The sequence below is a fragment of the Lycium ferocissimum genome, chromosome 2, assembly GCF_029784015.1.
Source record: "Lycium ferocissimum isolate CSIRO_LF1 chromosome 2, AGI_CSIRO_Lferr_CH_V1, whole genome shotgun sequence".
In the NCBI taxonomy this organism is placed as follows: Eukaryota; Viridiplantae; Streptophyta; class Magnoliopsida; order Solanales; family Solanaceae; genus Lycium; species Lycium ferocissimum.
Genome location: NC_081343.1, coordinates 69,329,777 through 69,401,865, shown reverse-complemented (window position 1 = coordinate 69,401,865; position 72,089 = coordinate 69,329,777). Strand labels below are relative to the sequence as shown.

Sequence of the window (72,089 nt, the reverse complement as noted above, 5' to 3'; positions counted from 1 at the left end):
ATAAGGGATAAAATTTTAAAAGAAAAAAAATATTATTTTGACATTTGATCGGTTCAAATTAGATTTTTGAATATAGCTTCAATTATATTTATAGCAAAAAATTTAGTTGAAGTTGGTTTCTATATTATTGGACTAGAAATATAATCACAAATGCTAATTTCGTTTTAGAAAAATTGTAAATCAAAAGAGAAAGTTAATGATAAGGTAGGTTGTCAAATCAGTATATTTACTGTAGCTTTAATCTTTCAAAGGAGGAAAGGAAAGTAGAATCCATAAATTGGTAAAGTGCCTCGTGCTGTTTGGTATGATGGATGTTAAAAGATTCGTGATAAAAATTTAAAAGACCATCTCATTCCACATTTGGTCGATAAAATCCTTTGGATAACTAATCCCAAATTGGCTATCCTAAGATAGAGAACATTTTTATCCCACATAAGAGGGTGGAATAATCCTAAGAATTTGTTCCCCAACCAAACGAGCCCGGGTGTTATGTAACAACATGCAAGTAGTGAATATTCAAATGTTAATCCAACCACATTTATAACAATCATTCAGCAATTTCAGAGTCAAAGGTCATTTTTCTTTTCTTTTTGGGCTATGAATAACATAATCACTTCGCAAGGGGCTAATTTGCATTATTTTTCATTCTACTAGAAGTGTAAAACAAAGAAAAAAGTGCCTCTAGCAACAAAAGCGTTACTTAACAATAGTATTAAATTGTTAAATGTAGACGATTGGACCGACCATTAAAAAGAAGTCCAATTGGGTGGCTCCAGGCAAGCTACAGCTTTCAAAAGCGTCTTCATGCATGAACGAATGGCCTACTTATTTGACCATTTTCTCATTGGCCTTGATGCTTCAAACAATTGATTACGACTTTTCTCTTTTTACGAAGAGAAACCAGATACTCCTAATAACTATTGGGCAATTTGCACGATCGTCCTTATTCGGGTGGCATTTAATTTTTGAACCTTAAATTGCTGGTCTTTAATTTTTGTCTTTGCCTAATATCTCGAGGTTCTGGATTTGAACCCATCTAATGGGCAAACATTATATCTTAAGGCAAATGTTTGCTCAAATTAGGTCTTAAGACAAACCACTGCCTTAAAGCCTAACTTTTGTCCGAATAGACCTAATTTTGGGCAAATGTAAGGCAGAAGTTTCATAAAAGCCTTATCTTGTGAATTTTATTTTTTATTTTTTACTAGTGAGTTCGATTCCAGAACCTCGGGGTATTTTCGATAACATTTTTAAGAGAATGCAAAAATTAAAGACCAACAATTTGAGGGGCAAAAATTAAAGACCAGTGCGTTTGAAGAGCAATCCACACATAAAAAATTGTTTTTTTGCGCGGATTGTCCTTCATTTGGGGTGATCTTTAATTCTTGCCCTTCAAATTGGTGGTCTTGTTTTTTTCTTTCGCCTAATACCCTGAGATTGTGAGTTTGAACCCGTACCAAGAAACAAAAAAATCGCAAGCGCGTAATTTATGCCCAAGGTAGAATTCGTGAACGAAATTTCGGCTCAAGACAAAAAAAAGTTTAAAAGACCGTCATTTTGAGGAAAAATTAAAGATCACCACTAGCTAAACAAGTGTTTGAGAGTCACTTTTGCATTCTCTCTTGAGTAGGTCCTAGGCCCCGTTTGTCCATAGATATCAAAAAAAAATCACTTTTTTTTTGGAATTTTGGAGTTGAAGTTGTGTTTGGCCATAGTTTTTGGTGAAATGTAGTTGTAAAAAAGTGAAAAAAAGTAAAAAAAAAATTAAAAACAAGTTTTTTGAGTTTTTGGTATTCCAGAATACAACTTGATTATTCGGAATTTTCATGGCCAAACGCTGATTTCGAAAAAAAGTGAAAAAAATTTCGGAATAAAGTGAATAATTTTTATGACCACCCCCTATCTAAGGGGTCGTTTGGTAGATAGTCGAAATTATCCCAGGATTCTAATCTCGGGACTAATTTATTCCATCTATTGGGATTATTTTTTTCCATCTAAAAGATGGTATAAAAACAATCCAAAGATAAATGGATAAGAGGTATAAGGCGGGATATCCAGTGACTAATTTTTGTATCATATTTGGCACGTCAGATAAATTTATCCCAAATAAATTTATACTAGATCAAATACGAGCACAAAAAATTACTACTGAGATATCCCAAATTTTTATACCTTCTACCAAACGACCCCTAAGTGTTTGGAGAGTCACTTTTGCATTCTCTCTCTTGAGTAGGTCTTAGCCTTGCTATTTATCGTTCACAAGATTATTATAGTATTTTTATTGTCGTCCTTTCTAACCGTGTGTCATTTTTATTGAATTGCCCCAAAACAAAAAAAATGTGACTATTCGGCTATGTTACTGGGCCGGAGTCGGAATTTGAAGGGGAACATTTGCACTTTTGTCCCTATTCTGTGCTGGTCTTTTAATGTTTGTCCTTCAAATAGGGTGGTCTTTAACTTTTTCCCTTCAAAATTAAGTTGAGCATCCTAATATGCACAAATTATAACATGTCATTAAAGAACTTACGCCCCACTAAGTATAATTTCGATTTTGAGGGACAAATTAAAGACCATCCTATTTGAAGGCCAAAAATTAAAGACTAGTCCATTTGAAAGGCAAACCGTGCAATTACTTCATTTGAAGATTATGGATTTGGAATTTTAGTTCTTCTAATTTATTAAATTTTAAATTATTAATTTGTACATATTTAATGATTATGTTAAGACAAATATAAAGTGTGGAACAAAATTATTGAGTTCGATTGAACCTGTAATCGAAGCTATAGCTCCATCTCTATATGTTATTTATCGTTCTTCAAACGTTTTGCTTACTTAACAATATGCTAATCGGAACGGTAATTATGAATTTGAAAAACATAACATTGACTTCTTGTTTTTTTAGAATATCAAATGTTTTAAAACTAATACTTTTTGTCAAGACGATTGGTATTTGGAATTGGAGGATAATAGTTGTTTGGAATAGAAAAAAAGATATATCTAGTTAAACAAGTACCGACGTAATAGATAATAATAGTATAGATAGCGAACACTTGAAACGTGTATAAACACACACTCAAATGTGTGATTGTCTAACTTCAAGTATAGAAAGGTATTGAAAAAGGAAACAAGCCTAGTTTTAATTAATCCAAAATGAATGGCTCGTAGTGAAATACATTTCTATCTAAAAAATATGAATAGTTGTTGTTGAAAGGAAGCAATTACATAATATTGTATTTATTTCAAAACGTAAAAGTATTTTCGTATAATAACTGCTCAAAACAAAATTTACAGAAAAATAAGATTTAATTCAGGAATCTTTTGCTTTTAAAAATTCAAATCTATTAGGAGCCGTTTGGACATGATTTGAAATCATAATGTTTTGAAGTTAAAGTTTTGCTTGCGCATGCAATTTGAATTTTTTAAGTTGTATTTTTTCTTATAGACATAAAAACCCCACAAGTTGTGAAAATCATCAAAACTTTCTCAATTCTTATACAATCTTAGCAAAATGAGCAAGTCATAATTCATAACAAAATCAATATGCTACTAGCTAGAAGGCCTTTCTAAAAATACAACATCAATTGATTAAACTTTAGTTCAATAAAATGAAAAATTGAACATGAGTCGTAGTGTAACTACTCTTTAATATAATCCTCCCACGTGGTTGGTAAGAGTAAATTTATTATAAATATACTACTAACTTGTAGAATTTTTTAATATTTGATATAAATGGTTGATAAACATAATCGGTAAATATATATACCAACTTATAGATCTATTTTTACAAAATATAAATTTATGGCTCAACTTTTACATTTAAAAATTTTGAAATCATGATTTGGAATCCCAAATCATGCCTTTTTAGATGATTTGAGATTTTATTTCATGAGATAAAATCGCATGTCCAAACGCCACCAAGTCACTTGAAGACACACACATGTTCTTTATTCTTTTTTGTGGAAAAAATTAAAACTTTATATTAGTTCAAAACAAGCTATGTACAGGGAGTGGAGATGCTCCTAGTGAGTTCTCCTGATTACACATGAGATGTACTACTATTACAGTTGGTTGCGTAGATTGCAAGGCATTATGGGAACAGGGAACACCGAACACACACGTTTTAATATGGAATAGGTGAATTAAAAACATTATAAAGACTAATTTATTATTTGCACTTTTGTGTGAGCTTCTCCTAATTATTTTGACAAACTCACCAACTTTTGCAAGTTAGTACTTCATCCTTTTTTAATATTATTTTTGGATACACGCATCATGCGTGAAGCCATAATCAATAAGTTAAGGAATTTAAGAACTTACCTAACTAATATAATGTATTTGAGTAATCAAATAAAAATGAACGAAAAAGTCCAAGTTTCCGAAAAATAATAGTAATTGTCTATCCTCTTTAACCATATTGCTGTTGCTATTGCACTGTGCATATTTATTTTGGTTTGTTAGCCATTCATGAAGGAAACAAAAGGGAAGAATATATTTATATTTAACAGCAAATGGAATATTATATGAATGAGATCTAAGTTCCATGAGATCTAAGTTCCATGATAAAAGGAGAGAGTAGTAAATCCATTCACAAAGTTCTTCAGTTTTGAACATTTTATGGCAAGTAGCCAATTCACAATATCATTAAGACGCAGTGTTTTACATTTTGAAAGTTTAAAAGGGTCAATAAATTAAACTTCCCTTCAATTTTAAATTAATCTGTCCCCAACTGTATATACATCTTTTCAATAGAAAGGCAAAAGAAAAAGAGTAAAATGAACGAAGAAAATAAGCTTTAAGTCGAACTTACTAATCTTGAAGTAAGTTAATTAGCAATTTACCTTTAGCGTAAATTAAACTACACTTATTGCACCTGTTTAACTATTTTTATCCAACTTTTATATATTAAACAAATTACAAATCCCAAGATGACAAAAACTTTTCTTGTCGAGAAAAAGAAGAATGTAAAAGGATTGACAATGTAATTTTGATTCATTTTTAGTATAAAAAATATTTGCGACTGAAAAAAGACTTGATAGGTACATTTATTTTTGTCATTTTCCAAAGATAGAAAAGCATAAGAGGATCTAGAATAAGATATCGGTCACTCTTACGTAATCGGTCCCTCCTTAGTACCAAGCATAAAAAGAAGTAAAATGAAATTGAATAAATTCAAAAATAAAATAAAAAAATCCAGTATATTTCTAATCTACTAGATGGTCTATGCCACGCTACGCACTGTACCAACACTTGGACATAAGATATCTACGATACGAATGTGCATAGATAGTGATAATATATATATATATATATATATATACGTTTTATATCGATAATAAACATACATGTTTATACATCGTTTTTATGGTATATATATATATATATATATATATATATATGTACTATGTTCAAAATACGATTAATATAACATTGTAATTTGTGCTGCATATCTAAAACTTGATTATATTTGTGTTTGCATACGAAAATTTATTAATACTTTTTAAAAGAGAAGACTTGTTTAAAAGAAAACTATTTTCCTATCTTTGAGATAAAATAATAACAATATCAAGTCATTGATACTTTCAATTTTAATTCGATTAATTTAAAGGTGTAAAATACTTATTATTTTTTATCAAATTTTGATTTGGATAATTCTAATTCAAATTATTAAATTAATTTTACATGTTTAAAACGAAACAAAGTAGAAATTGATTTTCTATTTTAACGAAGAATGCTATTTTTTAATTTTTGAAATATTTCGCTTAGCTCATTTACTTGTCATGTTGTCTTTTGCATGATTTTTTAAGGAAACGTGAATTAGAATTAGAATTTGACTAATTTACCTTATTCATTATTTGATCTTCATTTGATATTAATCTCTTTTCACATTTATTAGAGTAAGAATAAAAATAAAAAATTAATTAAATTGTATCTTATTTTTAAATATAATATATATATATATATATATATATATATATATATATTTATTTTAGTAAACATAACAAATAAATGATATGGCGGAATAAGCAAATACAACAATTAAATATTTTGAAGAAAAGTAATAATACGGGGTTCATGTTTTTTTTGTAATAATAATTTCATTTGGCCCCATCTAACGATTAATATGCATGTAGCAACGAATCCACTATTATCGATTTGATGGGGATACTTTAATTACACGAATATTGTTTTGATTTTTTAATATATGGGGTGCACGTTTTTTTTTTTGTTTTTTGATGTTGCCTTTTTTTTTTTTTTTAAAATGGGGGTTCAGCTTTTTTTTTTTTTCATGAGTTTGGAGAGGTGGGGTCCACTTTTTTCATGAGTTTGAGAGAGGGCGGGGTCCACCTTTTTTCTTTTTTTTTTTTTTTTAATATTGCTTGGCGTTTTTTAGCGTGATCCACTTTTTTTTTTTTTTTTTAAGAAATGATCGACGAAGCAATGATGAAACCGATGCTTTATATAGTAGAAAAATAGAAATATAATAAAGTATTTCTATCTACTTTTTAGAAGAGCGAGTAATATAAAGTATAAAACGTCATTTTTTTGCCTTAAATAAAAAAGTGAGTGGGACCACAAATGATTTTTTTGCCCTTAAATAAAAAAGTGGACCGAACACTGACAACGATTCGCCTCTATGTTCGCTCTTCTATATAGTAGTAATAGTAAAGTAATACATATAATTTTTTTATTAAATTTTGATTTGGATAATTCTGATTCAAATTATTATATTAATTTTACATGTTTAAAATGAAACAAAGTAGAAATTTGATTTTCTATTTAAATGAAGAACTTCTATTTTTTAATTTTTAGTAAATATTTTTTGTTTAACTCATTTTACTTGTCATATTGTTTTTTACACGATTTTTTAAGGAAACGTCAATTAGAATTATAATTTCACTAATTTACCTTATTAATTATTTGATCTCCATTTAATATTATTTTTTCTTTTCACATTTATTAGAGTAAGGAAAAAATGAAAAAGTTATTAAATTCTATCTTATTTTAATATATAAGTATTTTAAGTATGTCTTTGCAATAATTTCATTTGCTCCCACTAACGTAGATACGTATGGCAATGAATCCATCGTTATTGATTTAATTGTTTGATTTTTTAATATAGGATGCAATTTTTTTTTTAACACTGTTTGTTTTTTTAATATTGGATTTACTTTTTTTTTTTTTTTTTTTTAATATTGCTTGATTTTGTTAATATGGGTTCTACTTTTTTTTTTTCCCGTGAGTTTGGAGGTGGTAGGTTCCACTTTTTTTTTTTTTTTTTAATACTGGTTGGTGTTTAATATGGGACCCACATTTTTTTTAAATATTAGTTGTTGTTTAATATATATGGGGCCCACAATTTTTTTTTTTAATTGAAACGGACGATGAAAAAGTTGAGCCAACCGGCTCTTCTATATAGTACAATTTTTTTTAACATTGTTTGTTTTTTTTAATATGGGATTTACTTTTTTTTTTTTTTAAATATTGCTTGATTTTGTTAATATGGGGTCCATTTTTTTTTTCCCATGAGTTTGGAGGTGGTAGGTTCCACTTTTTTTTCTTCTCTTTTTGTTTTTTTAATATTAATTGGTGTTTAATATGGGGCCCACATTTTTTAAAATATTAGTTGTTATTTAATATATATGGGGCCCACAATTTTAAAAAAAAAAATTGGAACGGACGACAAAAAAGTTGAGCCAACCGGCTCTTCTATATAGTACAAAATAATATATATAAGTGCCTTAAAGGGATGAACACAACATACCCAGCTTGTACCAAAGGCTTTACAAATTGTACACGCAATAAATGCTTGTACCATAAGCTATATAACTTGTACATTTTACTCAACTATTTTTTAATCCCACATAGATATATGTCATAGTATTTAATATTTATTCCCTTCTCATGTATAGACGTATACACTTAAATTTTATTTTTCTTTTCTAATATATATAAGTGCCTTAAAGAGACGAACACAGCATACCCAGCTTGTACCAAAAACTTTACAAATTGTACACGCAATGAATGCTTGCACCATAAGCTATATAACTTATACATTTTACTCAACTATTTTTTAATCCCACGTGGACATATGTTATAGAACTTAATATTTATTCCCTTCTCATGTATAGACGTATGCACTTAAATTTTATTCCCATGTATAGACGTATGCAGTTCAATTTTAATTCTCCTACACAAATTTATTTTCTCCATGCACTTTTACTTATTCACTATAGACTTTTCACGTTCTTTAAGAATTAATAAATCTCACGCGGATATATGTCATAATACTGAACATTTATTCTCTTCTCATGTAGACACGTATGCACTTCAATTTTAATTCTCCGACACATATTTATTTCCTCCGTGCACTTTTACTTGTTCACTTTTGACTTTTCACGTTCTTACTGAATATTTATACTTTTCTCATGTATACATGGATGCACTTTAATTTTAATTCTACGAAATATATTTATTTCCTCCATGCACTTTTACTTATTCACTTTTGACTTTTCACATTATAGACTAACACAAAGATACCCACTTGTACCAAAAGTTTACAAACCGTACACGCAATGAATGCTTGTACTCATGTATATAACTTGTACACTTTACCCAACTATTTTTTTATCTCATGTGGACATATGTCATAGTACTTAATATTTATTCCCTTCTCATGCATAGACGTATGCACTTCAATTTTAATTCTCCAGCACATTTATTTCCTCCGTGCACTTTTACTTGTTCACTTTTGACTTTTCACGTTCTTGCTGAATATTTATTCTCTTCTCATGTATAGACGTATGCAGTTTAATTTTAATTCTCCTACACAAATTTATTTCCTCCATGCACTTTTACTTGTTCACTTTTGACTTTTCACGTTCTTTAAGAATTAATAAATCCCACGTGAATATATGTCATAGTACTGAAGATTTATTCTCTTCTCATGTTTACACGTATGCACTTCAATTTTAATTCTCCGACATATATTTATTTCCTTCGTGCACTTTTACTTGTTCACTTTTGATTTTTCACGTTCTTGCTGAGTATTTATGCTCTTCTCATGTATATATGTATGCACTTCAATTTTAATTCTTCGACACATATTTATTTCCTCTGTACACTTTACTTATTCACTTTTGACTTTTCACATTATTTAAGAGTTAATAAATGACGTACTCCCTCCGTCTCATATTACTTGGCCATATTACTTGACTTTTCACGTTCTTTAAGAATTAATAAATAAAGTACTCCTTTCGTCCCATATTACTTGGCCACATTGCTATACTTGACTTTTCACGTTCTTTAAGAATTAATAAAAATGAAGTACTCCCTTCATCGCATAATCCTTGGCCACATTACTAAAACTATATGTCTATTTTTCTATTCTATATTTTTTTTCTTCTTATCTTCTTATATATAAACGCCCAAGGTGGACGAATACAACAACAACAAGTTGTACAAAAGCAACTGAAATTATACTCTAAGCAGGGATTAACATGTATACATTTCAGAAGTTGAACATTAATTCTCTTCGTGTGTCCACGGAGTAACGAGTGTCTTAATTGTCCTTTCATTTCCTTCATTTGGCATGTACTCCCTTTGTCTCAATTTAAGTGTACTTTTTGACTGCATAAAGTTTAAGAAATAAAGATAGACTTTCAAATCTTGTGGTTCTAAATTAAAAATGTGTATAATATAATAAAACATTCTTTGAATCCTGTGATTATAAACTTGACATGCTAAATATAAAAAGAGGCGGACATAACCAAAATAAGATAATTTTTTATTTTTATTTTTTAACAACAAACGCAGCAGACGAACACAAAGAATAATAAGTTCTACAAAAAGAATCGAAATCAGACTTAAGCCGGTGAATAACATGTGTACATTTAAGAAGTTTAACATTAATACCACCTCTTATGCGTGTTTACTTTTAAGTCCCTACGTGTCCATAGTGTCATCGTTCCTCTCTTTCTCGATTTGACATATATACTCGGTTTGTCTCGATTTATGTCGTTCGATTAGACACGGAGTTTAAGAAATAAAGATAAACTATCTTGTGGTTCTAAATTAAAAATGTCCATAATATAATAAAGGCCAAACCCATCGACAAACACCTGTGGTCGTACACTTCTTTTACACCTGAGCGTCCTGGTCGCTCCATTTATTAATTTTAACGGGCTATTCCTATTCCACTTTGACACTTTTTGCACCATTATCGAACAAAAACCAACACCTGTCGTCCTTACGCGGGATTAAGTGGCCAATTAAATTGTGCCAACTTTCATTTTAAATTCAATGTAGATCAATTAAATTGTGCCAACTCATTTTAATTGTAAATTCGTCAATTTGTAAATTCGTGGAGTTTTGATCATTAAAAGGTCGCTTTTATTTTAGTTGGATGTGCGATGAGGTGGGGCGCTCCACTGGTATTGGTTTTGCTCCGATAACGGTGCAAAAAGTGTTTAGAAATAGAATAGGAATGGCCCACTCCGAAGTGTCTAAATGGAACAAGCGGCCATTTGTTAACTTGTGAAAAAGTAGATGACCATACGTGTATCATTACTTAGAGTTTACTTATAAAAATATCCTTTAATGCTTGTGATTATAAACTTGATATAGGATATTCGAATTCGTCAATAACTTACTAAATATAAAAGAACAGTAGATAACCAAAACAAAGATAAATTTTAACAACAATTGTAAAATTAAGGCGGGAAAATAAGCATTTAAAAGAAAAATATGGAGGCTTCAGCTAATATAATCGCAGATTTCATAGAAAATATACAAACCTATAAAGTTAACTAAAAGAACCAAATTAATCGTATTAGGCGTCGATCGCAAGTTTGCTAGTATAATCAATAAAGGTACAAATACCTCAGTCCAAGCTTTTTACAAGTGCACAACCATGTAAGTCTATGATTCAATAACTTCTTTTGCTATACTTAAAAAGTATTTACAGTAACCTAAAAGCAATATAAGTAGTATGGTACAAACAGTGTAACGTGTGGCAAATATAGCTTATTTTAGGCAGTAGAGTGGAAAATATGACCCTTTTTCGTTGAATTAACTAATTTTTTGATAGATAGCTATGTTTTTGTTGGACCATTTCGTTGATAGGGATCTCAGAAACTAGAGCTTGCTACTAGCTAGTGCCCTAGAATAAGAAGACAAAACTAAATTTAGTGATAAGGTCCCCTTTACAGCAAATTTTATTTTGCTGTAAATGACCGGATGTTCTAAGATTCTCTCGCTTTACGCAGGGAGTTCACGACCAGGCATAAGGGAATGGTGAATCCGTAAATAAATCAAATAACAAGGGCATACCGTCAACCAATTCACAAAGAAAATGACAAAAAATGGTCCCTTATATTTGAAGGTAGGTTCAAAATAGTCCCTTAAGTATGCATTGAACAATTTTGGTCCTTTAAATTTGTCAAAAGTTAACACTTTTAGTCTCCGTCAAATATTTATTAACTGATTTAAAGAGAACTATGAGGAAAAAAAAAAAAAGGAAACTCACATTTAGAAGTATAATTTTTATAGTTTCTGCTATTTTTAATTAATTTCTAGAGTCTAATGCAACTTTTTGAGGTGTAATTTCTACTATATTTTATATCTTTTCAGTGTTTAATGCAGTTTTGGGTGTTGTATATTTTAGATTTGATGAGGCTTTCTCGGTGTTTATTGTCAAATCTTTTTCTTGTTTCCGTCAAATCCAACAAACAGAGTTTGTTAAATATTTTTTTACAAAGACTAAAAGCGTAAACTTTTGGCAAACTTAAAAGACCAAAACTGTTAAGTGTACACTTAGGGATTGTTTGGTTGGTGGGATGGGATATGCAAGGATATCCCATGAGAGTAGTTATCCCACTTTTCATTTGGGATAGCCAATCGCACTGTTTTAGCATAAATGGTTGGGATAAAATAATCATATGATAATTAATATTCATAACCAAACACGGGATGTATAATCTGACACATTTTACAACAACATCAACATATCCAATGAAATCACATAAAGTAAGGTCTAGTGAGGGTAGAGTATATGCAGATCTTATCCTTACCTTGGGAGGTAAAGAGGTTGTTTTCGGTGACCTTCGGCACGAGGACAAGCAATACAAATCAGTGTAAACAAGCAATGACAAAATACTAAAAAAGCATTATAAAACTGTCTGAGAAAGGAGTCGTAACTACCACGAATGGATACAATAGTCGAAATATAAAAGCAACAAATAACACAAGTTGAAATCGATGGACACATTCAACTACCTACTAACCTTCTATCCTAACCCGTATCCCCCGTAACCTCCTATTTAAGATCACGCCCTTAGTAAGCTGCACCTGCGCCATATCCCGTCTAATCACCTCTCTCCAATACTTCTTCGGGCTATCTCCACCTTTTGGGCGAATCACGTCCATGCACAACCTCTTATATCTTCGCACTGAGACATCTGTACATCTCCTCTGTACATGTCCGAATCATTTCAATCTCACTTCCCGCATTTTATTCTCTGTCGAGGTCACTCCACGCTTATAGAGATAACCTCATGTCCGCATTTTATCTCGAAATTATTACCATTGTCCCGCCAACCAAACGACTTCTTAAGGGACTATTTTGAAGCTACCCTCAAACATAAGGGACCATTGTTGTCATTTTCTATCAATTCAGAAGCCAACAAAAGCACGAAAACGAAGTGGGTGGGGAGGGTGAAAGATGAGGGGAAGGAATACGTGAGAACCAACTTCGCCGGAAAGCCAAAAAATAGACGAAGGAAAATCTCCGTCTTTAATGGCTGCCTCCTCAGCTAGGGTTTTTCTCGCATCACTGAAGCCACGTCAGCATCCACCCCCTCCTTTTACCCACCAACACCTCCTTATCCGTCCGTTACTTCCTTCTTCTCTTTCCGTTTCCGCAAAACGCCGTTCTCCTAACGCCGTTAACTGTCTTATTTCCGGAGTTGACGGCGGCGGTGTTTCCGACGACTTTGTTTCCACAAGGAAAACGGGATTCGGGAGTGAATTCTCCGTTATAGCTAATATGCTAAAGCGAATTGAACCGTTAGATACTTCAGTTATATCTAAAGGTGTTTCGGATTCAGCTAAGGACTCAATGAAGCAAACGATTTCTACTATGTTAGGTTTGCTGCCTTCCGATCAATTTTCGGTCACTGTTCGGTTTTCTAAACGACCTCTCGATCGCCTCATTGTTTCTTCTATTATTACCGGGTACCTAATCTCTCTTAATTTTAATTTATGCAGAAAATTAAAAGTAGTAATTGTTAATTGGTTCAAGTTCTGGATCAATCTACATAGAGTTAATGGTCAAAAACACATCTGAACTGTTACTTTTACGCGGGTTTCACACCTGTTGATCCTTTTTCCTACCAGAACTATCACCATATTAAAACAGACCTCGAGTTTAGGTATGTATTAATCTCTTAATTTTAAGTTATGCAGAAACTTAAAAATACGAATTGCCAATTTCGTTGTGTTTTGGATCAATCTGCATATATAGTCAGGCCTCTCTATAACAGTCATCCTCTGTAACAACATTTGGCTATCATGTTTTTTGTGGACCCGATCTTACATGTTATGGTATATTATATTAGATGTTCGCTATAATAGCCAAAAAAATATCGGAACAAATGAAGCTGTTATAGAGAGGTTTGACTGTATCGTGGTATATTCAATTGGTGTTGAGTTGTGGTGGTGAATTTTGGTGGTAGGTATACGTTGTGGAATGCGGAGTACAGGATATCCTTGATGAGGAATTTTGATATCCCGTCGGATAATTTGATTGGCGTCAACACGGAGGAGGAGAATGTAACCTCGGGGTCAAAGAGCGAGAGGATAGAGGGTGGAGAAACGGGAGTTGGTGAAAATATGTCTTCTGGGGATTCAGAGAGAATAGATGTTCAAGCTCTTGAGAATTTATCTCCGGAAGCTCTGAGCTACATTCAGCAATTAGAAGAAGAGCTCTCGTCGGTCAAGCAGGTGATATTCTTTCTCTTTTGAACTCTATACAGACTCCTGGCAGTGTTTGGAACTATTGGTGTGTCATTGTTTTATGTAGTTATTTCAGTAATGTTCTGGTACAGAGTTCAGTGCCTTTGGATTACGAGATAATCTGAGAGATACTTATGGCTTTTCAACTCATGTTTATGGATTAATCTAAGTATTATTCTCTTTTATTCTGTCAATTGAATATGCCGCTTGAGTATCATCTAAGACGGTTACTTTTCTCGAACTCACTGAGAAGTGTCCATCTGATGATTTGGAATGCTCATAACTCTGCTGTTGGTTAAAATTGGGAGGTGAAACTGTTGTCAACTACTGAAATTATCAAGTTTGGTTGCATAAAAGTAGGTCCACTGACATGGACGGAGAGGCTGCAAGCAGTTATGTTTTTGACTGGTTACTATTTAAGAAAAAGCAATAATAATGGTGGTATCCAAGCTAATTCGTGTTGCATATCGACTATTCCACCTGTTACTTGCTATCTTCCACTAACACAGGTACCAAGTAAATATGGCAACCAAGACGTAGGCAAATCAACATATCACCTAAAGTTTTTTTGTCTTCAATGGAATTTGTACCCTTGACTCCCATAGTTTTTACCCACTTCATTGTTAGGTGCTTAGGTCACACCCTTGGGCACTTTAAGAAAAGTAATTATTTAAGTTTTCAGTTGCGCGTTAGTCAATAAAATCAAACTGATGGAAGAAGAATGTTTAAGCCCTGCTTTCTGCAGTTCATTCTTCAAGCATGTTTATCATAGATTAACTTTTAGTTGCAGATTTTTTTTGACAATGTTAATGACAATTGCCAAGAGTGGTGCATAGAAGAGAAGATAGAGTGTGACTCACCTATTTAGATATGAATTGAAAAAGTAAGGCCGAATCCTTTTTGATAGACAAAGTGCTTAATGTTTGAGTTGCGAATTAGGATAGCAGCAGATTGAGCATATTAAAGAATCTTCTTCCCACACTCTGGTAGTTCATAGCATTAACCAGTGAAGTTTCCACTTCTTCCCCATTCCTTCTCTCTTTTGTGTTTATAAATTTATTGGGTGAGTGCGCTGCTACCTGTTTGTGACAAATTTATCTATGCATAGTTTATGAATGGCAATTACTTCCACTTTGTTACAAAACAATGGGCTAGATTAATGTGTTACCACTGTCCACTGTCAAATATTTAATCACTAACAAGTCGTGTTACTTGAACTTGTATTCTTGGGTTTCTTCAATAATTGAGCTTTTAGATTTGCGTACATATAATTAAGACAGTACCAGTCTCATTGTCCATTTTAGGTTTACCAGTCTCATTGTCCATTTTAGGTTCTGAGTCTTCATTGTTTGTCCGCAGCAAAGGTTGTACAACTGAATGCTTACTCATGGAACTGATATTTTCTAGTTCTTTTTTCTTTTTGAGCGATGCACTGCTATATCTGATCTGACATTGAAACTAAATGCTTCAGTTAGACGTTATACTGATCGTTCTCTGTTCCTCTCAGGAACTGCATTCCCAGCAACAGGAAAATTTGCAAGTAGAGCATATCAATGAATGTAACAATGATTTACTGGAATACCTTCGGTCATTGGAATCTGACATGGTAATGTAGTTATTTGTATGTCATACCGTGTGAAGCCCATGAGGTTAATTCTTGATGTGTCTGCTACTGGAACAGGTGACTGAACTATCTAGACCATCATCCATTGAGGTGAAGGAAATTATTAAGGAACTTACTCAAAACATATTGCAAAGATTTTTCAAAGAGGACGACATTATCAACGAAGAAGATCCAAATTTTAGTGATGTCAAAAGCTGTCAAAGTAGTGACGCCGAATTATGCGACGCAATAGGCACTTCTCGGGATTACTTGGCAAAATTACTTTTCTGGTTAGTAACATATCATCTCTCTGTTATTTATTCCTTTATCATTTCCCTTGTGGTCACCAACAGTCTGAGCTTTTCTCAGGTATCCTCTTTAGCTTTATCTGAACTGATTCTTCTGAGTAGGTCAATAAAGCAACTTCGTAATTGGCAGGTGTATGTTATTGGGCCATCATTTGAGAGGATTGGAGAACAGATTGCATCTAAGTTGTGTTGTTGGCTTGTTGTGAGGTTGGGAAGTACAAAGAGGGATGTATATTCTGCTTCTCTTTTTTTTTTTTTTTAATCTTTCTAGTTCAATTATTTCCTCTCATTTCTAAAAGAATAATCCACATATCCTGTAAAACTTTGTTCTTGCAATTCGTAAGGAATTGTATGGAAGGGTGTACTTTTGAGAATGATAAATCCATTTCTCAGAGCCTCTTTTCCTTGATAGTGTAAATTGATCAAGTACATTCAAAATGATGCATGCGGTCTGCAGCTGATAGTTGATTAGCATTTTCCGTTAGCAAATTTTGATGTAGGGTAATCATACATCACATAAAAACCATTATTTTTGACCTCTTTGCTATCTTCCATCAACATGCAGTTGGTTGCAAAGCATTTTTTGGGACTTGATCAACACAATTTTAAAAAAAGAAAAAGATGCTCGTTGTGCACTGTATGACGGAGATGATTTTGGGGTTTACAAACGTGAAGGATTGTATGGACCATTTCAATTTTTGGTCTGTGAATTTAGAATTTAAATGAGAATCTTAAAAGCAATGGAAGGCACAATCAAAGTTTTAACGATGCTGAACTCCCTCATAATTATAGGATATCTATGCTGCCTTTATCATTAATTTCTCATTCCATTTGTTGCTATTGCCTGGTGGATCGACTGTTAATGGCATGGTTAGTGTTTACGGATGAAAGAAAGGTGTTCACACTTAAAAATCAGGATTTGGTAGTTGGTGAAAAGTGGTTTGGGTTGACCAAAAGGAGGAGGACGGATGCTACTGACTGATAAGTCTGCTATACCAATTAGGAGTTTATTTATTGGCTGATGGGGTTAGGTGGAATTATAATACTAGCATGTTTTAGTAGTGGACGTATTGTTAATCTTAATTTTGTGGTAGGTGTTCTAATACTTCATTCTATATTTGGTGTCGAGATACAACCGATCTAGAATTAGCATTTCTCGACAGAAGCATCTTCGGTCTAAGCATGTTAAATGATGCATCGCTTAAAGTCTTAAACTAAAGTTGTTGAAGGTATTTTTATGCAAAAAGGCAACACACTTCAAAAGAATTTTTTTATTTGTGGAGATCTGATGGATTTTGTGGAAATTGCAATAAAAAAAGTCAAGTAACAAAAGTGTGCAAGTATGACTCTAAAAACAATTCAAGAGTCCTTATAACAAAAGCATAGGAAGACATACAATTTTAGATTGCCACAAATTAAGTGTTCAAACTCAATTTGGATACACCAACTTGAGTTTGAGGCGGTAAAATTAATATTTACTTTTATTCGGTTGAGTTTGAGGGGGCAAAGTTAAAATTTACTTTTATTCTGTATTATTATTTATATTAATGGTATAATATTTACTACCTTTTTTAGTCTTGAAATATTCTAAAATATTTAGTTTCTTTTTAAGTATAGTATCTACGTTAATTACAAAATATTTAGTTTCCTTTTAGTTTAGTATCTATAAGAAAATCATAAAATTTCAACTTATAGATGTCTAAAAATTTTCTTCCGAAACAAAAGTAACCAAATATGAAAGAGATTTATATTTTTTTTTCCAGGAAAAGTAAAATAATTATAATAGTAAAATAAAACTCAAATATGATAAAAATTAGGCAAAGCCCTAACAGAATAATCGCTTTATACAAAACATTTGCTCTATGCACAAAAAAAATCACTCACAGGGTACTCTATCAAAATCGTCCCATGTACGTAATACTAGATCAAGTTCTCACTTCTTCCAAATGTGGAAAAAAGAATCAAAAAATTATCACTAAAGAATTTTAACTTCTATACACCGAATCATAAACAATCATTGCTCTTGCTGGCCAAAAGAATCATTTGAGCTTTGTCTAAACAGATCATAAGGTTCCCATAAAAGATCAACAGGACAAGGATTCCCTTGATCAAGCCTAACCCAAGGTTTACCTTTACCACTCCAATGCAACAAACTAACTGGACCTGTATGCAATGTTCTACAACTATTCACCAAATTATCTCCACCAAGACCATGTTGGTTCCATCTATGATCAATTCCTTCAATATCTCCTCCAAATACCAACATAAATGGTGGCAGTGATCCCAATTCATAAATCCTTTTTTCCTTCTGTATTTCCATCCATTTTTCAATCTTTGCAGTAGAATCTCCCTTTCTCCATTTCCCTAAATCCATAACCATCACCCCTGTATTAAAATAACAAGGTTTTTTTCCTTGAAATACCTTTGATAACTTTGGGTCAGACCAAAAGTTGTCATTGAAATATGTTCTGAAATTTGCGTGACAATATTCTGGAGCTCCAATGATTCTTGAACCAGTTAATTCAATTGACCATAGCTTTTGTATGTCATCAACAACAATGACATCAGAATCAAGATAAATAACCCTTTCAACACAAGGCTCAATGATCTCAGCTAAATATGTTCTAGCATAGTTTAATGGATTATCAAGAGCTTGACGAATGGAACATGATATCAATTTCTTTACCCGAAATTCATCAAAGATGTAAACTTTGAAACTCAGAGATGGAAATATTGACTTCACCATCTGTGTCAATTCTTGAAAATCAGAATCCTTGGTGGTTACAAAATGGAAATAAATGTTTTCTGGGCAATAAGTATGCTTGAGAACTGAGTGAACAGCTGCTATTGAACCTCTCAAATAATGGGAATCAAGAGTCATAGCTACATGTATCAAATTTGGGTCACAAATTAAATTATTTGACCCTAAAATTGGACATTGTTCACTATTACGATACTCTGGTGATTCAACATATCTCAAATACCCATCAATCTTTGTACTTGGCTCTTCAAGAAAACCTCTGATAGCACTTGCTGGAACTAGAAGCAAAGAAATTGACACAAATAGAATAAAGATGAGTTTTTTAGACTGAACCATAGCAAGAAAAAAGAGAGTAGGAATTAGAATCACCAAATTGAATCTTATGGAAGAAGAAGAAAGAAGAAAAGCAAAGAATGTTTGTTAAGGTAACGCGTTTAAGGTTTTGTGGAAAAGTTTAGGTATATAAAGAGGTACAGATTTTGGACGAGTATTTACCTTATTGGTCGTATCGCGTTGTTGGGACTTGAAAAGTTATAGGAAAACACAAACGCGTTAGGAGAATATTAATTATAATATGTTTTTATTTTATTGTTCTTCTGGAAATAATGTTTGATTTGGTTTTTTAGTGTTGTTTCGAGGAACCTGAAGGGGAATTGTTTGGTGTTTGGGTCGGTCCGTTTCAGTGAATCGGTCCACGCATCAATGCGAAAACATGTGACCACATGGTCTGTACCCATTGGTAAATACTTTTTAATATATGAGTTTAAACTTATGCACTGTGAGTGTCTTGGTTTTTTTTTTTTTTTTTTCTTTTCATCCTGTGTCACCGATACTGCAGTTTCCGATTATACGCGTATGCACCGCGTAGGGCCTATTTTTAGGGAAAGTGTTACATAACATTTTTTTTTCATATTCAAAGCTCAAACTCGAATCCTTTAGTAAGGGAGGAACAACCCCATTCGCACCACATCATGTGGTGTGTGTCTTGGGTTAATTTTATCTGAAACAATCGGTAATTTCCAGTAATTTCAATCTTTTATTGCAAATAAGCTGTATGCATTGTTACCTTCAGGACTTGTGATAAATTTCTTTCGAGAGTTGCTTAAATTGCCACACCAATTTGATCCAACTTTGGCCACACTTACGTAAAAACTATCATAACCTCTATTGTACAATTTTAAATTAAGATAAACTTTGAGAAGAAAAAATAGAAATGACATTAAGTAAGCATAAATTATTAAATTTGACCTAAATAGTCATATGAATTTATCTCATTTGAGCCATTGTGGCCAAAATAGTGTGGCAAAAAGACCTTATTGGTTTCTTTTTACATATCCTTATTTATGGACAATCTTTTACATACCAAATACATTTTTGAGTATGTCTTGCTCTCTCCGTCTCATGTCATCTTAGCAATAAAATAAAATAAAAAGTTCAAAATTAAGCATCATCTTGGAGATTCAAGACAAAAATTGACACGTAATTTCAACTATGCCCTTGACATTAAAGGAATAGTCCTCTTTAATATTGCTCAATTCTCAAAAAACATCTAACAAACAGGGACATTTTAATAAACTCCATGTTATATTTATTAATTTTTTAATAAGCTTGATTTTTGCGAAGCTTACACTTATTTTTGGAGGAGGGAGTAACATACATCACTTTCATGCTTAATTACTTCTACAACATGTGTCCCCAATTGAATGCATTTTACAAAAGAATTTTCCACCCCTAGTCTTCCCATTTCCTGCAACCCCCACCTTTCATCATCTTTTCTACCACCACTATATTATCACTTCTCCTTCTATCTTTCTTCCAAATTTTAAATTCAACTCTTTTAGGCCATTTTCAAAAAGTTTCAACTGTGGTCTTCGAATTTTATCGAAATTAATCACCAATTTTCAGCAGATTTTTTTGACAAATTTTAGCTAAACAATAAAGCAATAACTATGAAATCAAATTCCAGTTCGAAATCTTCAGCTCAAAGTGAAGCTTCCATTCCTTAATAATGGTGAGTTACGTTTATCACTTTAAATTCGATTATCGATACCAAGTATTAGTAGAAGTTAGATTCCAATTCAACAAGTAATTTTCAACACACAATACGATCATTCTTCAATCAATTTGAGCAACTTATATTCGATCAAGATTAAAGAATTCTTTTCAGAGGTCCTCGATGGTGAAAAAACTTTTATTAAATAAAAGAAAGGGAAAAAAAGAGAGAAAGGAAAAATATGAAAAAGGAAAAAGGAAATAAAGAAAATTAATTTAGACCATTGGATCAAGTTTATCAAATTAGAATCGTTCAACTAAGGCATCAGATTACACGCTCATTTTATTATATTTTTTTGGTAAAACACACGTTGATCATGTGATCAAAGTTGTATGTATTGTACACAGCCGAATAAACGTTGCGTGTTAAAAGTAATCCGTAAAACTGGGGTGTGTAAAAGGAATTTGATTACAAACTCGGAGGGTAATCTACGCATTATTCCTAATTGGATATGCTAATATGAAATGTACAACAACAACCTGCTATATCAAGTTAAATTTAGCAAAAAAATTATTTACACATTGTAGGTGCATTATAAAAGTTAAATCCTTTTAATATAGTGCACGTACATGTGAGCTTGTATCCTCGATGCTTCTGCTCATTTTAGGAAAATAAGAGGAATTTAAACAGAAATACCAACAAATATAGTGCACCTAAAACATTTTTTATTAGAAGGGGCATTATTCCTTACTGGTATGTGCAGTTAAAATATGTGGGTATTTCTATTAATATCTGACGAGTTCACATGCAAGCTGCGTTTTTCTGAACCACTTAAGATTCTGTTTTATTAATTTCATGTTTACTAAAGGAGTAAGAAAGGTTAACAGAACAATGATGACAAGTAAGAACTGTTTCTCGTAAGAGTTTGCACCTAAAAAGAAGTTCGAAGTGTTTACTATTTTGTTAATTTCTTATTGTGGAGGCATACATTGTTTTATGGGTAAAGGGTCAAATATACCCCTCTACTTAGTTTACTAGTCAACTTTGCCCTCCGTTAGCGAAAGTAGTCAAATATATCCCTCCGTTAGCCAAAGTGTACACATGTACCCTTACGTGGATGAAAATTCCCAATTAAGCCAAAATTAACTATTTAACTAAAAATACTCATGCCCTAACAGTTGAGCCGCCTAGACCCATCACCAAATAAATTCACCCCACCCAAATATACCCCTCTACGCTTTTAGGTCTGTGAGATTATTGATGTAGCTATTACTTCTGTCATTGCTATTAATTATCAGAAAAATACTCAAAAATAGTTTCAATATTCACATTTGGTATCAGAGCCCAGATCTTGACTCAGTTATGGGGGATAAACACACCGTAACTCGGGCATTGGAGACGGCTGAAGGATTACGAACATTGGAGAGCAAGTTTCTTGCATTTACTGAAGAAACAGGCAAGAAATTTGAAGAAATACAACTGAAACAAGACCAGTTCAGTAACAAGTTGGATGAGATGAAGGAATTTGTTGCGTCTTCTAAGAGAGTGGAAGAAATGCTGATGAACATAGGTCTTGGGACAAAAACGCGGGCCTCCGGCGACGAATCCTACGCCACCGGACAAAGTACGGAGCGTTGTCTTTCAGAAGATGGCACTCTGCGTGGGTAATTTATGTAGCTCACACCACGTACCAACAAGCTATTTTTGAGTATTTTTCTGATAATTAACTGGAAAATTAAATAATTGACAGGAAAAGGAAAACATTCATTCATCAAAAGCATACTGAGCAAACCGTTACAATCCAGAATAAAAGGACAATATTTCTTTATCACTAAGTTCTGCCCAATCAGATGGCGACACGTGCCATCGGGCTAGTGTAATTAAAAGCGTCGATAAGTAAACGGGTCGACGACCGATTCGCCTACATCGACCCAAGGCCAACTACTAAAGAGAAACCCCTCTTCTTCATTTCGTCACAGGGGTGAATTTATTTGGCATCGGGTCCGGGTGGGGCAACCATTGAGGCATGGATATTTTTCGTTAAATTGTTAATTTTGGCTGAATTGGGGATTTCCATCCACTTAAAGCTACATGTGATATGATCCTAAATGGCACAAATGACTCAACTATTCAAACTTCTCGAAGGATTTGTGTTGGAAGCGGATTCATGGAGGATGAAGCTTTGGGAGCGTTTAAATGAAGTCATTGGAGGGCCTTCAAGATATGGGAAATAGCATGGGAGAAGGAGTCAAGAGTACAAGGGAGGCTTTTCTCTTAAAGTGGCAACAAGCTAACGAGCTTGGGTGATTCGAGGGCGAGAAGATGGCTATTTGCGCAAAGGGCTATTTGTCCAAGTGGCTACTTTGCGCAAGGAGGGTTATGGTTGCAGAAGGTCATGCATGCGAGGTTGATTGAGGGCCATCTATGCGAGAGGGACGTGTTTGGCCATTGAAGGTCAATCGGCCGAAGACTACACTTGACAGAAGGCCAAACAAGGCTCGTTGCTTCATTCAGGGTAGCATTGTAATTAACTTATTAGTCTTATTTACTTAGCTTGTATATATAGCTTGTCTTTCATTTCATTACTTAGATTGGATGAATTATGTATTGAATACCTAATTTTGTTTATAGTTTGTTTAGGGTTAGCATAGTTAATGGTGGATTCCATTGTTGGTTTGTGAACCATTTTTCCATTGATTTCATGAAGGGTTGTTCATTTGTGGTTTTCAATTGAATTTCCCTTGCCTTGATTTCAAATAGCTTAGGTTCTATTGATTGAATCCGATTGGAAGGGTCTAGGTTTCATATACTTAGGTTTGTCTATAGATTCATTATCATTAGAGTCTAGTTTCTATCCCTCTATTTCTCATCCCTTTTCTTCAATTCTCATCCCCAATTTCTTGTTTATCCTTAATTCCGCGTTTAGGTTTTGATTTGGTGTTTCCCCCAAATCAATTCTTATCAACATGTGTACACTTTGGCTAACGGAGGGCAAAGTTGACTAATAAACTAAAGTAAAAGGGTATATTTGATCCTTTTCCCTTTTTTTATTGGTCAACTATATGTAGGTCTAAAATTTGTGATTATTCTCTCCATGCTCCATGTCCTGGCATAGTTTGTCTCGTGCCTATGTGCACAGAGCCAGAGATGATAATTTTCTTTTATTCTTTTTGCTTCCTTCTACGTACTATGTTCGAAAGGAAATGTATATGTTTCACTTATTCTTCCCTAATTTCTTTTATACACTGGAAAAGGCTAGAAAATTTTGAAGTTGTTCATAAGCTACCTAACTTAATTTGCTAGGAGAAAACATTCCATATCCTTAGTCTTATCCTCAAGATTAGCAAATTTTCTGTCGGCATGTTTGTTTGCATCCCTCCATATATGCTGAATGGTAGCCTTGGTAGCTTCCAACAAATATTTGCAATCGCATGCAATAGCCCTCATGATGACATTGCATGTCTTCCTCATTGATAAGCTTGATAGTAAGTGAGCAGCTCGTTTCCACTTCCAAATCGTTGTATGCCGTTTCTCTTGCTAATTTTCTTGCTGATTTTAACCTCTTTTTTTTTTTTTTTTTTTTTTTTTAATGCTTCATAGTTTTGTGTATGATTTGAGGTGGACTTCATCTTACCGGAATATCCGAACATCCATTTTTCTTCGATCATTTTTAAAGATCGACATCTCCAATTTAAATCTTAGTACTACCATCAGTGTTCAACTTCATCTTTTAATAAAGGGCAAAGGTGTAAATATGTTCCTCAACTTTGAGATTTAGAGCAGATATACCCCTCGTTACAAAAGTGGTGTATATATACCCCTGCCATTATAAAATGGTGCAAAATACTCTTCGTTACAAAATAGTGTTTTAAATATCACTGGCCGACGAGATTTTTTTAAAAAATCATTTTGTTATTTTTTAATTAAAAAAATATCGCGTGACTTTAAAAAAAAAAGTCTACCTATTATTTTTTAGTAGACATATTTTTCTAAAGCCACATGGTAATTTTTTTTTTCTCGTGTGTCTGGTCTGGCTTGTTTAAAAAAAAATATCTCCGTGACTTTAAAAAAAATAAGTCTACCCATTTTTTTAAATGAACCAGCCCCAACCCACCAGAAAAAAAAATTACTATGTGGCTTTAGAAAAGTATGTCTACTAAAAAAAAATGGGTAAATTTTTTTTTTAAAGTCATGTGGCATTTTTTTAAATTAAAACATAACCTAAATGATTTTCTAAAAAAATCTCGTCAGCGAAAAGGGTGCATTTGCACCATTTTGTAACGGCAGGAGTTATATACACCACTTTTATAACGAGGGGTATATCTGCTCTAAATCGCAAAATTGGGGTATATATTTGCACCTTTGCCCTTTAATAAATCTAATGGTTCTCCAATAGTGTAAGTTCGGTTTCCAGATTTTAGTTCCTATAATATTCTTTCATGATACTATTCGTAATCCTCTCAAAAGAAGTAAATTATACACATTATATATTATTTATATTACTACTATATAGAAACATGAGTTTCTATATAGTTTGGTCGTTAGTCACTTGAAAAAAAAAAAAAAAAGGTGAACCCCAATCTTCTTTAATAGTAGAAAAATTGTAAAAAAAAAAAAAGGAAGAAAAATTAAGGAAGGGCCCAATCTTCTACAATAGTAGGAATGAAAAAAAAAATCAAATTTAAGGTGGGGGCCCACTCTTCTATAATAGTAGAGTTTAAAAAAAATTAAGGTGGGGTTTGCAAAAAAAAAATTATTAAGATGGGGTCCACGTGAAGAAATAAGAGACAATTCAGGTGAAAAAAAAATTGGAGTCACGCTGAAGAAAGAGAGCATAATTGCTGTGTAAAAAAAAAATAGGATATTTAAATAATGATAATAAGTTCGTAAATGATAAAAGCGTACGCTTAGAAAATGTAAAGAAGAGAAGTTCGGGAAAAAAGAAATAACGATTTGAATTGAACACAAAAACTGCTAAAGAAGTCATAAAACCAAAAGATTTAAAATTTAGACACATACGTCTCACACCAATAATGAGCAATAACTTCAAGAAGACGAAAAATAAACACTCTTCTATAATAGTAAATTAAAAAAAAAAAAAAAGGTGGAGCCCACTCTGCTATAATAGTAGAAAAATCTTTAAAAAAATTAAGTTGGACCCACTTTTCCATAATAGTACCAATTAAAAAAATAAATTTAAGGTGGGGTCCACTCTTCCATAATAGTAGATCCACGTGAAGAATTAGGAGATCCACCTTCTACTCATGTAAAAAATAAAAAATAAAAAATAATAAGGTGGGGATCCACATGTGTGCTGTGGGTCCTATCAAAACTTTCTCCCCATTTTTTAGGCTCATTGTCACTTATGCCCTTATTTTTTGTTGCTGTTTAATTTTTGTCCCTCAAAAAAAAAAATTATGGGGTATAAATTTATATTTTCGTATCATAATATTTCACAAGTTATGTTCCGCACCATTAAAAACTTATGGCCACTAGGCATAAAATTTAGGAAACATAATAAATTATGTCTATTTGGAAAAAATATTTACTCGAAATGACTCATATTTTTAATATTACCCAAAATAACCCTTTTATACATTATTATACACTTTTATATAAGATCGACACATTATTTACAAGAGAAAAAGTGATAATATTGTATATCGTGTGTATAAACACTATTGTAAAAAAGGTTGGCTATGCAGATGTAAATTAAAAATATAACTACGTGGATATAATATTTTATTCTGGATTGTATATTATTGAAATTATTCCTAAAATTAATTGCTAAAGGCAAAAACTAAATACCAGCCCATTTGAAGGACAATTCGTGCAATTTCTTCCATTTTTTTAGTTTTAAATTTTTAATAGACAAATTCTCTTTTTTAAAACTAAACTATATAAAAACATGAGTTGAAGAAGTGGATCTTCAACCAAGGGCTACCAAGGGCAATTTGGTCAAAGCACTTGCCATTGAATAATTCCATTAGTTAAAAGTAGAATCTTATTGTAGCTTGGTATTAAATATATTTGTACTTTTTCTATTTTGCCCCTGCTCATAAAAATTGCATCACAACAGATGATGTCATTTCAAGTGGCAGGTATTAATTATGCTTTTGGCCATGTGTCACTTTTACACTCCTTTTACTTTTCACTATTTTATCATGCTCACATAATTTCACTTAATAGACAAATCACATTTGTGTATATGTATTAATGTTCATCTATATATATGCATCGACAGTGCAAATTTAGGTATGTTTATTAGCAATATAAAATATATATACTATCACTACCGAATACATAAATCTTTACAACTGTACACAACTACATACACATAAATACACTATATAATTCAAAGTGTTGGGCGCACGGGCATACGCCATCTAGTACTATTATATAAACATGAGTTTGGAGGAGGATCGTCGTCCGTCCTCCAACTCATGTACAAAAAAAAAAAAAAAAAAAAATGTAGACTCCATCACCTCCAAACTCATGTAAAAACTCCATTTTAAAAAAACAAGCAATATCAAAGAAAAAATAAAAAAAATAAAAAAATTGCACCCCATATTAAAAAATCAAACAATATTCATGTAATTCCCAAAGTATCCCCATTAAGTCAATAATAGTGGATTCATTGCCACATGCGTATCAACCCATTAGCGGGAGCAAATAAAATTATTGTACAAGAAAAATGTGGACCCCATATTATTACTTTTCTTCAAAAGGTTAAGTACTCAAACCATACAATTTTTTTTTTTTTTTTATATATTAGCCTGAGATCTAATTTAGATATCTAAAAAGTAGACCACACCACCTCCAAACTCATGTAAAAGGGAGCAAATGAAATTATTGTACAGCAAAAAACGCACCCATATTATTGCTTTTCTTCAAAAGGTTAAGTAATCAAACCATACAATTCCTTTCTTTTCTTATATTAAGCGCAGAGATCTAATCTAGATATTTAATTGTTGTATTTATTTATTCCGCTATGTCATTTATTTGTTATGTTTACTAAAAAATAAATATACTTAAAATATTTATATTTAAAATAAGATAGAATTTAATTACTTTTTCATTTTTATTCTTACTCTAATAAATGTGAAAAGTGATTAATGTCGTAAAAGAAAAATAATATTAAATGGATATCAAATAATAAATAAGGTAAATTAGTTAAATTCTAATTCTAATTGACGTTTCCTTAAAAAAGCGAGCAAAACATAACATTACAAGTAAAATGAGTTAAACCAAGAATATTCACTAAAAATTAAAAAATAGTAGTTCTTCGTTTGAATAGAAAATTAAATTTCTACTTTGTTTCATTTTAAACATGTAAAATTAACTTAATAATTAGAATTAGAATTATCCAAATCAAAATTGGATAAAAAGTAAGAAGTATTGTTTAGGTCTAATCTACATACATTAACAATAGAATATTTTACATCTTTAAATTAATCGAATTAAAAATCAAAGTATTAACTGATGCTTAAATATTGGTATTATTTTATCTCAAAGAGAGGAAAATAGTTTCTTTTTAAACAAGTCTTCTCTTTTAAAAAGTATTAATAAATTTTTGCAAACTTTATATTCGTAGCAAACACTAATATAATAAAATTTTGGATACGGAGCATAAACTATAATGTTATATTAATCGTATTTTGAATATATATATGCATAAAAACAGTGCAACCATAAGTTTAGGTCTAATCTACATACATTAACAATAGAATATTTTACACCTGTAAATTAATCGAATTAAAATTCAAAGTATCAACTGATGCTTAAATATTGGTATTGTTTTATCTCAAAGAGGGGAAAAATAGTTTCTTTTTAAACAAGTCTTCTCTTTTAAAAAGTATTAATAAATTTTTACAAACTTTTTATTCGTAGCAAATACTAATATAATAAAATTTTGGATACAGAGCACAAATTACAATGCTATATTAATCGTGTTTTGAACATAGTATATATACATAAACAGTGCAAACTTATGTATGTTTATTAACAATATATATATATATATATATATATTATCACTACCCAAACACAACTACATACACATAGATAAACTATAATTCAAAATGTTGAGCCCCTGCGCAGCATGGGCGTATGCCATCTAGTAATATTATAAGAGCTTCTTTGCTCTTTTCTTTTGTCAACTGTTTCTATGATTTCTTCTTCAAGATTGTGGTGGCAAAAGTTGGATCCTTACATTGACAAAAAGGATGCAGCGGCCTTTTCTTTCTCATTGTTGTCCCTTTCAAAATGACTATACAGCTTATCACGTTGATATTATTGGATTTTTCTTGTGAGAATCGAGTGAACAAAAAGCATCAAACAAAGAAATAATAGTGATAGATTACCACCTCAGATAAATACCTCGACCAGAGAAGATAGCTCTCATGTTAAAGAACCTCTATATTAGTACGCCTCAACCCCAAGCAAGTTGATTATACGAATCATCACGGATCATGTGGTTGTCAAAACCAATATTTATACAAGTTGGAAAATACCAAGTCACTAAAGAAAAAAGTAAAGAACCCCAATAACAGAGGAATATTTTGAATGAAAAAGCCTTGTAAATAAGGCAATAAACCTCTTATGTTTCAGCAAAAAGTATAGGAATCCAAATGTATGCTCTGTACAAAACCAGGGCCAAGAAACCCACTGTATAAAGCCTTTTCACCTATACTAGATTCGACTAATTTATCACTATTTCTTACATAATCCAGCAAGGCGTAGCTGCTAGAAAACTTGATCAGCTCACAGGGACACTAGCACAGAGTTTACTGCCGAGGAGGAAATGCAATATGGCTCCTTTGTGACCCAAGGAAGCAGATTTAATAAACACAGGTTACAAGAACAATTTGTGGCGGAAACCATATTTACAAGGAAATGGCTCAAATGCCATAGACATATGCTCACAAGATAATACACTTTAACTGAGAAACCCCACTCGTGAATCCTTGTTCCTTAGAGTGAAGTCAGTTCAAGAAAATGCCACCATTAAAGCATTAGACCAATTGCCCGAGTAAGTAGTTGGACCGATAACCCAAGCAATACTGGAGTATAAAAACCTGTTGGAGTCGGCTAGAGAAGATGTTCTTTGAAGTGACACTAAATCCCGGATGTGAACCGTTCAGAGAGAAGTTTCTGTATCATCATAAAGAGGACATCAAAACTCGATGGAACCGTTCTACTCTAGCCTGGTAATGACATGACAAACTGCCAGCTGAAACTTTTCTTCTTTTACTACCCCGACGGAAAAAGAAGTCCTCTGTGTCAAGCACATAAGAGATCTGCAAGGATTTATCATGTCAAAGAATCTTCACAGCGAACTATTATAAAAATATTATATAAGTAAGAGAAGTATAGTTGGGAATTAATGAAGTGGAACCCATTCTTTATCTCGTCTCAGTTCTGTTTCTAGTATCTTTTCAAGTGTAAGTGCATGTATGATACAGTGCAGAAAGCTCGTGAAAGAGTGCACATAAATTCAGGAGGATTATTAGATTTTCCCCTTATTTAGGGACCACCCAGCTTCCTAACTTGGATGTCCAAGTGGGATTATTAGATGTTATAATTGCAGCAGATGGTCGAAGAAGAACTCATTTACCTTTGATGAATTTGAAGCCATCTTGCATTCCAGACCATTTACAAGAATAACATGTTCCATTGCCATGCTAAAATCAGTAGATTCATCATCGTCGGCACGTTTCCGCTTATTTCTGAGGATTATGGAAACAAAAATATCAAAGACGGAGAGCAGTGGATGTCGAGTCAAATTAGCACTCAATCATAAGGCAGACTGATGAGCATCCCCAACACCTCTCCAAAAAGATCCTCTGTCCACTTAGTTTATTTATATATACTATACTTAGGACAGAACCAGAACCACGTCATTTCAATACTCTTTCAATTCTCACAGTGACCATGATTTACTAGTAAAATTTAATGTTATTCAGTCGAAGGTGGGTCCAAGCAGAAGGAAACAAGGAGCACTACAATTTGTTTAACAAACATCATCAGTAATTCATTATACAAGTGCATAGGAAAATCAAACAAATTGATTAGGACTAGAAGAGCATGTGGTAGGAATCCACGACCCACCCCAACTCACTGCATTTCTAAACTGAATATTAGACAGTTACCTAATTACCTCTTCAGCAGAACAGCAGAAGACTCCTTTTTCCCATTTTTAACCGACAGATAGTCATTGTGCAGATAACCTGCAAAATTGGGGTCTACAGCAACTGCAACTACTTCAGACTTGTCACCTCCATCATCCATCAACTGGATGGACAGCCGGGCAGGTAAAGACGTCTACAACACAAAAAAAAAAAAAAAAAAAACTGTTTTAATGCACGTGAACTTCAGCATATGCAACAAAAAAGCAAAAAAGGGTGTGTGTGTGTGTGTTAGCTTGCAGACGTAACTTGCCAGAAACTTACACTTTCAAACCGGTAAATGCTATCATCCTGGTCCTGGAGGAGGACATGAGCATTTTCATAATAAGCTGAATCAACAAATTTCTCAGGTTTCCTTAATCTTTCATATTCATATAGCTGAAGCAGCTTACCATCCAGCTCATCACTCGAGACTGTTTGAAGCTGAAGCAAAGACAAAGCAAATTACATTCAAAGAATACCAAGTTGTAGCACACCAATTAATATTCAGATAGCTAGTACAAGGATACCTGTTTGACCAGCTTATATATCAACTTGTCCAACGTGAATAGCACATATGACTGATTTCCAATGACTGATCGGCAATCATCCTCAAACTTTGAATTATCTGAAGATCCATCGAGCAAACTATGCAGCGCACTCATGAATCTGCACAAGCACATCCATTGTCCTCAAAAACAAACTTACTGAAAGTCTAGTATAACTGCACGCGAAAAAGAATTGCTATCTACCTGTCATAAGGAATAGAACCAGTATCCTGTCCAGTTCTCCATTTTGACTCACACGATGCTGAATACCGCTTTGCTATTAATAACCTTTCATATAGAATCTAGAAAAAGAAAAAGAAGATAAAGAACAAAGCTTAGATCTCCACATGTCAAAATTACACAGAAGACGTGTGGCTTGCAGGGAAGCTTCACAATTGACTATAGAGTGTGGTGCACAGCTAAACCACTGCAAACTAGAAAATTGAACTTGAAGGTGAATCTCCTCACCTGGTGTAGCCTAAAAAGCACATAGAATGTCTCATTTCCGTAAAACACCCGCGGGGACTTCATCGCTCCCCCATATACAGGTGAAGCCACATATTTTGTAAGTGGCTTTGAAGTAAGCAAAACCCGATCAGACATTTGCAACACATTGCCATCACCACCAACATAGTGTGCTTCACTCGTCCCCTCAGCCTCACCTTCACTCTCAGCTTTACCATCAAGATCATCATGCTCACCATCATCCTCTTCCTCGTGCTCTTCTCGAGAGCACTCTTCAGCAGCAGACTCACTGCCAGAAACATCTTCTCCGGCTTCAGAAATATTTTCACTATCTTCATCATCAGCATCTGCATCATTTTCACCAGCAGCATCCTGACAACCGATCTCTTCAGCACCTCCATTGTGCGAAGCACCACCTCGAAAGGCAACAAAATTGTCCTCTTCAAAATCACCATTAGGTGATAATTCACCCTCTTCTTTCTCATTTTTACAGGGATCGCCTGAATCGTCATTGTACCCATTAATTCTAGAGCCTTCTGCAAACCCTCCATTACCCAACGGAATCGATCTTGAGGTATCACTCTGTCTCACAAAGAGAAAACATGCCTTAATAATGAGTAGTCACAATGATTAGCACCAACCCAAATTGACACAGTTGAATATCTCATACCTCTGTTGCTGGAACATTATCGATGTTAGACTTGGATACTTGACCATCGCCAGAAGCACCATTACCCCGTCTTGCGCCTCGCCCTGGATAAAAAAAGCATTAGAATAGCTATTCTATGTTTTGGCTAAAAACCAAATAATTCAATATAATGAAATAGGCTTAGACTTGGTGAGGTACATATATACCTGAAGTTATTTCCACTCTTCCATGAGTATCTGCTCCCATTGCAGGGGCTGCATCAGAACTAGTTAGGTGCTCACCAATCACTGCCAAACCATCTTCTTTGGGGAGAGCATCTGCATTCGAAAAGCTTGTCCTAGAAGAATTTACTCGTCCGGGGGAAGCATTAGCATCCCTGTTGCTGATAACTTTTGATTGTTTGAAATTTCTAGTAGTAGCATCTGCACTAGGACTGCCATCACTTTCAACAATGCCAGTTCCGTTGCTTTTTGGACCATGCTGCTTCAGTAAGACATCATTCTCAGTGGCCTCTGAGTCATCAGGACGACAAGGAACACCCAAGATTGGCTCAAGCAAGTTGGTCCATAACCTCAGTACTTTATCTAATTGCTCTTTGGAGGAGCAAACCTCTTCACACGAATACTTGATAAGTTTGTACAAGTCTTCATGAAGCTCAGAGTCAGCATAATCAAATTCAAGATTCGGGGTTATAGGATGTCTACTTCCAGCAGAAAGAGACAGAATCGTGCCATCATCTTTCTGCTTTTTCTCCTTAATTTCTTTGATCTCCGCCAGTAAGGCTGTTCATCAGAATCGTAAAAGTTAAAAAGGCAAGAACCACAGCAACTGCTCAATGGAAGATAGATACACCAACTATTCATGAAACATGTATACTGTAATTTCCTTCTGCTAAACTCATAGTGAAATCCTAAGACATGCAGAAGTGGAACCAAGAATCCAAAGAACTGCGTCGTAGGCTTGCTACATAACCTAGAAGTGTCTATCTTGGAAAAGAAAGGCAGGATTTTTTTTTCTTAATAGCTGAGAAATCCCAAAGTTATATACATGAAGGAATTGCAGATAGAAAGACTAGCATGAAAGAAGTCAGTTAGAATATGATAACCAAAGCTTGAAACGTGATTTGGAGGAATCAGATTTCATCAAATCTGATGATGTTGCTGAAGACGGAAAGTAAAGTAACGTCAGGAAGAGAAAGATTTGCAATATTAGAAGAGCACATATTATCGATGAAATGATCTTTCAGCTACATAAGACTGAGAGTTACTCAAAAGTTACAGAGAATAGAAACAAACTGACGGCATATAAAACAAATACTAGACTTACATTTTGAGCTAAGATTCTTTGAATCTTGTTGCTTGAAGTAGAAACTTCGATGGTCAAGTGACTTATAATGGTTCTTAGCATAGATATCAGCCCAAACTTTGTTAAAATCTGTGCGACACTTGGTCCACTCCTCCTGTTTCTGCTTCAAGCGGGTCAGTATAACAGGCAGTGCAAGAGGTGGGTTTTTGCGCAGAATATCCATAACATCCAGACCATGATCACCATAGAGTCGTTCAATGCATCTCAAGTTTAAGGCTGCAAAATGTAGAACATCAATTATCAACAAGCTACATAGTTAATGTATTTTTATGTAAACGACTGCTAACAACTAAGTCAATACTGACAAACCTGAAAACTGGTCCTCAATACGGAGTGGACCATCAATTGAATTATCGTTAATGGCATTCAATAACTCTTCTACACGCTTAGCAGTTGAACTCACTGACTCCAATAACATGTCTAGCTCAAACCTGAATTATTAAGAGACTCCAATCATCACTGACAAAATGCAAGAGCAAAATCACAAAGACAATTTTCAAGAGAATCATTGCAGATGATTTGTGCTCACTGCTTCCGATTTGTCAAGAAAACAGTAGCTTACAAAAGGAGTTGTGAGCTCATAGACCTTAAGATACATCCAGAAGAGCTGCTTGTCTGAACTCTTCCTCAGAGATTTGACCCGAATCTCTTTATTTCTAATAATATTTTCATACAAAAGGACATACCTATCATCTTCACAACGGAACAGGCTTTCTTCATACTGATTTCTGCGCATGTGCTTGAAAGAGTAGTCCTCACTCCCTGAAGTCACAGATACCCAATGGTCATTTAAAACCTGAGCTCCAAGCTCTGACTTTTGGCTTGCTGTAGGTATTGGATACTGCAAAACAAAGATATTAACAAATCTATGTCAAGACATAATCCATAGAGATTGAGATTCTTCTATATATGATTGAATTAGGACTAATGTCCTACATCTTCAGGGAGAAGCCGATAACTGGGTGTGCAGCGTTTGCAGTTTGAAAGGTCAAGTTCTTGGATGGACTTTCCCCAGTATTTCTCCTTGTATCGGTCCTTTTCTTTATCAGTTTCACGCTTTTGCTCTTTGTCTTTCTCATCTTCCTTTACTAACTTGGAAGCATGCCCGTCATTCCACCTACTCTTGCTCATAACACCTGCAAGAAGTCCATCTGCAAAGCAGAAACCAATCAGAATGTAATCACATATACGTGACATAACAGATTTACCATCATGAAATTTCAAGACTTACCAACTTGTTCACAACGCTCTAGAAATACATTGAAACCCTCCATAAGATCAGGATATTTTCCAAGCAGATCAGCAACCTGAAATCAGCATGCTTTCAAATATCAGACTGACTTGTATATCATTTCAAAGATATTAGTGCCACAAAATCCTGTAAAACCGGGATTCAGTTCATTTTCAACCTCAACAAGAGGGGATCCCTTTTTCTCCCTTTTCTCAGTCAAAAGAGAGGACATGTTTAGCATATATGGCTCTATCCCAGGCGGCATACCATCAGAACCATTTTGCAGCATCAGTAGAGCAACCAATACTGAGTACGGAGAAACCCAACAGAACCAAAGCAAACCATAGATAGCAGAAATTATAAAAAAAGATTACAGTAGCATAGGAGCAAAAGGGATAGATTAACTGTATCATAGACTTACCAAACTTTGTAACTCGTTCCTTGTAATTATTTCTGTGCTATAAATATGGAGACATTTTAAGAATGCCTGATAATCAGCTGGACTTCGTAATCTTTCCTTTACCTTTTCACAGAAATTGAATTCTTGGCTATACATATCTGGCAAGATCAAGCAAATCATATTATGAGAAGTGAAACTGCCGGAAAAGGAACTGGCAACATTTAGTAAATACAGATATCCATGCAATGCTAATCATGAACTCACTTTTCAGGGCATCTTTATCTTCATGAGGTCCTCCAAATTCTTCAACCTTCCGAGCAGATTTCTTTTTATCAGTGTGACGCTGCATGCTTAGCTCTTCATTGTTCTCATTATCAGGTTCTTTATAATCCTGATCATGAGTTCTTCTGTCCCTGCTCTCTTTTTCAGCACGTCTTTTTTGCTCTTTATGCAACTTTATCATTGTTTTATCGTCGTCCAAATCAGCCCGCTCAATGCTAAGGTTATCGCGGCGGAAGCGCTTCAGAGACAACGATTGAAGGAGGTGGGTATAGTTGTGGGGCAACCAGCACTAATAGACGGATTAAAAAACCAGGAAAGAAAAGCAAAAAGAAAAAACCTTGTCCATGTGGGGTTGCCTAAGCATGGGAACAGCTGAGCTCCTCTCATCATAACGATGGAAAGAAGGCCTGCCAAATGAAGTTTGTGCTGCTGATGCAGTTCCTGAAGTATCTGGCAAGAATCTAGCGAACTCATCTAGCAAATCTGGATGGTCATCGAAAAGTACGGCAACCTACACATATAACAAGTAGTAACAAACTAAGACATAAAGATCATCTAAAATATCAATGTATCCCAAATAAATAAATAAATTATTACCTCATGGTACACCTCATTGATTCCCTTGTGCTCCTTCCTATACATGTTCAAAATGTCTAGGAAGGATTTGTACACATGATCATCATTTTGGAAGCGTTTCTGCAGGAAATGATAACCCAGTAAGTTAGGAATAAAGTTTTTTAAAGAAGAAAAAAGGCAGACCTTTATTACTAAAACTGGAAGGTAACAGAAATGTGACCTTTATTTTGTTCACAAAGCTGATAGCTTCATCAAACTCAACTGTTTTCTTTGGAGGAGCCTCATCTTCATCATTGAGGGTTATTTCATAGCCCTTGGGCAAGAAAGTGTTGAATCCAAGGATTAACCTAGGATGTCCTTTAAACAAGTCTTTCACTCTTGCTATGACACCAGCAGTATCAATTCTGTGAGGAATATCACAGACTTATGGAATAAGTTCCACATAAATCACCAAAGCTGAATACGAACAAGGATGACACTAGGCAGATTAAAGTAGCAAACCTTTGAGCCTTAAAGTCTTTCATAACATCAAGGAACAAGTCATACTTCTCCCTTTGGCTTTGAAACATGTCCTTAACTTCCTTTAAATAAGACAACGCATCACTGGTTGTCAGCTTTGGGTTACTAGCACTAGCACCAGCTCCACCTCCGCCAGCGCTGCTGCCACCTACTCCTCCGCCCAAACCATTTCCAGGAACTTGTGATTGACTGTAGCTTCATCCAGGAAAAAGAAAAAAGAGAAACATTACACATCAGAACCACAGCAAAAATTTGCCAGTTAAATTTATTGTTGTGGATCCCCCACAAAAAAAAAACCCACCATATACTCCTTAATAGGGTTAAGTTATACTCTCATCCACGTTAAACAATGCCTTTTTGGACCAAAAGTAAAAGCTTTTGATAGTTCATTCAAAATTGACAAAACCCTTGATATGATATAACCAATAAAATAGTGGTTGTGTTGCTAAGTTAGAGCCTTTGCCCTAAAAATGAATTAACAGACAAAAAAAAAAGTGAACTAGACCCAAACGAACAAAAGTAACATGGGTAAAGATCCAATCTTAATCTTCAGTTGTGCCAGATAATTCCGAGTGTTGTAAGAAATATGATAGAACCTATGATGTTTTAGATGTGGCAGAAAATGGCATCTAACATTTTCTGGTCACAAAATCACGCAAGCACACACCATATAGCAACTGATTTACCTAGAATTAACAATAATTCAACGAACTCATAGTTCATTCAAAATTGACAAAACCCTTGATATGATACAACCAAATAAATAGTGGTTTTTTTGGTAAGTTTCTGGCCTTTGCCCTAAAAATGAATTAACAGACAAACAAAAAGCAAACTAGACGCACCCAAACAAACACCACATGGATAAAGATCCGATCTTAATCTTTGGTTCTACCTGATAATTCTGAGTGGTAGGAAAAAAACTGATAAGACCAACTCTAAGTTATTAGATATCACAGAATATGGCATCTGACATTTTCTGATCAGATAATTACACACACCACACACCATATAGCAAATAAAAATCACTGCTTCACCTAAAATTACCAGGAATTCAACAAATTCATAGTTTCATTCAAAATTGACAAAATCCTTGACATGATACAACCAAATAAATAGTGGTTCTGTTGGTAAGTTTCTAGTCTTTTCCCTAAAACTGAATTAACAAACAAACAAAAAGCAAACTAGACCCACCCAAACAAACACAACATGGGTAAAGATCCAAACTTTATCTTCGGTTCTACCTGATAATTCTGAGTGGTAGAAAAAAAACTGATAAGACCTACTCTAAGTCGTTAGATATGACAGAAAATAGCATCTAACATTTTCTGGTCACAAAATCACACACACCACACACCATATAGCAAATAAAAATCACTGATTTACCTAAAACTACCAGTAATTCAGCAAATTCATAGTTTCATTCAAAATTGACAAAACCCTTGATATGATACAACCAAATAAATAAATGGTAAGTTTCTAGTCTTTGCCCTAAAAATGAAATAATAAACAAACAAAAAACAAACTAGACCAACCCAAACAAACACAACATGGGTAAAGATCCAATCTTTATCTTCAGTTCTACAAGATAACTGATCAAACCTACTCCAAGTCATTAGATATGACAGAAAATAGCATCTAACATTTTCTGATCACAAAATTACACACACCACACGCCATATAGCAACTAAAAAACACTGATTTACCTAGAATTAACAATAATTCAACAAATTCAAAAAAAAAAAAAAAAAAAAAAAAAAAAAAACTGCATCAAAACAACTGATTTTTTTTTTAAGGTAAGAAGAAACTTACGATTCTCCACGGGAAGTACCAAATGGTCGTTTAAATGGTGGGTTACCATATACATCGTCTCTCAATCGCTTCATGCTGCAAAAACAAAACAGTTTACAATAAAAAAGAAGCAAAAAAAAAAAAAAAAAAAAAAAACAAACAGAAACAAAAAAAAGAAAAAAGACATGCTTCATTAGGTCACCTTTTTGAGGTTTTTCCAGGAAGAAAACCAAAAGTCTTAGCAGATCTAAAAACAACAACAACAAAAAAAGAAGTTAATTCAATGGCTTAGATCAGGAAGAAAAGAATTTTCTTCTATCTATTCATTCTTTTCTACCTTTTCCTTTTCCCCCCTCTGGGAAGAACTTCAACACACACAAGTTTGAGAAACAAAGAGGTAAAAAGGCAAAGAGGTAAGGCAAAAAAAAAATGAATTAATGTGAAGAGAAGAAAAAAAGTTGCTGTATATCTTATGTAACGTGACTCAGTTTTTTATATATGTACTTCAAATATCAGACGATGCACATATTTATGTTGTCACAAAAAAAAAAAAAGGTCGATACAAAAAAGGTATAGTTTTGAATTTTTTCTAAATATTGTCCTCTACGTGGGCTGCTTCTTGCTAGTGATTTCAAATACCTACGGCTCTCTATGGGCTCAAATTTTGTGATGGGTGTGCATATTTTGCAAGTTCATGAATGAGCCCAAATTTTGATTTGTTATGCCCCGATATCCTTTGTCTATCAGTTTCCCCTATTTGATTGATGGAGTAATTTGTTTGTTGATTTTTTGGAGTAATTGATTTGTTAATTTTGGTTTGATATGTTTGATATTTGAGTTATATTCATCATCATCTTTAAAGTTTAGACTTTAACCTAATAAGACGCGTTTACGTAAAAGTAAAAAAGCATGCACGGTGCGGTTTAACGAAATTAACGACCTATTATCATAAAATAATGGAGTAGTAATCTGTGAAGGTTATATAATGCACGTGACGACCTAACCGCATAAGGAATATTATGTAGTTTTGCGCAATTATGTGTTTATAGTCGTCTTAATGCAGGCCATGCTACCTTATTTATTTTAGTAACTAAAATCACAAATATTGTAACAAAACACGTCCAAATTATGCATAGAGTGACGACAAAAAGAAAACACCGAATTTCTAACATTCTACTAAAAAACCTAATCCAGTTGAACCTGGACTTATTAACAACTAATTATTGTGAATATGCAACGTGTCACACATCTAGCTGGATTGGTTTCACTGATGCATTAAATAAAAGATAATTGACGGTAACGATAATTCATAAACAATTTGAGATGACGAGACATCAAACCTATATCGCTAGAATGACATATATCTATATTATAGATAAGAACAAGCATATTAGGTTGGAGGAGAGATCTTCCTCTTTTTTTTTTTTTTTTGAGTAACATTACACAAACAAATGTATTCGAGTGATCAATAGAAATTTATTTGATTTAAACGATGAAGTTGTTACGTAAAATTGTTACATACAAGTAAGTTAGTTATCTTTGAAACAATATTCTTTTAAATATAGATATCACTCAAAGATCATTGGCCACAACAATTGGTTGTTCTTTATTCGTATGTAAAAAAATTTTAAAAAAAAATCCCTTACATTTATTTGCAAATTTGAGATGTAATGAGGTCACATTAACAAGACACTAAGACAATAAATTATGAAATCATACTTATCAATTTTCTTGACCTGAAATTAGACTATATTGCATTACGCCAGGTTACATCTGATGACAAGGGTAAGATTTACTAATATTCCATAAAAAGGCAATTACTTCTTTTCTTTTTTTGTTAGTATTTTTGGTTAAGTAATAAGTTTTTAGTGGATGCAATCTACCTCAAATGGTAAGAAATTGATTGATGCAAAAAAGGTATAGCTTTGAAATTCTTTTGCCCTGTACGTTGGCTATACCGTGTTGGTGATTTCAAATACCTACGGCTCCCTGTGGGCTTAATATTAGTGACAGGTGTGCACATTTTGAAGTTTATGAATGAACCCAATTTTTGATTTGTTGTTCCCCAATCTCCTTTGTCAATCAACATTCCCTATTTGATGGCTGAACTGTTTGTTAATTTTGGTTTGATATGTTTAATATTTCAGTTACATTCATGATCGTGTTTAGAGTTTAACCTAATAAAATGCATAAAAGTGAAAAAGCATGCATTTTGAGTTTTGATAGAATTAACGACCTATTGTAATAGGTTATAGGTAGTAATTTGTAGAATGATAATCGTAAACTGTGCAGGTTGTATAATACATGTGATGACCTAACGGCGTGAGGAATAATATGTAATTTCACGTAATTATGCATTTATAATAATCGTATTACTACAAGTCATGTTTCCTTATTAAGTTTGGTAACTAAAATCACGAATGCTACAATAAAATATGTCCAAAATATGCATAGAGTAACGACAAAAAAACACCGAAGATTCTTACATTCTGCTAAAAAGCCTAATCCAGTTGAATCTGGATTTACTAACAACTAATTATTGTGAATATGCAACTTGTCGCACATTTGCTAGAATTGGTTTCACTGATGCATTAAAAAAAGAGAGGGTAATTGATGGTAACGAAAATGATAATTCACAAACAATTTGAGATGAAGATATACATTTATTCCTAAGTAACTTACTAGATATCAAATCTATATCACCAAAACGACATATTAAGTTAGAGGAGAGACCTTCCTCTTTGTTTTCCGAGTAACACGACAAACAAAATGTGTCCGAGTGATCAATAGAAATTTATTTGGTTTGGGCTATGAATTTGTCATTGTAAAATTATTGCATACAAGATATGGGATATACCTTCTTATACCACTTATCCTGGGACTATTTTATACCATCTCCTAGATGGTATAAAATAGTCCCAAGATATGGAATAAATTAGTCCCGGTATTATAATCCCGGGATATACCTTCTTATACCACTTATCCTGGGACTATTTTATACCATCTCCTAGATGGTATAAAATAGTCCCAAGATATGGAATAAATTAGTCCCGGTATTATAATCCCGGGATATACCTTCTTATACCACTTATCACGATTATTTTATCCATCTCCTAGATGGTATAAAATAGTCCCAAGATATGGAATAAATTAGTCCCGGTATTATAATCCGGGATAATTTTGGCCATGTACCAAACGACCACTAACAGTTTCTTTACCAAAACATAAAAATGAAAAAGAAAAAAAAGTATGCCTCACATATGGACAAAATTTTAATATGCCTCACATATGGACAAAATTTTAGTATCAAGTTAATTAGGCAGGGCTAGATGAAAACAAAACGATGAATACAACAATTTAAGTTTTCAATAAAACAATTTGAAATATGTTTTTCTATTAAATCCACGTAGCAACGCTGTAGCTTTGACCCAAAGAGCACGACAGAAGCGTATATTGAAGCAGCGATAGTCTTTTTCTTTTGTAATGTTTTCCATTTTGCCCCTTCTTTTTCCCTCCCGACTCCCTAACCCCACAAAAAGCTAGAAAACTAAAATTGATTTCAACTATTTGAGTTGCAATTTCAACTATTTGAGTTGCAAATTCTCACTTGTTTCATTTTGTGATTATTTTTAAATAACAGTATATATTCTTTTTACCATTAAAGTCGAGCAATATCTATAATTCGAGAACTGACAACGTTAGGGAAAACATTCGTTATTATTTCACTAAAAATATTGAACTTAATATTACCTCCTTCGAGCATCATTAAAGATGTGAAAAGACTCTCTTGGGCAAAAGTCACTGTTTTGATTTCAACAAGTTTAGTTCCAGATTTGGAAACACTTTTACCCTTCTTAATTGCATAAGGGCCTTCTTTGTATCTTTCACATGTATAAACAATTACGAACGAATTTATTCTCTCATAGTTAAAATAATAAAAAAATAAGAATAAATGATTCTTTTTCTTGATTTACTAGAAGGGAAGAGGATATGATTCAAGAAACCATTTGGTAAAATTTATTGCTAATAATACTAAATCTCTACTACCCACTAAAAATGGGACAAAGAATTCCAAGCAACCAACCAATCTCCGTAAGAGTTCTTTTAGAAATATCAACTTGAAATCATAATTAGCAAGCTTTAGTCATGGCAATAACATTATTAGGAAGTAAAGAGGATGATTGACCGATCAAAATAATGCTTAAACACGGAAAGAGCTGAAGAATCTGGCAAGAATTTAGTGAACTCATCAAGCAAATCTGGATGGTCATTGAGAAGTATGGCAACCTACACACATAAAAAAGAAATAGTTACAATTTAAAATATGAAGATCATCTGTATATAATATCTGTGTATCCAGATTAAAAGATGTTTTATCACCTCATGGTAGACTTCATAGATGCTCTTGCGCCCCTCCCTGTACATCTTCAAAATGTCTAAGAAGGTTTCTTACACATGATACTTATTTATTAAACGTTCCTCCATAACACCAACAATTAAGTAAAGCTTAAGTTTTGTCTATCTATATTTATATTTTAAGAATAAAAGCACCGGACGCCACAACTTTTTCAAATTTCAACTGGAGTACAATCCCAGTGAACTTCATTATTTCCTTGCATGGTGACGCTAGGAATGCAATAACTTTTTAATTAATTAAAATTTCACCATTTCTTCATATGAAAACATAATAAAAGCAGTAAGTCTCGTTTTTAAGTTTCCAATTTTTATTCTCGCATTACAAACGAGAAATATATCAAAATACAGTATTTTTTAGTCTTTGCGTTAACTTTATAAGATGAACGCTTAAAATATTATCACTTTGTACACCAATTTTGTTTTGTACTAATTATCACGAGATATACTTGCAATGTAAACAATTATTATTGAAATCAGAAGGCATGAGAATAACCTTTACTTTCCTCACAAAGCTGATAGCTTCTTCAAGAGGAACTTCATTTTCTTCTTTTATTTGATAAGTTGGAGGAGCCTCGGTTTTACACCTGTGCTCTTTGTATTCTTTCTCCTCTCCCTTTACTAACTTGGAGGTATGTCCTTCATCCGACTTTCTCTGGCTCATTACGTTTGCAAGGAATCCAACTGCATAGAAGTACCCAATCAGAACGGAATCTCACACACACACACACATATATATAAGTTTCAAGACTTACCAACTCGTTCATAACGCTCTATAAATTCATTGAAATCCTCCATCAGACCAGGATGTTTTCCAAGCACATTAGCAACCTGAATGAGTAGCGCGCTTTCAAATATATGATGCTTAAACAACTAGAAGAAGACCGACTTGTATATCATTTAAAAGACATTAGTACCACAAAATCCTGTAAAAACAGGATTCAGTATCATTGTTTCTTCCTTTCGTTGGTCAAAAGAGAGGACGTGTTTAGCATAAATGGTTCTAATACTGCCTACAGAGTGCCCAGGCAAACCATAGATAGCAGAAATTATAAACAAAGATTACTGTCACATAGGAGCAAAAAGAAGAGATTAATCGTACGATACACATACCAAACTTTGTAACTGCTCCCTTGTAATTATTTCTCTGCTGTAAATACGAAGACATGTTAAGAATGTTTGATAATCAGTTGGACTTCGTAGTCTTTCCTTTACCCTTTCACAGAAAGCGAACCCTTGGCTATACGTATCTGGAAAGATCAAGCAAATCATATTAAATAGGTTATTGATCAATCTTAGCAACACTATGCTAAACACAAATGCATGCGTAAAGAACTTTACCAAAAATTGAAGTGAAACAGCCTCAAAAGAAACCGAGAACGTTTAGCAACTTTTAGGGAAGAATAGTACTAATACTCATCCTTTAGCTTTCAGCATGCGGCTGGAAGTTAAAAATGAGCACTTGTAATTCACCACGAATTAACACATACTAACAAAATATTAAAGAATATTAATCATGCCGAATTCTGATATGTCTTGTTGGAGATTGTCTTAACGAAATTTCAATTGCCATCTTGTTTCTTAATGTAAATGTACTTATAACAAAATCTCGATGAAATTAAATGAAATGAATCACAAAATTATTCAAGACTTTCTCTGGCTTATTACACCTGCAAAGGATCCAACTGCAAAGAAGGAATCAATCAAAATGGAATCACATATCTATGTGACAACAATTTTACCATCACGAAATTTCAAGACTTACCAACTCGTTCATAACGCTTCATAAATTCATTGAAACCCTCCATAAGATCAGGATATTTTCCAAGCACATCAGCAACGTGAAATGAGTAGCATGCTTTCAAATATATGGTGCTTAGACAACAACAACCAGACCAACTCGTACATCATTCAAAAGACATTAGTACCACAAAATCCTGTAAAAACAGGATTTAGTACCCAGTTTTTCCCTTTGTTTGTCAAAAGAAAAGGACATGTTTAGCATAAATGGCTCTAATACTGCCTACAGACGGAGCCCAAGCAGACCGTAGACATCGGAAATTATAAATAGGAATGGCAACGGTGCAGAGCGGGTTTAAGGTTATGCAGGTGCGGGTTGAAATTACTTGTTTTTTGAACTGATGCGGGGCGGGGCGGGGCGGGTTGCGGGACTATTAAAACACAACAAAAGCTAAAAAATTTAAGTTCTCAAACTTCCTAAGGTAATGCAATAGCATAAAAAATTAGATCTAATCTAAATATATTTATAACAAAACTATTTTCTGTCATCTCCTCAAAAGTAAATTAAATCGTAGTCACACCTAAATTTTGACTAGGTAACTAACCATGTTTACTCCTGTGTATGCCGGGGTTTCACTTTGATCATAATTCCTTTTATATTTTGTGTCTTTTTAACTTACCAAATAAACCAACCAAAAAACATAATTTATGATCGTTAGTTTTTTGGTTCGTAAACTGTATAAGAACATAGTATTCCTCAATAAGGTGAAGTAAAACTGCACAAGGTTCTCTATATCTAAAGTCGTGTCAAAACTGTTCAGAATGAACAATTCAGCAAGCTTGATGGAAGTTGTACAATATGTATGGTTGAAGTACTAGAATGAAAGTTATGGAATATAAGAAAAAGAAAACATATCGACATGGTTATGATGAAGAATATCGCATGCATAACAACGACGAAGACATGAGAATCCAACAATTAAAAAAAGAAAGTTAAGCAGCGGGGGCCAGGTTTATGCGGGGCAGGGTGGTGAGGATTGAAAACAACAAATTATGCTATGTGGGGCGGGGCGGGTTTATTATTGAAGTACTAGAGTAAAAGTAGTGAAATGTAGGAGAAAAAAACATACCGACATGGTTATGATGAAGAATATTGCATGCATAACAACGACGAAGACATCAGAATCCAACAATTTAACCATGTGCGGGGCGGGGCGGTGGGGCGGGCAAGGCAGGTTTATGGGAGGCAGGGTGGTGCGGGTTGAAAACAAAAAATTATGCTATGCGGGGTGGGGCGGTTGAAGTCTTTGGGCTTTTATGCGGGCTTGCCCCGCAACCGCACCGCACCTTACCGCTTGCTATCCCTTAATATAAACAAAGATTACCGTGACATTGAAGCAAAAAGGAGAGATTAATTGCATGATAGACGTACCAAACTTTGTAACTCCTTCCTTGTAATTATGTCTCTGCTGTAAATATGGAGACATTCTAACAACGTGCGATAATCAGTTAGACTTCGTAGTCTTTCCTTTACCTTTTCGCAGAAACCGGACCCTTGGCTATAGGTATCTGGCAAGATCCAGCAAATCATATTAAGAAGGTTACTAACCAAACTCAGCAACACTATGCCAAAAACAAATGCAAACATGAAATTTAGCAACTTTTAGTGAAGAATAGTACTAACTCAGCCTCTAGGTTTCAGCGTGTGACTAGCAGTTAAAAACGAGGGCTTGTAATTCTCTATGAATTAATACTTACTAACTAATAGATGGCCTTCACATTGGTGTCAGCACAATCACAAACCATAGCACTAATGGTGGAAGATTATAATGCAGCACATGAAATACAGATATTCATTAAAACAATGATAACCATGAACTCACATTTCATCAGGTCATTTTTATCTTCATGAGGTCCTCCAAATTCTTCAACCTTCAGAACAGATTTCATTTTATCAGTGAGACACTGCATGCTTAGATCTCCTTCATTCTCATTAGCAGGTTCTTTATAATCCTGATCATGTGTTCTTTCGTCTCTGCTATCTTTTCCAGCACGTCTCTTTTGCTCTTTATGCAACTTTATCATTGTTTTATCGTCATCCAAGTCTAGGTCTCTCAGAGGACCAATAATCCTATCCAGTGGGAACGGATTGGCGATAGCTGAATTTGGCAAGTATCTAGTGAACTCATCCATCAAATCTGGATGGTCATTGAAAAGTATGGAAACCTACACATATAAAAGATAGTAACAAACTAAAACATAAAGATCGTCTATAATATCAGTGTATCCCAATTAAAAAAAACTTATTACCTCATGGTACACCTCATTGATTCCCTTGTGCTCCTTCCTATAGATGTTCAAAATGTCTAGGAAGGATTTGTACACATGATCATTATTTTGGAAACGTTTCCGCAGGAAATAATAAGCCAGTAAGTTAGGACTAAAGTTTAATAAAGAAGAAAAAGGCAGACCCTTATTATCAAAATTATATAAGGTAACAGAAATCTAACCTCTACTTTGTTCACAAAACTGATTGCTTCGTCAAACTCTATTGTTTTCCTTGGAGGAGCCTTATTATCATTGTTGAGGATTGTTTGATAGCCCTTGGGCAAGAAAGAGTTGAATCCAAGAATCAATCTAGGATGCCCTTTAAACAAGACTTTCACTCTTGCTATGACACCAGCAGTATCAATTCTGTGAGAAAATATCAGAGTCTTATGTAATTGAGTTCCACGTAAATCACCAAATCAGAATAGAAATTAATGAGATGACACTAGGCAAATTAAAGTTGCAAACCTTTGAGCATTAAAGTCTTTCATAACATCAAAGAACAAGTCATACTTCTCCCTTTGGCTTTGAAACACGTCCTTAACTTCCTTCAAATAAAACAGTCATCACTAGTTGTTAGCTTTACGGTACTACCACTAGCGACAGCTCCATCTCTACTAGAACCATATACATCAGAACCACAGCCATAAGTAGCCACTCAAGACATTGCTACAGAACCAAAGATGTGATCTAACAATCTATGAAGCAGGCGAGATTATGGGAGATCATAGCCCAAATTCCAATAAAGTAAAAAGCAAAAAACACTAGGTGATTTCTTCACACGTGACTAAATCTTGGTAGGAAGATTTACCAAGTACATGTGGTGGTCAGAGATAGCAAGTGGAATAATTAATATGCACGTAATTAAGCTTGTGTTCGCAGTACTGTTATTAAAACTATGCATACATACATACATACAAGTAGTGGTTAACTTAAGGGCCCGTTTGGCCATGGAAATTTTTCACTTTTTTCGGGAAAACATTTTCACTTTATTAGCAAATCAACGTTTGACCATGAAAATTCCAAATACAATTTGAAGTTGTATTTGGAATTTGAAAAACACCAAAAGACTTGTTTTCACTTTTTTCACTTTCAGTACATTCAAACAAACAAATACTCTTTGCAAAAACTATAACCAAACACAACTCCTTCTTCAACTCCAACTCCAAAATACCAACTAAAGTGAAAAATATTTGGTAAAATCCAATTAAAAGGGCAGAACCAAATAAGTAAAGAGAAAACCAAACGAGACTACCCAAACAAATGCAGCACGGGTAAAAAGACAGACTTGTAATTATGGATGATTATACAGTCCTTGTATAGTCTTACTATATAATAAATGTTACCTTGTCTCACAAAAATGATAGTAAACCTCGCCTGTTACTATTAATTTGCTGAAATGGTAAGAATATAGTTAACCTTGCATGTTTATGTACATTCAAAGTAACGTTTCCATTTGTAGTCAATTTTCTGAATTTTACGTCCTTGAGTCATTGATCTCTCTCTGTAGCCCATATGGCTTTGGCAGGGGGCTTAGGAGGACTCTCCTTCTTCTTTTCTATAACTCACTCTCCGAGTACTCCTAAGGTAAGTTCACAATTCCCGTGTCATATTCTTAATTATCATACATTATGCAACTTTAGTGGTAAAGAGCGCCCCTTGCTAGTAGCAAAGTACACCTCCAAGATTGTCAAACTTTAACACTGAAGTCCAATTCCAACATTCTTGGACACTGCTAAAAACTTAACTGAAACAAATACAAAGAGACCCAGATAGAGAAATAGTAAGGGAAAAACTAACCTTTTGGGCAAGAGGAACAGAGAAAGCCTAAAGAAATGAACTAAAATTGGAACCAACAATGAAAAGAAATTATTCGAGACAACGCTGGAGGGATTTTTAGCCGCGAAATCCTAAAATGAACGGAAAATCAAATTGAAGAAGATAACCTGAACTAAAACCCAATAACTGAAGTGTCTCCATATATGTGAAAAAACTCGAAGCTCGTCCAAATATTAGAAAATATATGTGTAAACTCAGCAGTTTTACAGTAAAAGAGGGATGAAAGAGCAAACAGAGCAATCCTTCAGTGTGTTATGATCAGAAGTAACACTAACACTGAAAATACATTGTAGAGAAGTAAATTCATATATCATAAGCATCAAAAATTTATTGTTCTGTATTTACCTGTGTAATTTTAAAAAAATAAGCAATAACAAACAATGGATATTAAACAATATGGTCATCGGATTTGCCTTAAGATCTAGCCCGCATATCCAAGTGCCGATAGAGCTAAATATGCTCACCTAGAGAACTTCCCCTATCTATATCGGTTGTTAGAGTCTACACTTTCAAAAAACTATGATTCGCTCCGCATACACTTTTAAGATTGTAAAAAAATAAAAAAAATAAAAAAAAAGATAGCTAACTACACATACTACTCAGACTTCGATGTGCCAAACAATTAACTCCAGCGGACATCTAACAATTTGTGATCACAAAATAACACACCAATCACCATGTAGCAACTAAAAATCACTGATTTATTAGAATTAACAATAGTTCAACAAATTAAAATAACAAGGAAGTGAACATAAGGAGAAGAGCTTACGATTCTCCACGGGAAGAATTACTTGGCCGTTTAAATTGATCATTATTCATTACCATATACATTGACTCTCAATCGACCCATGCTGCAAAAATAGTACACCAACAAGTTTTACGAATAAATAAGAATCTTTAAGAGGAAATAATGAATATTTGGATCAATAAAAAGGATCATTAAATCTCTATTTATACCTGTTGTTTTTCCTTCACGTTTTCTTGCCTTCTTGTTTTTGGTCATATCAGATTGCACTGTCTCTCTAACGTTGAAGTATACGAAAAAATTGATGTGTAAATATACCTAGTAACGTGACTGTATATATTGTTTGAGAATTCTAGGTAAATTTCAAATATGGTCAGGTAACTATGACTTATTTTCATAAAACTCACTAAAGTATTTTTTCTAACACAAAAGTTACTAAACTTTGAATAGACTAACACAAAAATCGCTGAATCGAAAAATACTAACTTTCCGGTGAATAACCCATTCTTTTACCATTTTGGGTTAAATCTAATAAATAAAAGTTCAATTAAAACCTTCGACCCGGTAGGTTACCTTGTCCTCCTGGTATGGTTAACATTCTTGGCAACAATGAGCTAATTAAGGATTAATAGCCGATTTGGCTAAGCTTGTTTTTCTCTAAAAGTGCTTATTTTTTTTAGTAAGTGCTTTTTTTTTAATATGTGTGGTGTTTGGTAAAATTTTTGGGAGAAAATAAGATTTCGGGAGTTGTAAGCTTATTCTAAACCATTTTTTAAAAAGCACTTTTAAGAAAAATACACTTAGAAACATTTATTAAAAGTTTCGCTAAACACTAATTACTACTCAAAAGTGTTTTTAAAATTAATAGGCCAAACACAAGTTTCTTTTCGCCAGAAATATTTTTTTAAAAGCACTTTTTCAAATAAACTGGTTTTAAAAGCTTGTCCAAAGAGACTAATATGCCATCCACTATTATAAAGTGGAAACATACAAGAATGTATATACTCTTATTATATAAATCCAACTGGCTCTGAAGATCACTGGCGTGAGGTTGTAGGAGGTGGTGATGTTCTCCCACCAAAGGTTGTAAATAAATAGAAAGCCTAACAAATAGAAGCTGCAACAACGCATTTGTCAAACCGTTTTGAGTCGGGTCGGGTCAAAGCTGTTTAATTGAATTTTTATTTATAAGATTTAAATAAATGGAAGAGAGTAAAAATGAGTTATCCACTGAAAATTAGTATTTTAGTAGTTAAGTGACTTTTGTGTTAGCACACTCAAAGTTTAGTGACTTGTGTGTTAAAAAAGATAGTTAGTGATTTTGTTAAAAGAAAAAATGATTATTACGTGACTATCTCTGAAATTTACCCTAGAATCATAAGCTCCTTACCTTCTATTCATGTATATGCATCCTGAGCGTTGACAATTAGGTCAACAATTTGGGGTATTGTAGTCTTTCATTAATATTTAACTGTTAACTTTTTGTACTTCATGCTCTGGAAGTACATAATGACTAGAGGTTGACAAAATTATATGGAGGAGTCACAAGCAATCGTTTTTAAGTCATACGTCGAAGTTTAAACGGGCTAGGTTATGACTTATACATTGACTTGATTCAATATGCTGAATTTAAAATTAAGTTAGTGTACTATAATACGACGGATCAAGATATAACCCGTTTCTAGTTTCTACTATTTTTTAGAAGCTACCACATATTTTATCACCACGTCCACATATTATTCATCCTTTATTACTTCTCTTTTTTAGGTATTTTATAAAACTAGTAATCAGGTTCGCGTGTTGCGCGTCTACCTCGTTTCAATGAGTACAAAATTTTAAAAATCAAATAAATAATATGTTAAAAATCATGTTTGAACTATAAAATAAAAGTTAAAGGAAAGAATGTAAGTTTACGAAAATGATGAGTATTGATTTTATTTAGTTAACCAAATAAAAGTACCCAATCATCTTAGTCAATATATTCAACTAATGGTTTATATAAGTTGAATTCCATTTATTCAGTCTCAGTCAGAAACTCACACACATCGACGAAGCTAGGGGATGCAAAGCTAGAAACTCACACATTGGCGGAGTTAGAGGATGCAAAAGAGTTCATCCGAATTGCTTCCCTAGAAAATTACATTATTTATAAGGTTAAAATGATTATTTTTATTGTGTGTATAAACAATTATATATGGTAGACTAGTATATAGTGCATGATGCGAGTCGCAAATTATTTTCTTAAGTTGTTGTTATCTACACGAAAACAAATTAATTGTTTCACTTTATGATTGTTTTTGGATAACTCTAATCAATTGATATTTGAGACCCATACGATTTAACACAAGTAATACGGCACAACAAACATGTCTATAATGCAATAACTAACAAAGTAAGGAAAACTTCTCATAATTATTACAATAGTTAACTAAATATTATCTCTTTTGAGCATCATCAAAGAGGTAGATCGATGCCTATCACTTCTTTTATATCAAAGCTATAAAATCTTAGGCAAATGTCACTATGATTTAAACAAGTTTTATCCCACAGGTTCAAGATTTGAAGCACAGATTTACCCTCTTCTAATTACATAAGGACTCTCTTTGACTCTTGCACGCCCGCACAGATGTTCAAGATTTGGAAGCGTAGCGCAAATTTATATTCTTTAATTACATAAGGGCCCTCTTTTACTCTATCCACACACACACATATAATATAAATAAGTAAAAGGATGAATGAATGCTAGAAGGGAAGATGATATGATTCAAGAAACCATTTAGCAATAACTAATGCTAATAATACCAGATCTCTATCATAAAAAAACGGGACATGGAATTCCAAAGCAACCAACCAATCTCCCTAAGAGTTCTTTGAGAATATTAAGTACAACTCATAATTAGCAAGCTTTAGTCATGGTAATAACATTATAAGGAAATAGAGGGGATGGTCCACTGATCAAAATATTGCCTGAGCATGGAAATAGCTTAAGGATCTTGCAAGAATATAGTGAACTCAGCAACCAAATCTGGATGGTCATTGAGAAGTTTGACAACCTACACATAAAATAAAATAAATAATACAAATTAAAACATGAAGATCATATAGAAAAATAGTAACAAACAAAAACATGACGGTCGTCCATAATATCTACGTATCCAAACTAAAAATATTTTATCACCTCATCGTACACCTCTTTGATGTCCTTGTTCTCCTCCCTAAATGTGTCCAAAATGCTTATCAAAGATTTGTATACAGGATCAACATTCCTGAAACGTTTCTGCAAGAAGTGATAAGCCAGTATGTTATGACCAAAGTTTTTTTTTTTTTTTTTGAGAAAAAAGTAGACCTTTGTTATTAAAATCATATAAAGTAACATAAACCTAACCTTTATTTTGTTCACTAAACTGACTGCTTGTTCAAATTCAACTGATTTCGTCGAAGAAACCTCTTCATCATCATTGAAGGTTATTTCATAGCCATTGGGCAAGAAAGTGTTGAATCCAAGGATCAAACTAGGATACCCTTTGAACAAGTCTTTCACTCTTGCTATGACACCACCAGCATCAATTCTGTGAGAAAATATGCAATTAAGTCTCACATAAATCACCAAATCAGTATAAAAAGTAATAAGGATGCCACTAGGCAAAGTAGCAAACCTTCGATTCTTAAAGTCTATCATAACAAAAAGAAACATGTGATACTTCTCCATTTGGTTTAGAAACGTGTCCTTAACTTCCTTTAAATAAGACAGTGCATCACTAATTGAAAGCTTTTGGGTACTACCACTAGCACCAGCTCTATCTATGCCAGCACTATGACTAAGACTTCGGCTGCCACCTCCTCCACCCAAACCACTTTCATGAACTTGTGATTGACCATTCCTAATTCATCCAAGAGGAAAAGTTTCATCACAACGACAATCATAAATAGCCACTTAGATAACATTTTTGCGGAAACAAGGGTCTAGTCTAAGAGTAGATGAAGTGGATGAAATTATGGGAGATCAGAGCTCAAATTCCAATAAAGACCAGTGATTTCTTCACGTGTTACTAAATTATAGTAGCCAGAGTTACAACATTAGCAATGCTATTAAATTTATACATACATACGTGCATCCATATAAGTAGTAGTAAAGCTACATTCGCATCCACCTTAAACTAATGCTTAGTTTGAGCTAATTATAAAAACTTTGACTAGAGCATTCAGAATTGGTAAAACTGTTAATTAATTAAAACAATTGATTTATTGTTTTTCCCTAAAAAACACTGATTTATTACTTAGAATTGCCAAGAATTCAACAAATAAAAACAACTAATGGACATAAAACCACAGATTTATTACGTATAATTACCAAGTATTCGACAAATAAAAACAACTCATGTGCATAAAAATCAAAGATTTATTAAGTGGAATTATCAAGAATTCAACAAATCAAAACAAGTCACGTACATAAAAATCACTGATTTATTACTTAGAATTACCATGAATTCGATAAATCAAAACAACTTGTCATAACAATCATTGATTTATTACTTAGAATTACCAAGAATCCGACAAATCAAAACAACTCATGTACGTAAAAATCATAGATCTATTACTTAGAATTACTAAGAATTCAACAAATCAAAACGACTCATGTACATGAAAATTACTTATATGTTACTTAGAATTACCAAGAATTCAACAAATCAAAACAACTAATATAAATAAAAATAACTCGTTTATTACATAGAATTACCAAGAATTCAACAAATCAAAACAACTCATGTACATAAAAATCATTGATTTTCTGCTTATTGAAATGCCATGAATTCAACGAATCAAAACAACTCATGTACATAGAAATCATTGATTTAATACTTAGAATTACCAAGAATTGAACAAATCAAAACAACTCATGGATATAAAAATCATTGATTTATTACTTATAGAATTACCAAAAATTCAACAAATCTAAACAACTCATGTACATAAAAATCACTTATTTATTACCAGAATTATCAAGAATTCAATAAATCAAAAACAACTCATGTACATAAAAGTCACTGATTCTTTACTTAGATTATCAAGAATTCAGCAAATCAAAACAACTCATGTACATAAAAGCTAGTGATTTATTACTTAAAAGTACCAAAATTCAACAAATCGAAACAACTCATGTACGTAAAAATCACCAGGAAAAGAACTTACAATTCTCTATGAGAGGAACTAATTCGCTGCTTTAATTGAGTTGTACCATATGCATCGATTCTCAATCGCCCCATGCTGCAAAAATTTTACAGCAAGAACAAGTTTCTTATTAATAAATAAGAAGAGAAATTAATCAATATTTGGATCAAATCTCTACTCATACCTTCCCTTCTACTCTCTCTCTCTCTCTATCGTTGGAAAAGTATATAAAAAAAAATGAAGTATAAATATACCACGTAACGTGCCTACTTATATTGTTGGATGATCGTAATCTCATTTCTATTCATGTAATTACTCTGATAACATCTCCATTTCATTTTAATTGGTCTTTGCAAAGTTGACACTCCAATTGAGAAACTATTTATTTGTTTTACTAAATTATCCTTATTAATTATGCTTGGGAAATCTAAGTTTGACTATTATTTCTTTATGTAATTACTTGATAGTTAAGGTAATATTGGAAGAAAACTATAAGCCTCTTTTGAGTTGCTGATATGGACAAGTAAAATGAAAAATCTAAATTTAGTATAAGGATCAAGTAAAATGAAGCGAATTGAGTACTTACTAGAATAGTATTAATAAGAGGGAGACAATTAGGTCAAATTGGGAGTATTTAGTCTTTTGATAATGTTTTATGCTGATAATTTTTGTACTTTATTTTTCGAAAGTACATTGACAAAAATTTGTTAGAGGTGGCAAATACATTCTTTTTTAGTCATATGTCGAAGTTCAAACATGCAAGATTAGGACTCATGCATTGACATGATTTAATATGCTGAATTTGAAATTATTTATTAAGTCAATATAATATAACCTGGCGGCTGAAGATAGTTTTTTTCACCACGACCAATTTTTTATGTTGTGTGTGTGTGTCTATATATATATATATATATATATATATATATATATATATATATATATATATATATATAAAGTAGATTAGTATTATATCCACGGGATGCGTGACCAATAATAAAGAATATTAAATATTAATCATGAATATGAATTTTGATATGTATTGTTAGAGATTGTTTCGACGAGATATCAACTGTCATCTTGTTTCTTAATGTAATATACTTATAACAAAATCTCTATGAAATTAAATGTAAATTATATAAAGTCATCCAGTAATTTGACCAGAAATACATCAGGAGCATTAATTGCGTTCACATGATAAAATTTATAGAATTCCATACTCTAATTTCTTAAGGTAAATAATTGCGTTCACATGATAAAATTTGAATGCGTTCACATGATAAAATTTATAGAACTTCATACTCTTCTTCACTAATTTCCTATATAGTTGTTTCCTGACTTCTCTAAAGTAAGACTCATGTACATAAGCAGATCAAGTAGACATTAACATAAACCAACAATTTTGATGAAATTTATCATTAATACGTAATACCCCCAAGCAAACACAATAAATGACCATAAATTCACCTGTTTTGTCCGGCTATAACTCCTATGCCTTGATAAATTTGTCTTTTATTTCTTATAATAATAATAATAATAATAATAATTTCTGTAGTTTTCTTGTATATATTTTAAATTTCTCAATGAAAATTCATGTTAGCACAAGAAAATAAGTTACCTCATATTAGTTATGACTAGCACTCGTGCGATATGTGAACTATGATAAAGAATATTAATTATGATGAATTCCAATGTCTTGTTAGAGATTATTTTAACGAAATTTCATATGTTATCTTGTTTCTTAGCATAATATACTTATAATAGAATTTGTACAAAATAAAATGAAATAAATAATAAAGTCATACAATAATTTGGCCGATGATGAGCACTAAATGAGGTCACGAGATAAAATTTATATAACTTCATACCCTAAAATTACCTTGTATAGCTTTATCCCTTGGTTCTCTAAATTAAGACACCATAAGCATGAGAAAATCAAGTAGACATTTACTTAAACCAAACAATTTTAATGAGAACTATCATTAATACCGCTAGCAAACACCATACATGACCATAAATTCATCTGTTGTGTATGGTATAACTTGTATGCTTCAATAAATTTGTCTTTTATTTCTTATAAGAATTTTTTGATTTTCTCGTGTATTTATTTGTTTATATTTTTAAAGTTTTAGTGAAAATTCAGTATTTGAGGCTAGCACAAGGAAATAGTTTACGACACTTTGGCCAAACGTCAACTCAAACATTTAATGAGTGATGAAATATGTCCTTCCGGTCCATTTCGCTTGTCATGTTTCCTTTTGCACGCCACTTAAGAAAATATTAACTAAACGGGTAATTTGACTAAATTATTCTTATTTCTTCTTTGATCTTAATTTAACTCTACTTTGTTTTCACCACATTAATCACTCCTCATATTTATTAAGTAACGATAAAGATGGAGAAAAATACTTAATTATATCTTGAGTTTCTAAAATGACAATATTTTGAACTATCTACTAAATTTGAAGGGGAGCCTTGGCGTACTTAGTAAAGAGCCCGTTTGGTTTAGCTGAATTTAAGTTGCTTTTAAGCAGAAGTGCTGAAAAGCACTTTGTAAGTATTGGAGCTGAATGTAGGAATCAGTAGTTATGTGTTTGGACACAAGTGCTGAAATTTAAAATAAGCAGTTGATGTCAAAGATGTGTTTGACAATAAGGTGCTAATAAGCACTTTTTCTTTCAAAATGACTAAATCACCGTTAAAGGGGTTACCACAAAATTAGAATATTATTGCAATATTTTAATTTTAAATTAATTTGAATCTCAATTCACATTAAGTGTCACACCCCGAACCTGGGCCTGAAAGTAACACGGCACCCTGTGCCTGACTACATGTGAGCGAACAAATCAAAAAAAGTAACACGGCACCGAATGCGAAAAAAATAAACTGTGCCTGATATAAATCTACATGTGAGCGAACAAAAATCATTGTTTCTAGGACAAGGCTGGCCTGTAATTCGAAAGACCGTAAAATAATGATAATCAACATGCGGTATCATAAATATCACGAGATGCAAGCCCGAGCAAAAGCGGATACGAATGCGGAAAATAAACTAACACATGAACTTTGATATCGAAAACATAATTTGTTGAAAGTACTGAATGATATAAATCAAAATGCGGAAACACTAATATAAGTCTAAAGTAAATTCCCTCAAAATAACCCGATTTCATTTTTTAAACCCGCACAAGTTTATATTAATTCTCTATTTAAGTCATGAACCCAACTAAATAATAACCTATTCAAGGAATACGATCTACGTAGGGATAATTTTAACATTTCCCCGATTCTCTCAAACGTTTTCTACTTCTCTTCTACGTAATTAACACCATTCTTTCTCATCACCCATATGTAGAGAGAGAAAAGTGAGGTTCATACTTATGTTGCTCTAAATTAAGATTTTACAAATGTCAATTCATAACTACAAATGATTAGAGAGAGAGAAAATGAGGTTCATACTTATCACGTTAGAGACTCTAAATTAAGATTTTGAGACCATTCTCTCTTGCCTTAGGATGATTTTTTGTGATTAGGGTGTTAAGGAAATAAATGAGGAAAATCAAATTTTCACCCTTATACCATTCATACAACCATTTCTTAAAAAAAACCTATGACATGCCACCATCATATCTACTCCCAAGGCCTGAAATAGAAAGCTATAGAAACCCATTCATTAAAATCAAACATATCATAGTTAATTTAATTTCCACTGCTAAAGTTAAAATCAGTCGTACAATGCGAATGAAATTGAACATGATGATGGGTAATAGAGAGCAAAAGTGAACAAGATCAATTCATCAGAAATTTGGCTCACACTAAGTTTTTCGAGGAACTTGCACATAACAGGAAAGTCTGAGAGTAAACATATATAGAGTGAAAAAAATCTTCTTCGGAAGAACTTGTACTGGTAATTATTAGCTCGTACTTTGGGGACCGTTTATACTGTGAGATAAGATTTTGGATAGAAAAGTGAGGTTCACACTTGAGCAACATTGAAGAGAAATAGAAAACATTTGAGAGATTTGGGGGAATAAGGGGATCGAATGAGTTATTATTTAGTTAAACCAAAAGGAAAAACATTTCTCAACTGCACCTTTTGTCGGGTTAGATAATGGAGCTGGTTTAAAAAATGAAATCCGGTTATTTTAGGGGAATTTGTGAGGATTTCAGTTAAGAGAGGGGTATATTTGAAAACTTTAATGACGGGAGGGATATTTTGACCCAAATTCTTAACGGAGGATATTTTGCCAACATAGAGGGGTATTTTTGACCCTTTTCCCTATTTTAAGCACAATTTAACTTATTTTAAGCTCTTTTTCAACATTGCCAAACACACACAAAAAAAAAAAAAAAAAAAAAAAAAGCTTAAAAGCTGGTTTGACTAGCGTAAAAGCCAATCCAAACACCGTCAAAGTTGCTGCCATGTGATCAAAAAGTCACAGGTTAAAGCTATGGAATCAACCTCTTACGTAAGTGCGGGGAGAGAAAATGAGTGGTTGGTCAAATGGTTAAGATTTTGAGTTAAGTTAAATGGATTTGACTAGTTAAATAAATTTATTAAAAAAAATAATGGATTTCCCGCGACAATGGAAAGAAGGAAGACCCGTGTCATTGATATATCGAATTTAACTAATAGTTAAGGAAAAGATGAAGATCAAATTTCCAGAATTTAGCGAGTCGGGCGGCGGGCTAAATTCTTTTAAATGGATACATATTTAATTGGAAAAGAAATGACACATAGGTGTCACATAGGAAAATTTAGGTGGGGACATGAGACTCAATGGAGAGGGGGTAAATATGGCCTCAAAAATGAATGACAAGGACAAATATATAAAAAATGTATAATGAAGGGTGAATATAACTTATTTTTTAGAGTACAAGTGCAAATCTGACCCTTCTCCGCATAATAAATTCTTGTGGTCTAACCCTTTCGAGAGCTTAATGCACCGAGCTTAGTAAGGATGACAAGTAAAATAGATCGGACAAAAAGATGCGGAGTAACATCTTATCCGTAAAGCATCCCCCTCATAGGATCATGAAGATGTTCATGTCCATTCAAAAGAACAAGCGCCACCATACCTCCTTCAACTTGTCCAATGGATGCTCTGTTCGTCAATTCCTCTCTTTCCCGTCTCAAATTACTCAAATACCCCCCCTCCCTTTCTCTCCCTTAGCACATCAACTTTTTTTCCAACTCAAAAAAGTGACCAATTTACCACTTGTATTTGGTACACTTTAGAACCAGCAACAGCAACAACAAACAGAAGAAGAAGAAGAATTGGTGTTTCAAGATTATGATAAGGATGAAATGTACGGTGAAGTTAACAAGATCATTGGGAGTCGAGCAATTGAAGGCGGGAAAGGAATGGATCATTTGATTGAGTGGAAAGACGAACATGCCCCTACATGGGTTCCTTCTGATTACCTAGCTAAAGATGTTGTAGCTGAATACGAAACCCCTTGGTGGAATATGTGGCGAAAAAGCCGGATGAGTCTGCTCTTAAGAAGCTGATGATGGCAGAGATGTAAATGCCGTTGATGAGGATGGACGTACGGCTGGGTCTCAGGTTGGAGCCCTGTGTAAAGCTGATGCTGACGTCAATTACTTGGAGTTTTACAGAGCCCTGTGTAAACTCAGCAGTTTTACTGTAAAAGAGGGATGAAAGAGCAAATAGAGCAACCCTTCAGTGTGTTAGGATCAGAAATAACACTACCACTGAAAATACATTGTAGACAAGTAAATTCATGTATCAAAAGCCTTCCGAAATTTATTGTTCTGTACTTATTTGTGTAATTTTTTCAAAACAAACAATAACAACCAATGGATATTAAACAATATGGTCATCAGACTTGGCTAAGGATCTAGCCTGCACATCCAAGTGCCGATAGAGCTAAATATGCTCACCTAGAGAACTCCCCCTTTTTGCATCGGTTTTTGAAGTCTATACTTTCAATAAACTTTGATTCGCTCCGCATACACTTTTAAGATTGTGAAATAAAAATAATAAATAACTAACTACTCAGACTTCCCTGTGCCAAACAATTAACTCCCAAAAGGCTTCCAACAATTTGTGGTCACAAAATAACACACCAATCACCATGTAGCAATTGAAAATCACTGATTTATTATTTAGAATTACCAATGATTCAACAAATTAAAATAACAAGGAAGTGAACATAAAGAGAAGAGCTTACGATTCTCCACGGGAAGAATTACTTGCCCATTTAAATTGATCGTTACCATATACATCAGCTCTCAATCGACCCATGCTGCAAAAATAGTACACTAACAGTTTTACGAATAAATAAGAATCTTTAAGAAGAATTAATCAATATTTGGATCAATATAAAGGATCATTAAATCTCTATTTATATCTTTTGTTTTGCCTTCGCGTTTTCTTGCCTTCTTGTTTTTGGTTATATCTGATGATACTGTCTCTCTAACGTTGAAGTATACGAAAAAATTTGATGAGTAAATATACCTAGTAACGTGACTATATATATTGTTGCAGAATCCTAGGTAAATTCCACAGATGGTCAAGTAAGTATCACTTATTTTCATAAACGTCACTTAAGTTTCTTTTCTAACACAAAAATTACTAAACTTTGAATAGGCTAAAAAGTCACTAAATCGAAAAATACAAAATTTCCAGTGAATAACTCATTCTTTTAATTTTTTTGGTTAAATCTAATAAATAAAAGTTCAATTAAAAGCTTCGACTATAGTTAACATTCTTGGCAACAATGAGCTAATTAAGGATTAATAGCCTTTTTGGCCGTGCTTATTTTTCTCCCAAAGTGCTTATTTTTTTCAATAAGTGCTTTTTTTTTTTAATAAGTGTGGTGTTTTGCCAAACTTTTGGGAAAAAATAAGTGTTTTTGGGGAGTAGGAGAAGCAGTTTTCTAGAAGATGAAAAAATAGATTTTACCCAAAAATACTTTTTTTTAAAAGCACTTTTGAGAAAAATACCCTTAAAAGCACTTTTTAAAAGTTTGGCCAAATACTAATTCTTTGTTCAAAAGTGTTTTTAAAATTAATTGCCCAAAGACAAATTGCTTTTTGCCAAAAGTACTTTTTTTAAAAGCACTTTTCAAAATAAACTAACTTTAAAAGCTCGGCCAAACAGACTATATATATTTCATGGACTATTATAAAGTGGAAACATACAAGAATGTATATACTCTTATTATATAAATCCAACTGGCTCTGAAGATCACTGGCGTGAGGTTGTAGGAGGTGGTGATGTTCTCCCACCAAAGGTTGTAAATAAATAGAAAGCCTAACAAATAGAAGCTGCAACAACGCATTTGTCAAACCGTTTTGAGTCGGGTCGGGTCAAAGCTATTTAATTGAATTTTTATTTATTAGATTTAAATAAATAGAAGAGAGTAAAAATGAGTTATCCACTGCAAATTAGTATTTTTGCAGTTAAGTGACTTTTGTGTTAGCACACTCAAAGTTTAGTGACTTGTGTGTTAGAAAAGATAGTTAATGATTTTATTAAAAAAAAACGATTATTACGTGATCATCTCTGAAATTTACCCTAGAATCATAAGCTCCTTACCTTCTATTCATGTATATGCATCCTGAGTGTTGACAATTAGGTCAACAATTTGGGGTATTGTAGTCTTTCATTAATATTTAACTGCTAACTTTTTGTACTTCATGCTCTGGAAGCCAAGCAAATAGAAGCTGCAACGACGCCTTTGTCAAACCGTTTTGAGTCGGGTAGGGTCAAAGCTGTTTAATTGAATTGTTGTTTATTAGATTAAATAAAAGAGAGTAAAAATGAGTCATCCACTGAAAATTAGTACTTTTCAGTTTTGTGACTTTTGTGTTAGCATACTCAAAGTTTAGTGATTTTTGTGTTAGAAAAGATAGTGATTTTAATTTTTAAAAAAAATGATTGTTACGTGACCATATGTGAAATTTATCCTAGAATCATAAGTGTATATGCATCTACTATTGGTTTACTACCATTAAAATTTTCTAAAAAAAGAAATAATGCCCTCTTCAATATGCAATCTTTTTTAAGTCATACACCGAAGTTTAAAAGGGCTAGGTTATGACTTATACATTGACTTGATTCAATATGCTGAATTTAAAATTAAGTTAAAGCACTATAATACGACGGATCAAGATATACGCTGTTTCTATTTTCTACTATTTTTTAGAAGCTATCGCATATTTTTCACCACAGCCCCATATTATTCATCCTTAATTACTTCTCTTTTTTAGGTATTTTATAAAATTAGTAATCAGGTAAGCGTGCTGCGCGTTTACCTCATTTCAATGAGTATAAAATTTAAAAATTCAAATAAATAATATGTTAAAAATCATGTTTGAACTATAAAATAAAAGTTAAAGGAATGAATATAAGTTTTCGAAAATGATGATTTTTGATTGTATTTAGTTAACCAAATAAAAGTACCCAATCATCTTAGTCAATGTATTCAACTATTGGTTTATATAAGTTTGAATTCCGTTTATTCAATCTCAGTCAGAAATTCACGCACATCGACGAAGTTAGGGGATGCAAAGCTAGAAACTCACACATTGGCGGAGTTAGAGGATGCAAAAGAGTTCATCCGAATTGCTTCCCTAGAAAATTACATTATTTATAAGGTTAAGATGATTATTTTTAATGTGTGTATATACAATTATATATGGTAGACTAGTATATAGTTCATGATGCATGTACTATTTGAGTCGCAAATTATTTTCCTAAGTTGTTGTTATCTACACGAAAACAAATTACTTGTTTCACTTTATGATTATTTTTGGACAACAGTAGAGAATATCTCTCTCTAATCAATTGATATTTGAGACCTATACGGTAATACGGTACGACAAACATGTCTATAATGCAATAACTAACAAAGTAAGGAAAAATTCTCATAGTTATTTCAATAGTTAACTAAATATTATCTCATTCGAGCATCATCGAAGAGGTAGATCGAAAAGTTAGGCAAATGTCACTGCTTTGATTTGAACAAGTTTTATCCCACAAGTTCAAGATTTGGAAGCACAAATTTACCCTCCTTTAATTACATAAGGACTCTTTTTGACTCTCACGCCCGCGCGCACACACACATGTTCAAGATTGGAAGCACAAATTTGCCCTCTTTTAATTACATAAGGACCCTCTTTGACTCCCCACCCCCAACACACACACACACGATATAAATAAATAAAAGGATGAATGAATGCTAGAAGGGAGGATGATGTGATTCAAGAAACCATTTAACAATAACTGGTGCTAATAATACCAAATCTCTATCATAAAATATGGGACAAGGAATTCCAAAGCAACCAATCAATCTCCCTAAGAGTCCTTTGAGAATATCAAGTACAACTCATAATTAGCAAGCTTTAGTCATGGCAATAGCATTATAAGGAAATAGAGAGGATGGTTCACTGATCAGAATATTGCCTAAGCATCGAAATAGCCTAAGGATCTTGCAAGAATTTAGTGAACTCAGCAAGCAAATCTGGATGGTCATTGAGAAGTTTGGCAACCTACACATAAAATAAAAGAAATAAAGACAAATTAAAACATGAATATCACACACACACACACACACAGATATATATATATATATATATATATATATATATATATATATATATATATATATATATATATATATATATATATAGTATTTGTGTATCCAAATTAAAATATATTTAATCACCTCATGGTAGACTTCATAGATGCTCCTAGGCTCCTTGTACGTCTTTATGATGTTTGTGAAGGATTTGTAAGAATGATCATCGTTTTGAAAACGTTCCTGCACGAGGTGATAACTCCAACAATTAAGTTACGACTTGGGGTTTATCTAAACTATTATAAATGCATGAGACTCCAATAGAAAAGTTGATCACATTTTTATCCTTCATAAGTGCATTTCATGTTGGATAAAATCATAACAATTACATATTTCTTGAAAACTTCATAATTTAGTTTTATTCATTAATAAGCCAACAACATACCCATTATTTAACCATTTTAATTTATTAAAGAACCTCAGTATTCCCTTTTAGTGACGTTAGGGATATGATAACCTTTTAATTAATAAGAACTACACTATTTCCTCGTATGATGACATAATAAAAGCAGTGAATCTCTTTTTAAAGTATCCACGTTTTTATTCGATACTTTAAGTTCACATTCGAAACAAGTAACATTTCAAAATACACTTTTTTTTTAGTCTTTACATTAACTTTATAAGACACGCTTATAATATTATCGCTTTGGATAAAAAAAAAATGTATTGTAATAATTATCACGAGATACACCTGCAATGCAGGTAGATAGTAACTACTAACTAGCAAAGGAAAAAGAAAAAGTGCATACAATTATTATGAAATTAGAAGGCAAGAGAATAACCTTTATTTTTTTCAGAAAGCTGATAGCTTCTTTATGAGGAACTTCAGTTTTACACTTCTTCTCTTTCCGTTCTTCCTTACTCTCATCTGCAAAAAGTACAAGTTTAAATCAATGATAAACCATAGGACTAATGGTGGAAAATTCTAATGCAACTATAGATATTCATAAAATAATAACCATGGACTCACACTTTAGGGCATCTTTACCTTCATGAGGACCTCCAAATTCTTTAACAATCTGAATAGATTTCTTTTCATCGGTGTGATGCCGCATGTTACAGTCTATTTCTGCATGAGGACCAATAATGCTACCTAGAGGGGAGCGCTTTAGATGAAACGGATTGACAGTAACTGGATCTGGAAAGAATTTATTCAACTCATCTAGCAAATCTGGATGACCATTGAGAAGTACAGCAATCTACACATATAGAAAAATAGAAATAAACAAAAACATGACGGTCGTCTATAATATCTTCGTATCCAAACTAAGTATATTTTATCACCTCATCGTACACCTCTTTGATGTCCTTGTTCTCCTTCCTAAATGTGCCCAGAATGTTTATGAAAGACTTGTATACATAGTCAGCATTTCTGAAACGTTTCTGCAAGAAATGATAAGCCAGTATGTTATGACTAAAGTTTTTTTTTTTTTTTTTTTTTTTTTCTGAAGAAGAAAAAAATAGACCTTTGTTATTAAAACCATATAAGGTAACATAAATCTCACCTTTATTTTATTCACTAAACTAACTGCTTGTTCAAATTCAACTGATTTCGTGGGAGAAGCCTCTTCATCATCATTGAAGGTTATTTCATAGCCATTGGGCAAGAAAGTGTTGAATCCAAGGATCAAACTAGGATACCCTTTAAACAAGTCTTTTACTCTTGCTATGACACCACCAACATCAATTCTGTGAGAAAATATGTAATTAAGTCTCACATAAATCACCAAATCAGTATAAAAATAATAAGGATGCCACTAGGCAAAATAGCAAACCTTTGATTCTTAATGTCTGTCATAACATCAATAAACATGCGATACTTCTCCATTTGATTTAGAAACGTGTCCTTAACTTCCTTTATATAAGATCGTGCATAACTTCTTGTAAGCTTTTGGGTACTACCACTAGCACCAGCTCTATCTCTGCCAGCACTACGACTACGACTTTGGTTGCGGCTGCCACCTCCTCTGCCCAAACTACTTTCAGGAAATTGTGATTGACCATTCCTGATTCATGCAAGAGGAAAAATCATATACATCATAACCACAGTCATAAGTAGCCACTCAGATAACATTTCTGCAGAAACAAGGGTCTAGTCTAACAATAGATGAAGTGGATGAAATTATGGGAGATCAGAGCTCAAATTTCAATAAAGACCAGAAAATTTTGACTAGTGCATTCAAAATTGGTAAAATTGTTAATTAAAACAATTGATTTATTGTTTTTACCCAAAAATCACTTATTTATTACTTAGAATTACCAATAATTCAACAAGTAAAAACAACTCATGTACATAAAAATTATTGATTTATTACGTATAATTACCAAGTATTCGACAAATCAAAACAACTCATTTACATAAAAATTACTGATTTATTACTTAGAATTATCAAGAATTCAACAAATCAAAACTCACGTACATAAAAATCACAGATTTATTAATTAGAATTACCAAGAATTCGACAAATCAAAACAACTCATGTATATAAAAATCACTGATTTATTACCTAGAATTACCAAGAATCCAACAAATCAAAACCATTCATGTACGTAAAAATCACTGATCTATTACTTAGAATTACCAAGAATTCAACAAATCAAAACAACTCATTTACATAAAATTCACTGATCTGTTGCTTAGAATTATCAAGAATTCAACAAATCAAAACAACTCATGTACATAAAAATCACTAATTTGTTACTTATAGAAATACCATGAATTCAACGAATCAAAACAAATCATGTACATAAAAACCACTGATTTAATACTTAGAATTGAACAAATCAAAATAACTCATGTACATAAAAATCATTGATTTATTACTTATAGAATTACCAAAAATTCAATAAATCTAAAAAACTCATGTACATAAAAATCACTAATTTATTACTTAGAATTATCAACAATTCAACAAATCAAAACAACTCGTGTACATAAAAGTCATTGATTAGTTACTTAGAATTATCAAGAATTTAACAAATCAAAACAACTCATGTACATAAAAGTCATTGATTTATCACTTAAAAGTACCAAAATTCAACAAATCAAAACAACTCATGTACATAAAACTCGCCAGGAAAAGAACTTACAATTCTGTATGAGAGAGACTAATTCTCCGCTTAAAGTGAGCTGTACCATATGCATTGATTCTCAATCGCCCCATGCTGCAAAAATGTTACAGCAAGAACAAGTTTCTTATTAATAAATAAGAAGAGAAATTAATCAATATTTGGATTAAATCTCTATTCATACCTTTTTTCCCTTCTACTCTCTCTCTCTCTCTATCGTTGGACAAGTATATAAAAAAATGAAGAATAAATATACCAAGTGACGTGCCTACTTATATTGTTGGATGATCGTAATCTCATTTCTATTCACGTAATTACTCTGATAACATCTCCATTTCATTTTAATTGGTCTTTGCAAACTTGACACTCCAATTGAGAAACTATTTATTTGTTTTACTAAATTATCCTTATTATTTATGCTTGGGAAATCTAAGTTTGACTATTATTTCTTTATGTAATTACTTGATAGTTAAGGTAATATCGGAAGAAAACCATAAGCCTCTTTTGATTTGCTAATAAGTAAAATGAAAAATCTAAATTTAGTATAAGGGTCAAGTAAAATGAAGCGAATGGAGTACTTCCTAGTATATTATTAATAAGAGAGAGACAATTAAGTCAAACTGGGAGTATTTTAGTCTTTATAATATTTTACGTTGCTAATTTTTGGACTTTATTTCTCGGAACTACAAAATGACTAGAGGTTGACAGAAATTTGTTAGAGGTGGCAAATACAATCGTTTTTTAGTCATATGTCGAAGTTCAAACATGCAGGATTATGACTCATGCATTGACAGGATTTAATATCTTTGAATTTGAAATTATTTATTAAGTCAATATAGTATAACCCGGTGGCTGAAGATACAATCTTTTTTCACCACGACCAATTTTTTGTATTATATATATAAAGTAGATAAGTATTATACCCACGAGATGTGTGACCTAAAATAGAGAATACCAAATATTAATCATGACGAATTTTGATATGTCTTGTTAGAGATTGTTTCAAGGAGATTTCAGCTGTCGTCTTTTTTCTTAATGAAATATACTTATTACAAAATCTCTATGAAATTAAATGTAAATTATATAAAGTCATCCAGTAATTTGACCAGAAATACATTGGGAGCATTAATTGCGTTCACATGATAAAATTTATAAAAATTCATAATCTTATTTCTTAAGGTAAATAATTGCGTTCACATGATAAAATTTGAATGCATTCACATAATAAAAATTATAGAACTTCATGCTCATCTTCACAAATTTTCTATTAGTTTTTTCCTGAAATCTCCAAAATAAGACTCATGTACATAAGGAGATCAAGTAGACATTAAGATAAACCAACAATTTTAATGAAAACTATAACTAATACGTTATACCCCCAAGCAAACACAATACATGACCATAAATTCATCTGTTTTGTCTGGCTATAACTCCTGTGCCTTGATAAAACTGTCTTTTATTTCTCATATTTTTTTTTTTAGTTTTCTCGTATATATTTTAAATTTCTTAATGACAATTCATGTTAGCACAAAAAAAGAAGTTACCTCTATTAGTTGTGACTAGCACTCGCGCGATACGTGAACTATGTTAAAGAATATTAATTATGATGAATTTCAATATGTCTTGTTAGAGATTATTTTAACGAGATTTCACTTGTTATCTTGTTACTTAGTGTAATATACTTATAATAGAATTTGTATAAAATAAATAATAAATTCATACAATAATTTGACCGGTGATACATCGGGCAACTGTTGGTTTATTGTCATGACCCAATCCGCCATGACCGGCACCCACACTAACCCCTAGTGGGCGAGCCAATAATCCTAACCATCTACTCATTCAAGTCCATTTTTTATATTAACCAATTCAATCAGTTTATAACCATTCAAGCACCAGAAAAATCAAAATTTAGTCATGCCATAAAATAATAGCGTAAATGCGGAAGTCCTAACTATTACAACCTCAAAATCCGAAAGTCACCGTACAAGGATTCTAATCCAAAACATGTCTAAGGAATGTATATTGTCTGAAATAATTAATCATCAATGTCTGGAATGGAAATAGATATTAGAAAAAGAAGATCTTTGGGCGGCCTAGCATGGATAAAAGATCACCCTCAATCTGTCAGCAAGTGGCCTCAACGCTAAATATGAGGTCGGATAGCAGTCTCTGGATCACAATCTGCACTCGAAAAAATGCAGCAAGGTAGTATCTGTACAAACACTATATACCGGTAGATATTATAGGCCGATTAAGATTAGTTTCATGCATAAATCATAAAATCAATAAAATAGATAGACCAATCAACAATACATAATCAAATATCCCAACAACAAGTCAACCAATGATAGTAACAAGCAAGTCACCCAATGATATCAAATCAAGTCAACGGAAGCAAACAAACCGAAATACGTCTACCAACAACGACCAAATACACGCTGTAAACACATGCTAACTGGTGTCATTGCCTAGTAGTCGTGACCTATAGAGGACCCATGGTGTCCACGTACCACCAGTTCCGGATTCACTCCTCGGACCCGAGCTTACAACTAGGCCACATCCTCACCCCCGGTCAAATGTGCCTGTTCATATCTAGGTCTCATCCTCACCCCGGTCAAATGAGCCTTTTCATATATATACATATTTATTGTCACATCGCTTTCAATAATCGATTTATCATTTTGTATCTCAATTTCACCAAGAAGATCACTTCTCACCACAACATCATCAACCTGTAGGTCCCAATATATCGAATGGTGGCACTAAGCCCACATAATCACTAATCAATAGCATATAAGAATTTCAACCACACACATTATGCTTGAAGACTAGACATGCTTTCTTCTATCAATTTCAAAATGCATACAATCAACTAATCAAAGTCTAACTCAAGTAGACCGTAACCTACCTTAACTGTAGAACTGGAACAATGTAGATTACTCCGCTATAGCTTTTCCCTTCCGTAAAGCCTTGGAACGCTCAAAGTCTAGCAATTAAGATGTTAAATAAGTCACAATTACTCTAGTCAACAATATCAATTCAATGAACACCCTTCCACCTTACCCCCTTCTAATGGGTGGATTATTACTAGGTGTAAATCAATCTAACATTGGCCTTACAACCACGAACTATCAATTTACAAGGCTATTTAATCAAATTACCTCTTACAAACAGTTTCTTTGGTCAAGCTACCATTTTTATGAAACCCTAAGTCTCAATTCACTTAGTTCATGTCTCTAATGGTTCAATTCTTGACTAGAAAGTGATAACCCAAGATATTAGATGAATAATACACAATAATATTCATAACCCACCAATTATTGAAAGTCTATTAAGTTCTAGAGTTACTATTCTCAATTCACCATTGTAGACCCATAAAAGGGATGATAATCACAGAGATGAAAGCTTAATGATGGAAGGAATGGTTGAGACTTACCTCTCAAGGATATTCTTGCCCTAGCTTAGAATTTCGCCCTAGGTGCTTGTGGGGAACTGTTTTGGAGTTTTATGAATAAAGAATTCGGAACTAAGTGTTTAAAAATCGAAATTCTATCCCCGTTGACCGCTACGGCGGTCCAACCGTCGCTGCAATGGTCTTGCTATTCGAACCAAATCAAAACCAACCTTCCGTTGTGGCGAGCAGGTCCCGCTGCAGCGTTCCGGTGCCCGCTCCAATTCCCAGATTACCGCGGTGGCGAGAAGCCCGCCGCAGCGGTAATTCTCCGCTGCAGAGGTACCCCTGAGCCAGTAGGCTCGCTAATTTCATAATTTTTCAACTCTACCACCCAACACTTCATCCGTGGCCTCACAAACACAAACAAAACATGTACATTGATATAAAAACACCATACGGACTCACCGTGGCCTCGAAATTCCCAACGGAGGTTTAATTTCCTACGTCACCACCCAAATGGACTCAACACAATCAAACAATAATCACACACAAGCCAAGTTTTCAGTTCTTAGACTTATACATTCGAGTTTCTGTTAGCTCGTTCTACCCTTGAGAAGGTTCTATTTGGTAGGGTGATCCTAGATTTTCCCATAACGACCGGGAGGGTTGATGCATTTATATAAGTTGAATTCCTTTTATTCAATCTCATCCAGAAACTCACGCACATCGGCAAAGTTAGGGAATTCAAAGCAGAAACTTACACACATTAGCGGAATTAGAGGATGCAAAAGGGTTAATCCGAATTGCTTCCCTAGAAAATTAAATTATTTATAAGGTTAAAATGATTATGTTTTATGTGTAATATATATTAGACTAGTATATAGTGCATGATACGTGGACTATTTGAGTCGCAAATTATTTTCTTAAGTTGTTATCTACATAAAAACAAATTAGTTGTTTCAATTTATGATTGTTTTTGGATAACAGCAGAGAATATCTCGCTCTAATAAATTGATATTTGAGACTCATACGATTAAACCCAAGTAATACGGTATGGTAAACATGTCTATAATGCAATAATAACTAACAAAGTAAGGAAAATTCTCATAGTTATTTCAA

At 33.1% G+C, this 72,089-nt stretch overlaps 5 protein-coding genes across 7 annotated transcripts; 1 reads left to right on the top strand and 4 right to left on the bottom strand.

The window, feature by feature from the left end:
• The first annotated feature begins 12,675 nt into the window (after positions 1 to 12,675).
• On the top strand, positions 12,676 to 16,362 carry LOC132047153 (uncharacterized). The gene is made up of 5 exons (XM_059438068.1): positions 12,676 to 13,230; positions 13,731 to 13,998; positions 15,518 to 15,616; positions 15,692 to 15,903; positions 16,052 to 16,362. Exons 1-5 carry the CDS (start codon positions 12,794 to 12,796, stop codon positions 16,125 to 16,127), a joined length of 1,092 nt encoding a protein of 363 aa, XP_059294051.1. The 5' UTR covers positions 12,676 to 12,793; the 3' UTR covers positions 16,128 to 16,362.
• Positions 16,363 to 17,704: 1,342 nt separating this feature from the next.
• On the bottom strand, positions 17,705 to 19,018 carry LOC132047154 (probable galacturonosyltransferase-like 10). The gene has a single exon (XM_059438069.1). It carries the CDS (start codon positions 19,016 to 19,018, stop codon positions 17,936 to 17,938), a length of 1,083 nt encoding a protein of 360 aa, XP_059294052.1. The 3' UTR covers positions 17,705 to 17,935.
• A 10,190-nt stretch (positions 19,019 to 29,208) lies between these two features.
• LOC132047152 (paired amphipathic helix protein Sin3-like 2) lies at positions 29,209 to 39,163 on the bottom strand. 3 transcript variants are annotated; one of them, XM_059438065.1, is made up of 23 exons: positions 39,002 to 39,162; positions 38,867 to 38,911; positions 38,686 to 38,760; positions 36,859 to 37,071; positions 36,578 to 36,761; positions 36,379 to 36,477; positions 36,119 to 36,292; positions 35,764 to 36,019; positions 35,521 to 35,657; positions 35,100 to 35,175; positions 34,805 to 35,019; positions 34,555 to 34,709; positions 34,178 to 34,299; positions 33,830 to 34,084; positions 32,710 to 33,285; positions 32,525 to 32,607; positions 31,858 to 32,436; positions 31,594 to 31,691; positions 31,372 to 31,510; positions 31,127 to 31,285; positions 30,835 to 30,998; positions 30,292 to 30,403; positions 29,209 to 29,974 (listed from the first exon to the last, which is right to left on the bottom strand). In XM_059438065.1, the coding sequence occupies exons 3-23, from the start codon at positions 38,757 to 38,759 to the stop codon at positions 29,837 to 29,839; spliced, it is 4,008 nt and encodes a 1,335-aa protein (XP_059294048.1). In that variant the 5' UTR covers position 38,760; positions 38,867 to 38,911; positions 39,002 to 39,162; the 3' UTR covers positions 29,209 to 29,836. The 3 variants fall into 3 exon arrangements, 2 of the variants coding, with proteins under 2 accessions (XP_059294048.1, XP_059294049.1); XM_059438066.1 differs by having other exon boundaries at positions 36,859 to 37,065; XR_009412811.1 differs by having other exon boundaries at positions 29,898 to 29,974; positions 30,827 to 30,998; positions 39,002 to 39,163.
• Positions 39,164 to 42,825: 3,662 nt separating this feature from the next.
• On the bottom strand, positions 42,826 to 54,993 carry LOC132047908 (paired amphipathic helix protein Sin3-like 2). The gene is made up of 10 exons (XM_059438881.1): positions 54,920 to 54,993; positions 53,463 to 53,610; positions 47,614 to 47,693; positions 47,333 to 47,511; positions 47,128 to 47,231; positions 46,701 to 47,043; positions 44,191 to 44,327; positions 43,833 to 43,908; positions 43,574 to 43,761; positions 42,826 to 42,951 (listed from the first exon to the last, which is right to left on the bottom strand). The coding sequence occupies exons 1-10, from the start codon at positions 54,991 to 54,993 to the stop codon at positions 42,826 to 42,828; spliced, it is 1,455 nt and encodes a 484-aa protein (XP_059294864.1).
• A 9,145-nt stretch (positions 54,994 to 64,138) lies between these two features.
• LOC132048383 (paired amphipathic helix protein Sin3-like 2) lies at positions 64,139 to 67,668 on the bottom strand. The gene is made up of 8 exons (XM_059439289.1): positions 67,595 to 67,668; positions 66,280 to 66,510; positions 66,010 to 66,193; positions 65,789 to 65,887; positions 65,493 to 65,703; positions 65,287 to 65,372; positions 64,592 to 64,687; positions 64,139 to 64,415 (listed from the first exon to the last, which is right to left on the bottom strand). Exons 1-8 carry the CDS (start codon positions 67,666 to 67,668, stop codon positions 64,347 to 64,349), a joined length of 1,050 nt encoding a protein of 349 aa, XP_059295272.1. The 3' UTR covers positions 64,139 to 64,346.
• Positions 67,669 to 72,089: the final 4,421 nt, after the last annotated feature.

What these genes read in the sequence shown, in the direction of transcription:
- LOC132047153 (XM_059438068.1), top strand. Translation starts at nt 12,794, where the DNA reads ATGGCTGCCTCCTCAGCTAGGGTTTTTCTCGCATCACTGAAGCCACGT. An exon ending in GTTTCTTCTATTATTACCGG is followed by an intron (nt 13,231 to 13,730) that starts GTACCTAATCTC and finishes TTTTGGTGGTAG; the next exon opens with GTATACGTTGTGGAATGCGG. An exon ending in TTGGCAAAATTACTTTTCTG is followed by an intron (nt 15,904 to 16,051) that starts GTTAGTAACATA and finishes CGTAATTGGCAG; the next exon opens with GTGTATGTTATTGGGCCATC.
- LOC132047154 (XM_059438069.1), bottom strand. Translation starts at nt 19,018, where the DNA reads ATGGTTCAGTCTAAAAAACTCATCTTTATTCTATTTGTGTCAATTTCT.
- LOC132047152 (XM_059438065.1), bottom strand. Translation starts at nt 38,759, where the DNA reads ATGAAGCGATTGAGAGACGATGTATATGGTAACCCACCATTTAAACGA. An exon ending in GGCAACCCCACATGGACAAG is followed by an intron (nt 36,020 to 36,118) that starts GTTTTTTCTTTT and finishes TTGTCTCTGAAG; the next exon opens with CGCTTCCGCCGCGATAACCT. An exon ending in TCTGCTGTTCTGCTGAAGAG is followed by an intron (nt 30,404 to 30,834) that starts GTAATTAGGTAA and finishes CATAATCCTCAG; the next exon opens with AAATAAGCGGAAACGTGCCG.
- LOC132047908 (XM_059438881.1), bottom strand. Translation starts at nt 54,993, where the DNA reads ATGGGGCGATTGAGAATCGATGCATATGGTACAACTCAATTAAAGCAG. An exon ending in AGAGCGTTATGAACGAGTTG is followed by an intron (nt 43,762 to 43,832) that starts GTAAGTCTTGAA and finishes ACTTCTATGCAG; the next exon opens with TTGGATTCCTTGCAAACGTA. An exon ending in GCTTTGTGAGGAAAGTAAAG is followed by an intron (nt 42,952 to 43,573) that starts GTTATTCTCATG and finishes TTATGTGTGTAG; the next exon opens with GTTGCCATACTTCTCAATGA.
- LOC132048383 (XM_059439289.1), bottom strand. Translation starts at nt 67,668, where the DNA reads ATGGGGCGATTGAGAATCAATGCATATGGTACAGCTCACTTTAAGCGG. An exon ending in GTTTAGTGAATAAAATAAAG is followed by an intron (nt 65,888 to 66,009) that starts GTGAGATTTATG and finishes CATTTCTTGCAG; the next exon opens with AAACGTTTCAGAAATGCTGA. An exon ending in ATTTGGAGGTCCTCATGAAG is followed by an intron (nt 65,373 to 65,492) that starts GTAAAGATGCCC and finishes TACTTTTTGCAG; the next exon opens with ATGAGAGTAAGGAAGAACGG.